Source organism: Myxine glutinosa, chromosome 8, assembly GCF_964187855.1.
Source record: "Myxine glutinosa chromosome 8, kmMyxGlut1.1, whole genome shotgun sequence".
NCBI lineage: Eukaryota > Metazoa > Chordata > Myxini > Myxiniformes > Myxinidae > Myxine > Myxine glutinosa.
In genome coordinates, this window is record NC_136268.1 from 103,770,070 (window position 1) to 103,842,158 (window position 72,089).

At 46.4% G+C, this 72,089-nt stretch overlaps 1 protein-coding gene across 1 annotated transcript; it reads right to left on the reverse strand.

The window, feature by feature from the left end:
- Positions 1 to 1,328: 1,328 nt before the first annotated feature.
- On the reverse strand, positions 1,329 to 55,420 carry TMEM268 (transmembrane protein 268). The gene is made up of 10 exons (XM_078783980.1): positions 55,411 to 55,420; positions 54,526 to 54,676; positions 27,454 to 27,593; positions 13,511 to 13,620; positions 12,789 to 12,896; positions 12,442 to 12,594; positions 12,120 to 12,230; positions 11,794 to 11,886; positions 9,626 to 9,757; positions 1,329 to 2,455 (listed from the first exon to the last, which is right to left on the reverse strand). Exons 1-10 carry the CDS (start codon positions 55,418 to 55,420, stop codon positions 2,300 to 2,302), a joined length of 1,164 nt encoding a protein of 387 aa, XP_078640106.1. The 3' UTR covers positions 1,329 to 2,299.
- Positions 55,421 to 72,089: the final 16,669 nt, after the last annotated feature.

The following is a 72,089-nucleotide window of genomic DNA, read 5'->3' on the forward strand; positions in this document are numbered from 1 at the left end:
TTTAATCGATTAATTATTTATTGAGTAATCAATTAATTATTTAATTTTTATTAATGACTTATTTAATTAAATTCCTAAAAGATACATCTTCGGGTGAAGCACGAGTGGTTTATTTATGCTATTAGCCAATTGATTATGAAAATATTGTTGGGGATATGGGAATTGTGTGTGTAATTTGATGTAAATTTTCCCCTTTTGTATGCTGTAAATCTTGTAAATATCACCCTCCAATTGTAAAGATCAAAGGTCGTCCGTAGTTAGGCCATCGCACACACGTAGCCAATCTTAAGTTCCCTCACTAGTTATGTCCGTAATACATGTCAGTATAAGGCTCTGTGGTCCACTAGTTCATTGCGTTGCATCAATTAAATAAGATAGATTCCCCTTTTGTCAGCTATTGCCAACTGCATTCGCCACTACGGTTTTGGCTGATGGTCAGCGCCTTTGACTCCATTAGCCACGAGGTGAGCTCGGAGAAGAAAGGCTAGGTGAGCCACGAGGTGAGCCACGAGGTGAGCTCGTCACCGGAGGGAGGAGTAAGCCAGCCCTTTCTGACCAACCAAGAACGGGGGGTTTGGCTTTGAGAGGGCGTGGAGAGAACGCTCGTGGAGGTTCGCGAAGGTTCGAGGGTGTGGTCAATATAACCCGCGGCGGGACACCCCTACCAGAGAGGAGATGAGACACGGAGCAGATGGGATACGAGAGCTGAGCTTTGGGTCCACCACGCAGCTTTGAATCCACCATGCAGCTTTGACTCCCCCACGCAGCTTTGCCACCGCCGCAGTTCGAACCGTAGCAGCTTGCACGACCGCAGCTTGGGCTTTGACGGCGGTGCCGACGTGGCCGTGAAGGAACGGCGGCTGCCCGCTCCCGGCCCGACCGTGCTTCGGTCCGAGCTGGACCTTCCTCTCCCTCCAGCCAATCCATCTGCAATTTCCCCATCGTGTGAGTCTGCCCGTTTGTCCGTCTTTCATGTTGTCTTGGGGTTTATAAGTAAGACTGTATAGGTAAGCTAATAATTGCACTGTGTCTCCTGCTCCTTCCATTGCCTTGTAAATCGTATTTCATTTCTTTTCTGCTTTAGTTGTGTGTAAATAATAATAAATATCTGTTCTTCCTACCTTGTCTTCTTCATGCTCATTCGGTCGCTTTAGAGGTTTCCATATTGAGGGTACGTGGCGCGATTCGGCCACGTACCCTCAATGTGTGGTTCTGGGGGGATAATGTGTGCGTTCGTGGGCATGGGATAGTGAAGGGGTGGGAGAAGTGGTATCGTTGAAGATGGCATCAATAAATTGTTACTTGATTCTTATAAAGGAAACAGCTCATCATGAGGCAAATATTTTAATAAAAGTAGATATCAGTAAGAATTGTTCAAGTTGCCAAAACCCAAACAAAACAATTATTCACTCATTTACCCATCTGCTGACTTCTCTTTCTTCTTCTTTATTTGTTTCTTTCTTCTTCTTCCAGCAGTATTGTTCTTCCTTCCAAAGGGCATGAATCAACAAGTTGTCAAGATGCTAGAACGACCCCATGATCAATAGAAAACTAGTTTCTGTAGGCTTGCTCATTCATTTTCTCTTGTCCTGACAGAGTTTGAGCATGTATGTTTATTAATTTATGTATTTGGTTACAAAATCTGCACTCACGGAATAATGCGGATATAAAGGGTAGAATGTGAAGAGGAACAGGTTGAGATGGTTTGGTCATGTGTTGAAGAAGGATGAAAGTAACTGGTTGAGAAGAGTGATGGAAATGAATGTAGAAGGAAGTAGAGGACGGGGAAGACCGAGAAAGACTTGGCTAAAGGTGGTGGAAGAAGAAATGCGGGCAAGGGGGTTAACAAGGAGAGATGCAGAAAATAGGGCAAGATGGAGAAGATTGTCATGGGGACCGCATGGCTAAGCCCCGCTCTAGCAGGGAAAATGGCCTTAAAATGCATGTTGTTGTTGTTGTTGTTGTTGTTGTATAAAGGGTAGAATGGTAACTTACCAACAGTGTGGCATCAGTTGAACACAAGAAGGGAATGGATGAACAGGAAAAGAGGAGAGGGGAGAAAACACAGAATGTTTTCTACCATATGATTGAGTGGAGAGATTGGAGTGGAGTTCATGAGGATAGAAAGGGTCGGGGGAGGGGAGGGGGCATGATGCAGAATGATTCTAAATTATGATGTTTTACTTGTTTGAAGCCTTGAAGTTTTTTTTTTGTTTGTTTTTTTAAATAAAAACTTTGAGGGTCATGGAAGATCTGAATGTTCACAAAATATTTAATTTATCTCCTTCCTCAGCCTATTTTATCTGTGTAAGTGTGGGAGATGCAAACTGATGAACTGGCAAAGACAAGGTGCCGAGGGAGCATGCAGCATGGCGGGAGGCCTTTGCAGTAAGCCCTGGGCGAGAAGTCTGGCGTAGAGGCCACTGTAGAGCAATACCAACTGTTTCGCCTGTTCCTGTATGTTTGCATAGCAAAGGCAGTGCATCATATTAAAGGGATTAAAAACAATGATTGTGATGAAATTTCACATATATCACAGATGATATGACTCAGTTGTTTTGTGGAAGTTTCAGAAAGAAAAACAGCACCAAAGCCACAAAGAAAAACAGAAACAAAGCTTCCACCCCCACAAAACGAACCACACAACCACAAATCGAACCACACAGCCACAAGTCCATGCATGCAGCCACAATCAAACCATGCAACCACAAATCCAACATGCATCCGCAAATCCAACTATGCATCCACAAAGCCAACCATGCATCCGTAAATCCAACCATGCATCCACAAATCGAACCACACAGCCACAAGTCCATGCATGCAGCCACAATCAAACCATGCATCCACAGATCCAACATGGATCCACAAATCCCACCATGCATCCACAGATCCAACAAGCATCCACAAATCCAACATGCATCCACAAATCCCACCATGCATCCTCAGATCCAACAAGCATCCACAAATCCAACAAGCATCCACAGACCCAACACACCTTCACAAAGCCAACCATGCATCCACAGATCCAACATGCACCCACAGATCCAACATGCATCCACAAATCCCACCATGCATCCTCAGATCCAACAAGCATCCACAAATCCAACAAGCATCCACAGACCCAACACACCTTCACAAAGCCAACCATGCATTCACAAATCCAATCATGCATCCACAGATCCAACATGCATCCACAAATCTCAACAAGCATGCACAGATCCAACATGCATCCACCGATCCAACATGCATCCACAAAGCCAACCATGCATCCACAGATCCAACATGCAGCCACAAAGCCAACCATGCATCCACAGATCCAACAAGCATCCACAGACCCAACAAGCATCCACAGACCCAACACGCCTCCACAAAGCCAACCATGCATTCACAGATCCAACATGCATCCACAAATCCAATCATGCATTCACAGATCCAACCATGCATCCACAAATCCAACATGCATCCACAAATCAAATCATGCATCCACAGATCCAACCTGCATCCACAGATCCAACATGCATCCGCAAATCCAACCATGCATCCACAAAGCCAACCATGCATCCGTAAATCCAACCATGCATCCACAAATCGAACCACACAGTCACAAGTCCATGCATGCAGCCACAATCAAACCATGCATCCACAGATCCAACATGGATCCACAAATCCCACCATGCATCCACAGATCCAACATGCATCCACAGATCCAACATGCACCCACAGATCCAACATGCATCCACAAATCCCACCATGCATCCACAGATCCAACAAGCATCCACAAATCCAACATGCATCCACAGACCCAACAAGCAAGCATCCACAGACCCAACACACCTTCACAAAGCCAACCATGCATTCACAGATCCAACATGCAGCCACAGATCCAACATGCATCCACAAAGCCAACCATGCATCCACAGATCCAACATGCATCCACAGATCCAACATGCATCCACAGATCCAACATGCATCCACAAAGCCAACCATGCATCTACAGATCCAACATGCATCCACAGATCGAACATGCAACTACAAAGCCAACCATGCATCTACAGATCCAACATGCATCCACAAATCCTACCATGCATCCACATGGCCTGGTGTTGGCTTAGTGATTAGGGTGCCAGCTTGGGATCCTAGGATCCCGGGTTCGAATCCTGGTCGATCGCTGAATTAACGCCAGGGGGGTTGACTCAGCCTGTCATCCTTCCGAGGTCGGCAAATTGAGTACCAGTTCACTGGTAATTCCCTGTGTGTCGCAAGAGTCGACTAACAGGGTTGGTGGCAGGAAGGGCATCCGGCCGTAAAACATTGCTTCAAAAAGGGGACCACGGTGCCCAAAAAAGGCCAACCCCTGCTGTGGTGAAATTGTACCAAAGTTGAACCCAGGTGAGATGCTCACGTAAACCGCTGAGCGGCGTCTATAAGACCTCGGACGTCCGCGACTCGAGGCCACTCCTGCAACATTATACAATGACATGTAGAATTGAATGGTACATACCCACTTATATTCTAGGCTTGCTTGCATTGACTGATATATTCAATCTTTCTCATATGATGCCTAGATCCTGACATATATATTGCATGATGTATTTTACAGGATGATGTAAAGATCTGATTGAGATTAAACCTACATATGGTCAAGTTGTGGACTTGGTTGATTTTCACAACACTTAATCTCAATCAATGATCTGCGGAAATGGCGGGACACGAGTCTGGCGATGGCCGGATGGACGCAGATCTCAGACGAGCGTTTCCCGACATTCTCCACGCTCCTGCGAGGCCCACCTCGGAGAAGAATGACCAGCGGAGGACCCGTCGAGCTAGCTCCAGCCACGGAGCTCCGACTACTCTCGCTGCCGGTCTGCCTCGAAGGGACCGGATGCGTTGGGACCTCGCAAGCATTTTGCGGAACCGCGTCGTCAAAGCACGAACTGCTCTCCTGAGGCCCGAACGCCGGAGCAGGCGTGACGGACTCCGGCAAGACGCCTGGAGAACGATGCTACTGGGCAATGGCCTGCGGCCGAAACCCCGTCGGAACGACGGACCCGCTTGGAGCCTAAGGTACGAGTCTAGCCTCGGTTGCTCGAAACGCTAACGGCTCCGTCCGAGAGAATCATCCTAGTTTTGCGTGCCTCGGCCCGAGATGAGATTCCCACGTGAGTGTTCACGACTCCCATGTCTGCCATGCCTCACACGGCCGGCCTACCCGACCAATCGCTGCTCGGTGGAATCACCTCCTACGCAAAGCCGCACGATGCGCCCATCGCAGGCACCACTCTGCGAGGCCGGCGATTCCGATCGCTGCTCGGTGGAATCACCTCCTACGCGCGAATCGCGCGCTGCGCCCGTCGCGGGCACAACCCGACCAATCGCTGCTCGGTGGAACCACCTCCTACGCGCTGATCGCGCACTGCGCCCATCGCGGGCACTACTCTGTGGGGCCGGCGATTCTGATCGCGGCTCGTCGGAATCACCTCCTACACGCGAATCGTATGCGATTCCCCTCGCAGGCCATACCCTGCGAGGCCGGCGGTCCCGATTGCTGCTGGTCGGAATCCCACCTACGCGTGGCTACTCAACGAGGCCGGCGAACTCCGCTGCCTGGAATCGCCTCAATGCATGAAGCTCGCTTGGCAAGAGGCTCGCTTGGCACCATTCGAGGACTCGCCGCAGCACGGATGAGTTTCTAAGGACGTCGAACGGGACCTTCATAGACCTTCACAGCACTCGGGCATTAAGCTAGATGATCATAAACCATAGCATATGTATTCTATATGACTAACTATGTCTAAAACTCCGGACAAAACACGGCCCGAAAGCTATCAAACGAGATGCTACTTCAGGACGTGATATGATTAACACGGTCCGAAGGCTATCAAACGAGACGCTACTTCAGGACGTGATATGTATTCGATCCTTTGGCCTGAAAGCTATCAAACGAGACGCTACTTCAGGACGTGCAGTTTATCGCTGCCAGGCGTGCTTGCCCACTCGACTCGGCGTGCCGGACTGGTTCAACGGGCCGAGCTCGACTTTCGGTTTTCCCTCGAACGCAGTGCGCCCTAGATAATACAATTCACTCGTCGGCCGGGTTCGTATTCCGTACACCAATCTCGAGCCCGCTCGAATGCTGGTGCCCAATGGACGCTAGACTATAGATTTTGGTGTACTACTTTACTCCGTCTGGGGATACCGCTCAGCTGGAACTCGCCATCAAACCCGCCCGCACGCGCCCGAACCAATTGATGACGTCATCGACTAATCACACGTTTGCCCTACAGCGCCAATAACTGCGTCCCGCGCTTGCGTCATCAGAGTACGTCTACCTGCGTTCGTCTACCTAGGTACCTCTACAGATAGCAGAAATACTCAACCTGACCGCCCCAGCCCAAAAGTGCATGCCATAACGTGGCGGCCTTCGAGGGCGACTAGCCAACATCGAGGTACAATCCATTCCCACTGAACTAATTGCATTTAAGTGAGCAATCTATAGCTACCCTCCCAATTCTTTCACCACAGGAGAAATTGCAAGTTCTAGGAAAGAAACGTTGTTGTTCTCATTAAAATGTTCCCGCAATCGTGTTTTAAAAATCCATTGTCTGTACCACTGTGCAGCAGCTGTGTGTGGCTGTGTAATTTTGAACTGCATTGGTTGCACTTTTTAAAAAACCAGGATAGGAAAGGGTATCAATTGGGGATTGGGGATCAATTCGCATTGCGCCCGACTCCCTTGTCTCCTGAGCAAGCCATGCGGGCACCGTCCCGCCTGTCCGCCCTTGACTCTGGGCTTGTTGCTTCTAGGACAGAGCTCTTGGCACGCCTCCACGACACATTTCGAGACTGCGAGACGCCTCGCCCGATCGCTGCCTGTTTGCGTTTCCCTCTGACCCAGACTGTGAAGGTCGCTCGACTTCGGTACGCAGCGCGCGGCTGCTATCTCAAAACTAAAAAACGGGGGGGGGATGGATGAGTGTGGGGGTGAGATGATGGACAATCCATCCGGGACGTTCTCTCGCTGAGTCCATGGATGGACAATCCATCCGGGACATTCTCTCGGTTTGTCAATGGGACAATTCAATTCGCTTTGAGTCCATGGATGGACAATCCATCCGGGACATTCTCTCGGTTTGTCAATGGGACAATCCATCCATCCGGGACATCCTCTCGGTATGTCAATAGGACGGGCCATGGATGGACAATCCATCCGGGACGTTCTCTCGGTAGCCGGTATAGCCGATCTTCTCCGATCCTCCGAGCGCTGTACTGCAGGACGGGATTGCCGTATGCATCGCGGAGGTTCTGCGCGCTTCGCTGGAGAGGCGCGTTTCGGTCGTTTTGTCGTCCATCCGGGACGTTCTCTCGGCAGCCGGTATAGCCGATCTTCTCCGATCCTCCGAGCGCTGTACTGCAGGACGGTATTGCCGTATGCACCGCGGAGGTTCGGCGCGCTTCGCTGGGGAGGCGCGTTTCGGTCGTTTTGTGCGTCGTCGTATTCAGCCATGCCGGTCGTTCAGGCAGCCTTCGGAGGGCGCTCGAGTCTCGTGAGAAGGATCGCTGCCAACGGTAGTTTCACGTGCCGAAGCAAGAGTTTGTAATGCGTATGAGCTGCCGTCAGAGGGCGCTCGAGTCTCGTGATTTAAAAGGGGCCACTGCCGGTATCGAGTAACTCTCGTTATGGCTCTCATCGATTCTCTCCCTCGGCAATTCCATGACATGGACCTAACATGGATCGACCATGTACCCTTGGGAGCCTAGGCAGGTACAGACTTACTGTAATGGACTTACTGTAATGGCCTCCTGTCATGTAATCTTACTTACTGTTACAGCTTACTGTAAAGAGGCTTACTGATTTACACATCTTCCACATCGACACACCTTCCTGTAATGTGTTGCATTGCGACGAATGGACATTCGCTCTTCGACAAGGTACAACTTATCCTATCTAGCTACTGTGCCGACGACCCCGCTGTAAGACTAGACTATTGTGACCCACGGGCTCATCGTCTGCCGGTATCGGACATGATTGCTAACCAGGCTATGAGTGCGCCTAGGGAACATCTGCCGTCCCTCCCTTCGCCTGATACACCCCTGCCTGAAGCAGTGAAGGCACTGAAGTGCCCCTCCGACACCTGCCTCCAGCGGCTACTCCGAAGCAGGGGACACCGGGCTTGGGGATGTCGTACCCGGTAGTTTCCGAACCTGTGCTGGCAGGGTAATCCGCCACCCTGACCGCTACGGATGGACCGACTGACCTGTAATAATAATAATGGATTTACTTATATAGCGCTTTCCAGGAAGCCCTAAAGACGCTTTGACAGAGTGCGAAATATAAAACAATTGCACAAAGACAAGAATCAATAGGGAAATATTTCTTTGACACCCCAATAATAATATGATGACTTCCTCAATCCATTAATGCTGACGCGCGCTCGCTTCCTGCCTAGCGGCAGTATAGTTCGAACAGCGGGGAGAATGTGGTGAAAATGTACCAAAGTTGAACCCAGGTGAGATGCTCACGTAAACCGCTGAGCGGCGTCTATAAGACCTCGGACGTCCGCGACTCGAGGCCACTCCTGCGACATTATACAATGACATGTAGAATTGAATGGTACGTACCCACTTATATTCTAGGCTTGCTTGCATTGACTGATATATTCAATCTTTCTCATATGATGCCTAGATCCTGACATATATATTGCATGATGTATTTTACAGGATGATGTAAAGATCTGATTGAGATTAAACCAACATATGGTCAAGTTGTGGACTTGGTTGATTTTCACAACACCTGCCCTGCAGGGAAAAATGGCCTCTAAAGGTGGTTCTTTCATCCACAGATCCAACACGCCTCCACAAATCCCACCATGCATCCACAGATTGAACATGCATCCACAAAGCCAACCATGCATCCACAGATCCAAAATGCATCCACAAATCCCACCATGCATCCACAGATCTAAAATGCATCCACAAAGCCAACCATGCATCCACAGATCCAAAATGCATCCACAAAGCCAACCATGCATCCACAGATCCAAAATGCATCCATAAATCCCACCATGCATCCACAGATCCAACACGCCTCCACAAATCCCACCATGCATCCACAGATTGAACATGCATCCACAAAGCCAACCATGCATCCACAGATCCAAAATGCATCCACAAATCCGACCATGCATCCACAGATCCAAAATGCATCCACAAAGCCAACCATGCATCCACAGATCCAAAATGCATCCACAAAGCCAACCATGCATCCACAGATCCAAAATGCATCCACAGATCCAAAATGAATCCACAAAGTCCACCATGCATCCACAAATCCCACCATGCATCCACAAATCCAACTATGCACCCACAAATCCCACCATGCATCCACAAATCCAACCGTTTTGCATCATGCCAACTGCAATGCAACAGAGTAACATAAAAGCCAAGCAGACAGGGACCTCTTGATTTATCTCAATAAAAAGACAATGTGCATTTACATTTGCACACAGAGCTACAATGACTGTGAGAATACAAGATTACAAACCGACAGACTAATCACCAACATATACTATGCAGTGCATAATCAAGCAGTGCATTGAAGGAAATGCATCTTGTCTTTTTGCATTACCTGTGGCGTACCCTGGGGGACGAACTGAGCAGTGCGTAGTGGCATCTCTTTGATAAGCTGTTGAGAGGACAACAGAGGTACGGTCTCCGAATTCACAGTAATAGTCACGTGATCCTGAGAGGAACACATGATCTGCAAAGGTGGAGGAGGAAGAAGCTCATTATAGATAATCAAAAACACATGTTTCAAACAGTTTGTAGTTGTCATGAGCTCTGTATAAGCTCTCTGTTTGGTGAAGATCCTTTTCTTCATACAGTCACGTGAAAAAGTAAGTACACCCCATGTAAAGTTTTGACTTTTTCAACATATTTCAACATACAGCTATTTGATCTTCATTTCAACAATATTGATAGATAAAGGTGATATAATAGAACAAATATCATGAAACATTTACATTTTGTAGTCCATTGTATAAATGAAATAAACAAATGCAAATTTCGCATGTGGAAAAAGTAAGTACACCCCTACATTTATCACTACTTCAAATACCTAAAATTAAAATCAGGTGCACCAGCTCAGGTGAAAATGATTAGAACATCGTTAGAGAGGATCTTGGAGGAACCTGTCTTATTTAAACCTCAGACATTTAGTTTGGTTTGCTCTTTGTTGTTGAAGTGTGCGGCGTCACCATGCCTAGATCAAAAGAGCTCTCTGAGGCCTTCAGAAAGAAGGTTATAGATGCCTACGAGTCTGGGAAGGGATCTAAAAAGATCTCCAAACAATTTGAAATCAATCATTCGACTGCACGGAAGATCATCTACAAGTGGAGAAGATTCCAAACAACTGCCAACTTGTTCAGGCCAGGCCGCCCCAGCAAGTTCAGCCCGAGAGCAGACCGCAAGATGCTCAAAGAAGTCTCTAAGAACCCCCAGAATGTCATCATGGGACCTACAGGTAGCTCATGCCACTGTTGATGTCAAAGTGCACGAGTCTACCATTAGAAAGCGGCTGCACAAATTTGATCTACATGGGAGGTGTGCCAGGAGGAAACCTTTGCTGTCCAGAAAGAACATCAGGGCAAGACTAAAGTTTCCCAATGAATTCAATGAATGAATTTGTTTGGGAAATGAATGTAAGCTCTTTCACGAGCCTCGATTCAGTATACTAAAAAAAAAGAAGAAAAAAAAGGCAAAGATCTAGGCAAAGACCAGCACTTCTGGAACAATGTGCTCTGGACAGATGAGTCAAAGGTAGAGCTATTTGGCCACCGTACCAGAAGACATGTTTGGCGAAAACCAAAGACAGCATTTGACCACAAGAACTTGATACCAACTGTAAAGCATGGTGGTGGAAATATTATGGTTTGGGGCAGCTTTGCTGCATCAGGGCCTGGGCAGCTCACAATCATAGAATCCACTATGAATTCTTCATTGTACCAGAGGGTGCTTGAGGATAATGTGAGGCCATCTGTCGGAAAGTTGAAGCTCAACCGAAGGTGGACCTTGCAACATGACAATGACCCTAAACATACCAGTAAATCCAACAAGGAATGGCTGAAAAGAAAGAAATGGAGGGTTCTGGAATGGCCAAGTCAAAGCCCGGATCTAAATCCCATCGATATGTTGTGGGAAGATTTGAAACGAGCTGTGCATGCAAGAAACCCCTCAAACATCGCACAGCTGAAAGAATGCTGCATGGAGGAGTGGGCAAAAAATTCTCCCAGTCGATGTCAGAGACTGGTAGACAGTTATAAGAAACACCTTCTTGAGGTTGTTTCTGCCAAAGGGGGCAATACCACCTATTAGAGCCAAGGGTGTACTTACTTTTTCCACATGCGAAATTTGCATTTATGTTTATTTAAATTATACAATGGACTACAAAATGTAAATGTTTCATGATATTTGTTATATTATATCACCTTTATCTGTCAATATTGTTGAAATGAAGATCAAATAGCTGTATGTTGAAATATGTTGAAAAAGTCAAAACTTTACATGGGTGTACTTACTTTTTCATGTGACTGTAATGAGTGAGACAATGTAAATTATTACTTACTAAAGTTTTCGCTGACACTCCAAGCTCTATGATGGCTATGACAATAATAATTAATAATAGTATATATATATATATATGTATTGTTATGTGGAAGGGGATCAATAGCTAGACTTTAATAAGTGTAGTATAGTTTGTGTGTTTTGAGTAGGTTAGATTGCCATGTATCACCTTACCTTAGCTAACCCATCACCCCTCATCTGCAGTGTCTGCACGGCACTTTCCAAGACCTGCTCACAAGGCCCTGGGTCGAAGCGCACAAATGCCAGCGGCCATGCGGTCAAGATAGAAACAATATAGAATCTGCCGCTACCAGAGACACTTCAACATGACCCCTTCAAGGCCTACATCCACTGAAACCATTCCCTCTGAAGAGGAAAATGAATCGATTTTAAATGATGCACATACACATATATAAATACATAAATAACCATTCCACTCTACCTTAAGTCCTGCCTCTTTATCCCTTCTTTCTTTCCATACTTCGCTCATTTTAGGATACCAGCAATTGACTGCGGCAATGGGAGAATGAATGCAACACACCGAGCAGGAGGTGGTGCCGGAGGAGGACCTCATTGGATACAGCGAGACGCAGGTCAATGCTCAGGTTGAGCTGCAGGAAGGAAGTTCATACCAGAAAGTAATAAAGACCGATGCGCTTCATCTGGACATGTAAACTATTGGAAAGTGTTTTCAAAAGCCAAGAACCAGAAGGAATTCCATCAAAACTTGCTGTTACAGCCCAAAGTTATTCAAAGAAAGAGAGATATACATACTTCAGATGGGATAATGATGTTGAAAGCTGGAAGAGAAGCACTTAATACCTTTTTGCTGTGAAAGTGGCTAATGGCGGCGAATGAAAGTGTCAGGCCTAAAGCAAGAGGTAATCCAAGGAAGGCAGCACTCAAAGCGTCAAGGTTTGGAGAAAAGTGCCAGATTGTGGCAGAGATGTCACACCACCCAGTGACGAAGAACAGCTGTATCAGGGTTTGAATGGTTGTGGGAGAGGATGATCGGGGTAAGTGAGACAGATGAGATATTGAAGTCAAGGTTTATGGGAACGGAAGGGTCTCCTAGCACAGCACCATTGACAATGTGAATGATCTACTTTTTGTAAGGTGTTTGTATAGCTGTGAAGTTCAGAAGGTGAGTGCGGATGTGTCAATCTGACCAGCAGAATCAGCAGGCTGCAGGACTCGGATAAGAGCACAACGAGACGGCGTAACTGTGGATCTTGTATCGTTTCCGAGAGAGCCACGTTGATATCACCCAGGGGTACCTGCTCACAAAACCAACAGAAATATCAGAGCAATTACATCGGTCCATGGTCCTCCATGTCATTGGCATGTTGAGACAAAAGGCCGAGGAGTCTGATGGTCTACTTCAGGTTGGTGGCCTTGCAGCCTTTTCTATTTAAAAAACCCTCTCCACTCCCCAATCCCATGCTCGTGGTGCATCCGTACGTTATGGTTCTCCGGTTTCTTCCTTGCTCCATTTTATATGTTGATCCTCTTGTTGCACTGCTCTTCCATAGGCTTTCTCATCTGTATTTTAAAGTCACAATCACCTTGTACAAGTGAGTGGTGAAGGAAGGGTGCACGGTCCCAAATTGGATGGACAAACTGGGCGATCCATCTGCTTGAATTATCTGGTGGACATTAAAGATTCCATGGTGTCTTTCCCAAAAAGTAATCTCCAGCACCCTAAACAAATTCCAAATTCCTGCTCCAACCTACTTTGTCGAACGTTAGGCCAAACCAGCCTTTTCGTGAAAGACCTGAGCCCAAAAGCTCCCCCCGGCCGACCCCACAAGAACTTGGGATTGATTGGGCCATTGTAATAGTCGAAGTAATAGTACTATTACTGTAACACGTGGAGTTGTTCAATGCTTACCTGCACACCAGCCAGGTCGAGTTCTTGCTGAACTTGCTTGCAATCGCATATCATGTCCCAGCTCCGGCCAGTCTTGCTCCACAGGACAATCACGTGTCCATTGGACAGCGCTGGAAAAATCACCACAAATATAAATCGTACTTATTATCAGCACAATCATTATTCATCATCGTATAGTGAATTGCACCTTGCATTTTATCATCACAAAGATCTGCATCTCTTGATTTAAGGGGCCAAGTGGGATAAAATGCAGGGTTTTACACGCCATCAAACAAATGCACATATCCACACTCACAGACAAGCTACCCCCTACAAACCATATATCACTGGAAAGCTGACAATCTGGAGAATACAAAAATTGAAGAATGAGACAATACACCTTCAAATAAGGAAATTACATTTATTTTCCTCAACACAATTGAAAATTTACATTTTTGCATTTTGTCAGCAAAATTGTAACCCCATACAACTAACTCAGGCAATCTACTTTTTTCCTCAGTTTTACATATTATAGGGATGTCCTAATATTTGAATGATGGCTTTTCTTCAAATCAGATTATTTCAGCTGCACACTGATTATTTTTTGTAGAAACAGAAAAAGGTGACATTTTACTTCATAAATTTTTTTAAGTCGGGGTATCTCTAAAAGCCATCATTAATCCACTCAACACCTCAAACCTGACATTCTGACCAAATTTGAAGAAATTCTGATGATTCGTTTTTGAGTTATAACAAGTTTATGAATATTCATGAGAGCACAGATGTTTCTGAAAGAACATACATCAGAGTATTTTGACATGAAAAAAATTTTTAAAAAATTTTACTCAAATTTTAGCCCACTCGGCCCCTTAAAGTGCAAGTGACAATGTATATTGGGCCTTATTAGGGAGAATTATGTTCATTTTTAACATTTATTTGGCAATACACAATATTTAGTGATTATAGTTAACATAATTAGCATATTTTTGCCATTTTTCAACACATATCTTCATATGCAATAAACCGGAAGCGTTCGGAATTTTCCGGAATGTGACGTCACGAAAAGACTTCGCCTGCGAACAGATGATTTATCGCCATCACAAAGCTATTGCGTTGATTTGCCGTGTGATGTTTACCTGATTATTTTTACTTATTGCGTGTTTCAATTGACAATGGTACGGAAGTGTGTGACGTACGGCTGTTCTGCCAGCTACAAAGAGGGCGTAAGCCTACATATGTGGCCAAAAAAACCACAAATAGCGAGGTTATGGACTATTTTTGTTTAAACCAAAAGAGCAAAATGGACGAAAATATCTACTTTTGCAGTGCTCTGTTCGCGACACTTTACCCAGGAAATGTTCGATGTTAATCCTGTGCAAGTGTCCCTGGGATTTGGTAATAGGTGAGTGTGTATTTAGTTATTTGTTGTACAGTGACAATAGTCTGAATATGACAATTATCTTTGATATAATAATGCCAATCTCTGAATCAGTCAATGATTGATGATGATCAAGCTCCATTTTTGTCGGATATCCCTTCCATTGAAATACATTATACAGGTAATTACACGGGGTTGTGTTGTGTATTGCTTTGTCTAGCAACGCTAAACTGCGGCCTGACGCTGTGCCCACAATACACGCCAAGGACAAAGTGGAAGAAGAAACTCTTGTCACTGGGGAAGAAGAAAGGATTTGGTCGAGTGACGCAGTGGACTAGAAGTCTGATCAACCACTTGTACTGGAGCGTTGTAAGCAGTGGTGGGGATGGTGACCTCGCTCTTGCAAAGTGGCAATCAGTTGCAAATCACTTGGTGAACATACACTCCGGCCACAGTGACTTATTCCCATCTTGCTTGCACTCTCCAGTCACAGGAAGCAAAGAATGGTTCGAACCAGGTAGGTTGATTGTTCTCAGCAGTAATAATTTGCTTACATCAACAATAGTTCTTCTTTTTGACGTGTGCATGTGAAGCTGTGTGATATTCGTGTTGTAGTGTATATGTAACGCTGTGCTTGCAGGTTGCACTGACTTCGAGCAACTCTCGGATATTTTATCAAGCACCTATCTGAGAAACAATGCCAGAAAGATGTCACCGTTGGGTCAGACGTCCAGCATTGAAGGCTACCACAGCGTGGTCAACCATTTCGCCCCAAAAATGTTTCACTTTGGGTACGAGGCCATGAAGAGCAGGTTAGTTGAGTATAAGCAAGACAATAAATGCACTGGAATTGTGTACATGTCTGTAAATGGGATATACTTCCAGGTTTCAATATTTATTTTGCACATGTGGTTGTAGTTACTAATCTATTTGCTTAAATTTCAGACTATCTCTGGCAGCGCTGCACTTCAACGAAAATGTGCAACGAACCCAAGCAAAAAACAAAACAGGGGAGGATATGTTCACCATGGCCTATCCAAAATCTAAACAAGGCAACTACACAGTGCGCAAGATTATGGACTCTTGTTCATTTGGTGGGTGTCAATTAGCGAGTTTTTGATGAGTACAATATTCGTGCTAATTAGTCATTACTCACATAGATTGACGACGAACTTTAGTGGGGCTTAGAAGAACACTAACACATGGATACTGGAATTTGAACAGGGATATTCAACGTGCTACCACGAGGCATTTATTGTGTTAACTTTTTGTGTGATGTGTGTTTAATTACAGATTACGTTGACGAGCTCTTCACAGAGTTGATTGCCATCATCACGAGTGATGACGTGCGACGTGCCAACAAGTCGTCTCACCGTCCACCCCCACTCTGCAGCCAGTACAGCAGACCCATCAAAGCCGACGCAGTTGCTGGTCAATTTTCACGTTTCAAGTAGCTACTTGTACATCTGAGTTTGTGATTAGTCTGTTTTGTTATTAATTATGAATGTTTCACGATTTACTTGTCTTAGGTCACATTGTATATGGTCACTAATTTGTTATACGTTATAAATAGTTTGTGTGTTCTTATTCCAAAGCTCATCATAGCTAATTTTACTATGTTTTCTGAGAGCATGTTTACTTTTTATATGGGGCACCTGTTTACTATGTTTATATTCACCTTTGAATTAGATGGATGATCAAAAATACACATATTGCCTCCATTGTTTGTTTTAAACCTTATTTGTAAAGAACAATGGTTCCACTGAATCAAATATAGTTTATTACAATTTACATGGGGTCATCACTCAAAAATCCCTTGTATTGAGATTGACCTGGTTCAGAAAATTCCTCCCTGATCTTCGTCACTGTGCATGCAGGAAAGACGACTCTGTTGTGGCGGCCAAGCTTGCCCCACAGCCACCGCACCATCTGGCGATAGGCAACATAGCGCTGCCTCTCTTGCACTGTTCCCACAAAAGCGTCAGCTGTACACATAGCCATTCCACGCAGTCTCAAGGACAAATTCGTTCAAGCACACGGCCTGAAATCCCGGGTGTTGTGTTATGCAGTTCACATCCATCATTCCCTGAATTCGACGTGCTGTCTGTCCAATCTCGTGACAACACGTCGATTCCCTGACTGTGGCCATTGCTTCGCAGTGACCACATGTACACCTGCAACAAAACATGACACTAAAGCGCGGCGTTACGCACGCTGCTTGCGAGCAAGGAGGAAGCGGACAAGCGGTAACTTATAAGCGTCTTTATTTCAGGAGCTCACTGTAACACTCGCGCGCTCCGGGCTGCGCGCCCGGTGTATATCATGAGGCCACGCCTACCCCTCGGGCGTGGCCACCGCCCACCTGGTGCGCGGAATGATGTCACCACGCCAGTGGGCTTTTGTGTCCGCCACACGCGCCCCCCCCCCCCCCCCCCCCCCAGAATTCCCGCGCACCTGGAGGGCCAGTTTGCGGGGCAGACGAATGACCCGGCCGAAGTGCCCCCTGGCGATCGGCGGCGTCCGGGGTGCAGGGATGCCAGGTGGGATGCCCCTGGCTGCCCCTGGGATGGGTGCAGGACCGGGGGGCGGCGTGGCGGCGGGGCTGGGCGGTGCCGGGGGTCCGCCCGCAGGGGGACGGCCCTGACGTGGGGGTCGGGCCACTGGCGGTCGATGGTCCACGTCGAGGTGGGCCGGCTTGAGGCGGTCTACCGAAACGCGGTCAGGAGTACCGCCGATGTCCAGGGTGAAGTGCTTCGCCCCGGTCTCCAGCACGCGGAAAGGCCCGTCGTACGGGGGCCGCAGTGGTGTCCGGTGGGCATCGTGGCGGACGAAGACGTACTCCGCCGTGCGAAGCTCCGGGGCGACGTGCGTCGGTGGGTGCCCGTGGCATGCCGTTGGCACCGGAGCGAACCTCTGGGCGGTCTCTTGCAGAGCGGAGCGCTGCTGTGCCGCGGACCATGGTGCCGTGGAGTCGGGGAGGAACTCGCCCGGCACCCGCAGCGGTTGCCCGAAGACCAACTCCGCCGCGGATGCGCGCAGGTCCTCCTTGGGCGCCGTCCGGAGGCCCAGCAGGACCCAGGGGAGCCTGTCGACCCAGCCGCCGTCGCGGAGGGTGGCCCGGAGCGCGGCCTTCAATGAGCGGTGAAATCGCTCACACAGGCCGTTAGCCTGGGGGTGGTAGGCCGTGGTTCGGTGCAGCCGGACCCCGAGCCCCTGCGCGACCGCCCCCCAGAGCTCCGAGGTGAACTGGGGGCCGCGGTCGGACGAGATGTCTGAGGGGGCGCCGAACCGGGCGACCCAGGTGGCGATGAAAGCCTGCGCGACATCGGCCGCCATTGTCGACGCCAAGGGCACGGCCTCCGGCCACCGGGTGGTGCGGTCCACCATGGTGAGGACATAGGTGAAACCCCGCGAGGGGGGCAGAGGTCCCACCAGGTCCACGTGGACGTGGTCAAACCGGCGTTCCGGCACCGTGAACGGGGCCAACGGGGCCTGGGTGTGCCGGTGCACCTTGGCGCGCTGGCACGCGAGGCACGTCCTGGCCCAGCCACGGACGGCCTTCCGGAGGCCATGCCAGACGAACTTGTCGGCGATCAGCCTTTGGGAGGCCCTCGCGCCCGGGTGGGACAGGCCGTGGATGGCGTCAAACACCTGGCGCTGCCAGCCCGCGGGCACGATGGGGCGAGGACACCCGAGGGAGACGTCGCACAAGAGGGCCGCGCCCGCGCCGTCGAACGCCACCTCGGTGACGCGGAGGCCCGTGACGGCGGTCCGCAAGGCCTGGACGTCGGGGTCAGCGGCCTGGTCCGCTGCCATCCGGGCATAGTCGATGCCGAGGTGGACTGCGTGGGCGACGGCCTGGGAAAGGCAATCCGCCACCGGGTTGTCCTTCCCCGCGACGTGCTGGATGTCCGTCGTGTACTCCGACACGGCCGAGAGGTGACGCTGCTGCCGGGCCGACCACGGCTCGGTGACCTTGCCCATCGCGAAGATCAGCGGCTTGTGGTCGACGAAGGCAGTGAACGCACGGCCCTCGAGCAGATGGCGGAAGTGCCTGACCGCCAAGTGAAGCCCGAGCAACTCGCGGTCGAAGGTACTGTAACGGCGTTCGGGCGGGCGAAGCTGCCGGCTAAAGAACGCCAGCGGTTGCCAAGCTCCACGCACCCATTGCTCGTGCACCGCGCCCACCGCGTAGTCCGAGGCATCGGTGGTGAGGGCGATCGGTGCATCGGGCGCCGGGTGCGCGAGCATGGTGGCGTTAGCCAAGGCGAGCTTCGCGCCCGTGAACGCCGTGTCCATCTGCGATCCAGGTAACGTCGCCTTTGCCCGGCTTACCTCGGAGAGCTTCGTGCAGGGGGCGCAGGAGCTGGGCGATACGGGGCAGGAACCGATGGTAAAAGTTCACCATGCCCAGGAACTCCTGCAGCCCTCTGATCGTGCGGGGGCGCGGAAACCCCTTCACCGCCTCCACCTTGGCCGGCAGGGGGACGGCTCCGTGCCTGGTGACACGGTGCCCCAGAAAATCGATTATGGTGGCGCCGAACCGGCACTTTGCGGGGTTCACAATCAGGCCATGCTGGCCCAGGCGTTCGAAGAGCGTGCGGAGGTGGCGTAGGTGCTCTTCGCGGGACGCGCTGGCGACGAGGATATCGTCCAGGTAGACGTAGACAAAATCCAAGTCACGCAGGACGCTGTCCATCAGTCGCTGGAATGCCTGAGCCACATTCTTCAGACCGAAGGGCATGCGCAGGAACTCGAAGAGTCCGAATGGCGTGATGACCGCCGTCTTCGGGACGTCCTCCGGCCTGACGGGGACCTGATGGTAGCCGCGTATGAGGTCCACCTTCGAGAAGAAGGACATGCCCGCCAAACGGGCGGAAAAGTCCTGAATGTGGGGGACGGGGTAGCGGTCGGGAGTCGTGGCGTCATTGAGACGGCGATAGTCCCCGCACGGTCGCCATCCCCCGCCGGGCTTCGGCACGATGTGCAGCGGCGACGCCCAAGCGCTCTCTGAGCGCCGAACGATGCCGAGTCGCTCCAGGGTAGCGAACCCCGCTTTTGCCACCGCCAGCTTCGTCGGCTCGAGGCGGCGTGCCCGGGCGTAGACCGGTGGCCCGACGGTGGGGATGTGATGGGCCACCCCGTGCTTGACGGCCCCCGCCGAGAAGGTGGGCCGCGTGAGGGCCGGGAAGCCGGCGAGGAGGTGGGTGAATGCGTCCGCTGCCGGAAGCGTACAGACCAATGTGGCCGGAACCGAACCGTTCGGCAAGCCGCTTGGCAAGCCGCTCGTTGAGCTGGGCAACGCACAAGCGAGCGAGCTGAACGTCTCGGCCTGGACAAGACGTCTGCGCTTGATGTCGACCAGGAGCCCATTAGCGCACAGGAAGTCCGCGCCAAGCAGTGCCATGGGCACGTCGGCGGTGACGAACGTCCATCGGAAAACCTGCCCTCCGAACCGCAGAGAGAGGCAGCGTTTTCCGTACGTACGGATGGGCGTCCCGTTCGCGGCAAGCAGCGCGGGGCCCCCACCCGCGGCGTGCTTGTCTGACGTGCCGGCGGGAACGACACTCACCTGCGCTCCTGTGTCGCACAGGTAACGGCGCCCGGGGAAGGTGTCCGTTATATGAACAGCAGGCTGCTCGAACGGCCGGCGCTCATCGCCACTATTGAGCGCCGGCCCGGGCGTTTCCCGACCTGTTGAAGGAGCATGGCGGATGACACTGCCGAGCTTCGTGGCCGAACTTGGCGTGGAACCAGCACCAGGTGGTGGAGCTGGAGGAGCACGGCTGGCTCCGCCAGGCCGGTGGAGTTGGCGGGTTTCCCCGCGGTGGCGGTTTTCGCCGCGGCGGTGGGCGGGGCGTGGCGGCGGTCACGAGGTGCGTATCAGCATGCTGCGTATGCTGTATAAGCTGATGCTGTGGATCAGCAGCATCAGCAGCAGCATCAGCAGCATCAGCCACGAGGGCCGTGACGGCCACGCCGACTCTCGCCCGCGTGTCCGAAGCGGCGAAGTACTTGTCCGCCTCGTCTGCCAATGCTCGGGGTTCCGTTAGCCCGGTCCCGGCCAACGCGAGGCGAACCTGCGCTGGAAGTTGGCGATGGAAAAGCGCCCGGAATAGAGAACCGGGGGCTTCGTCGCCCAACAGTGACAGCATATGGTCCATTCGGACCGACGGGCGCGTGTCACCGAGCTCGGGGAGATCCAGGAGGCGGTCGGCCCGTGCGTCGTCCGTGAGGCCGAACGTGGCTTGGAGTAGCCGCTTGAGTGCCTCGTACTTGTGGCCGTCCGGTGGGTGGCGAAGGACGGACACAACTCGAGCGGCCGTGCCGGGCCCGAGGGAGGCGACGACGTGGCAATAGCACGTGTCATCGCCGGTGAGGCGCCGAAGCTGAAATTGGGCTTCGGCCTGGACGAACCAGACTTCGGCCTGAGCCTCCCAAAATTCGGGAAGTTTGATGAAGTTGGCCATGGCAATGGCGTCGCGTGTGGAAGGATCGCTCCGGCAGATCCAACGTCAAGGGGGTCACCAGTAAAGCGCGGCGTTACGCGCGCTGCTTGCGAGCAAGGAGGAAGCGGACAAGCGGTAACTTATAAGCGTCTTTATTTCAGGAGCTCACTGTAACACTCGCGCGCTCCGGGCTGCGCGCCCGGTGTATATCATGAGGCCACGCCTACCCCTCGGGCGTGGCCACCGCCCACTTGGTGCGCGGAATGATGTCACCACGCCAGTGGGCTTTTGTGTCCGCCACAACACTCACCGACACATTATGTTATGTCCATAAGCGGCGATACTTAAAATACTTGTCATTCATGAAAGTATGTACATTTATATTTAGTTAAGAACTCACCAGTCACTGTTTCCCATTCTGGATGCTTCTTCCTCGACATTTGTGTTTTGCGGTCCGCCATTAGCCTGATTAGCGTCGCGCTCTGGCTCGAACATATAGGGTTTAATCCCAGCAAAATCCACATTAAATTCCTCAATCTCTTCTCTGACAAATCCATCGCAAGAACTTCCCTCATCCTCCGAAAATCCCAGCACAAACTCGCTCTCACTCCCACTCAAATCCTCAAATTCCACAAGTATTTCTGCACTCGCTGATGCCATAGTTGTTGACCTCGATAAGCCTATTGTCTTTTCATGACGTCACAGATGCGCCCCGCCCACTTTTGAAATTCATTCGGGAAATTTCCAGGAAAACGTGTTTTTCTCATAGTTAAAATAATATTTCAAAGATTTCATTTCATTAAAACATAACTTCAGGATATATTATATAATAAGGCCCAATATATATTATCACTTTACTTGCACTTTAAGACTAAACCCCCCTTGAAACCCATTTGGATTTCAGGCCTTGTGGCCTTTTCGTTTTGTCTTCGGAGGTTAAAAGTTCGGACTACGAGCTCAATCGTGGGTCTATCCCGAGTCAGCAGGCTCCTCGCAGCACTGTGCGGAAAGTACGGAATGCCAATATCACCATGTTATAACAATATTGATGGTCCCTCCAATTCAACTTGATCCCCTCATACATTCTGTGATTGACACAAAACCTTTGTACCATGGCAGTAGTTTTGGAAATTCACACTGTCATGTTCATACTATATAACAAGCAGACATATAACATGATAAAGCTTCGTCCGTTTCTTCACTTTAAAGAAAGAACTCTGAGGAATTACATCAAATTCCCAACCAATTCTGGAATATTATGTTAGAGATTCACCGATCATAATGTTGTAGACGCACGGTTCGTCCCAGGTTCCTGATGCGAATCTCGGCAGGCCACATCAACAATGGCCGCAACGGCCGACAGAGTCGATGACACAGAGCTGGATCCGGTGTCAAATGCCACAATACCATCGTCGTGAGATCTCCAAGTCAGCCGATTTGTTGTGCTAATTCGGTGCCACTTGCCTGATCTCTAATTAACGACTGAGGGTAGCCGGTGAGGAGCATGGCACATTCTTATGTAGAGAACTGTTCAAACGTAACTAATTAGTCCTTCAATGGACTTTGCCAAATTGGAATTATGATCACTAGCAACGGTACCTGCCCTATGGGCAGGGCTTCAATTGGGGAGCCCAAATGAAAAGGCAAAATATCAGAAATTGAAGGCTTTTTTTATTTTAAACGATTCATATAAACATCCGTTGAATCATATGACATGCAAATCATCAAAATCTAAATAGACCATGGCGCCCATTTTGAAAAAAGATTGAATTCTGCAAAACGGAAGCGGCCGCCACACGTCTTTCTCAGTCGCTTTGCACACGCTGCCATGTTACTTCAGAGCCGCACGTTTCTATAGGAAGAGTTCGTCAGGAGTCAATCTGCTCTCTCCTGATACATATAATTTCAACAAAAGCCACATCACTGTTCATATCGATAAATATTATTCCATCGTGTTTGGAAAAACTAGAAAATTGGAAAACTTGGAAAAATTATATAGCTTATTTTACTCCAGGGGGTCCAAGGATTACCCACCCAAAATATCGTTGCGATCGGTTCAGCCGTTTTTGCGGTACCTTCGAATGGACAGACAGACGGACATTTGGTGAATTATAGTAAGATGACTGTCCAAATTCACCCTGAGACCAGGTATATTTAATAACAAATTATGGTGCACAGGGGACAGGAATACAAGAAGCAAAACAATAATGATGACACAATAAAACCCCTTACCCACCACTGTTTAATGTGCCCACGAAACAACGATGGTTTGGAAGATTCCTTAAATAGCTTATGCCTTAGCGGACCCAATCATTCCACATGAGATAGACAACAGATAGAGTGACAAGACCCGGCGAAAACCCGGCGATGACTGACAGGATACTGCAGGACTTGGAGGACACGAGCAGGCACCGACGAAGGCTTTGCTGCAGTTAAGTCCGGTCCGAGAAGAGAGAGATTAGCATAGCTGGAGGGCAGGTCATAGCAGAGCACAGTGCTGGAGGGATGTTAATCAAAGGGAAAGCTCCCACAGCACTCCCACGCAGGTCCTTGTGGTGAGGTACCAGGCTTGTCTCTCGTCCCCCCTCCACTGCACGCCCACTTTTATAAGGTTTGCCCCAACTCTCCATCATGACGGATTTAGACCCTCCCCTCTGTTCCAACTACTGGTCAGTGGTTCAGTTCGTGGGCGGGGCAAACCCCTTCCGACTGAACCAAACTGGGCTGCTGGTGATTGGTGTGGCTGTCCTGGGATTCCTACCCAAACTTGTGCTTAAAGGCCTACTTGTACTTGTTAACTCAACTGGACTATGTCCAGCTGAGTTTTTGTCGACACCCAGTGTCCGTCGTCCGTCTGTCTGTCTGTCTGTCGTCTGTAAACAATTCGACGTCTACGCTCGTCACAGTCACAAATATTGATTAAATTTGATGAAACTTGTTATGCAGCATCTTTAAGACATAAACTAATTTGGGATTGCATTTGGGCGTTGCACGCCCAAAAATGGGCGTGGCAGGGCGGCCATATTGAAAAATCTATTTTTGTCAATCTGGTACTTCCTAATGTAGCTAGAAGGCTGAAACTTGGTGTGTAGACAGTATGTAACAAACCTCAACACAGATATTTCTGGTTTTGACAATGTCCGAAAAATGACCTCGTCATGACCTATGACATGACTTGACCCATAAACATCAGTTTGGATGACGTCCAAGCTCTAAAAGTCACAAATACTGATCAAATTTGATGAAACTTGTGCCTTTTGCCACTTAAAGATACTAGGGCGTGCCCGTACGTGGGTGCAAAAAAACATGCGTGCAAACAACAACAACAAAAAAAAACTTTGAAACCACGTGGCAGTAACGACCACAGAACCCCCCCCCCCCCCCCCCTCTATTTACATGAAATGGTTTGGTCCATTCGCAAAGCCAAAGCGAACGGCTTGCGAGTACGGTAGAACCCCCCCCCTCTATTTACATGAAATGGTTTGGTCCATTCGCAAAGCCAAAGCGAACGGCGAACGGCTAAATCGCCATAGCTCGGTAACTACTTCTCCGATTAATATGAAACCTTGAAAAGGCACATCCTCAGGTCCCCAGCAATATACCTGGCAAGTTTCAAGTATATCGGACCCGTGGTTGTCGAGAAACAGCGGTCACAGACAAACAAACACACAGACACACACACAGACACACACACAGACACACACACAGACACACACACAGAGATTACTGGAATTATAGATAGATTTGAAAACACACATATAAACATATAAATGCACATATAAACTATATAGTTTGTGGTTCTATTATGCATATTCTAACCATATTGATATAGACCAGTTGAGTTCAGGTTCCCTGGAACCTCTAGTTCTTAAAGGCATACATGGATGCATTAAAAGAACATTAAAAAAATTATGGAGGGTAAAACATTAAAGATTCAAAGAGTTGCCATTTTTTAGACACACACATTACGGAGGGTGGACATCGTCTGTCTAGACATAAAGTGATGCATATCTTATATCATAATGAAATTACTTAACACTTATTCTAAGACATTTAATACGGGATATAATAAAGCTATGCTAAACACTTTAACCACCAGAAGTATTTCCAAAACACTACCCTCACCCTTCCTTCTTCAAACTCTCCCGAGTATGCATCTTGAAGGGGAATCATCATGGGGATCTGACTCTACTTACCAAACAATACAACGCCTCACCCTAGTCTAAAAACCTGCATGCAAAAATTAAACTAGAGGTTCCAGGGAACCTGAACTCAACTGGTCTATATCAATATGGTTAGAATATGCATAATAGAACCACAAACTATATAGTTTATATGTGCTAAAGAGGTACAGTAACGTTGAAGGTATCTCATGTTTAAACAGGAAACTAGAAAAAAATTGAGTTTTAAGTGAGGCATGAAAAGTAAAACTACAATTACTTTTCTCAGATTTCAGACTTGAATTTATTATATGTGTTGAGGTTTGTTACATACTGTCTACACACCAAGTTTCAGCCTTCTAGCTACATTAGCAAGTACCAGATTGACAAAAATTGATTTTTCAATATGGCCGGCCTGCCGCGACCATTTTTGGGTGTGCAACGCCCAAATGCAATCCCAAACTAGTTTATGTCTTAAAGATGCTGCATAACAAGTTTCATCAAATTTGATCAATATTTGTGACTTTTAGAGTGTAGACGTCGAATTGTTTACAGATAGACAGACAGACAGACAGACGACAGACGGACGACGGACACTGGGTGTCGACAAAAACTCAGCTGGACATAGTCCAGTTGAGTTAAAAATGGAAGCATCTCTAACTATACACTTCAAAATATATTTATCTTCGTTACCATTATCCCCCCTCAAGTGTGGCTCAATGTAACCAATTTATCAGCTGCTCCAGTGTGCTGATGCTCTAACAAGTTAGGGCCTTGCCCTCAAATTTTCCCCTTGTGCCATCCCACAATCCATGGCTGGGGCACTGGGGCAGTGTGGCTCCCTCTGCAGGGCCCTGCCTGCTTTCCAAATATGGAACCTGCAGGCCACTAGGGCCACCTCCGAGCTACCTCGTTCCTGCCAAATTCTGGGAAGCCCTCTCTGGCTCCCCCACAAGTGCCATTCTTGGCATGTAGCACCTCGAGTCCTCTGCCAGGTACATGGGCCTCCCTCAAAATTTTGTGTTGACCTTCCCGGCCCCATAGCCTCTGGGCCAATGTGCTTCCAGCACCCATGTGTCCTTCTTCAAATACCTGCACACAATGAGCCATACCCCCAGCCCATTAAGTTAACTCTTGCACCTTTGAAATAAATAAAAAATCCACAACCAGCACCAACACCAACACGGCATCCATGTTCCGAAACAGCCGAATCCCCTACATCTACCCAACTATAATATTCACTACTAAACAATAAGGATTCACATACCTCATTTACATTCACCTCATAAACTCATCATCCATTCCTCATCCATTCCTAATCTTGTGGGGAGAAGAATAGGAAGAGTGAGGAAAGCATCTTTCCTAACGTCAACCAATTCAAAATAAATATCCCAAAGTCATTTTAAAATGTCATCTAAATCGCTTATATCACTAATGGTAGTTCCCATCAACCAGTCTGCTCTATTCGTCTTCTGCTCTACTAAATATCCCTTGGGCCACATGGATTCCCACAGAAACCAGCAGCCTCGGCCTTCACACCACCAGCACTATTTCTGCAGAATCCACACAAGAATCATGGAGACCCTGCAGCCACAGTCACCACGACCACTTTGACCGTGCACCTTGCACCAGTACCACATGGCTGTCCAAGTTTTCCCACCCAAACTTGTGCTTAAGACTCCCAGAATGCTTTAACACACATAAAAGACAGATTACGGAGGGTAGAATATTAAATAAAGGTTCAAAGGAATGATGGTTTTTCGACACACACACATTAGAGAAGGTGGACATGGTCTGTCTAGACATAAAGTTACACATATCCAACATCACAATTATATTACTTCACATTTCTTTTAAGACATTTAATATGGGATATAACTAAACTATGCTAAGCAATGTTAACCCCTAGAAGTCATTTCCACAACAATACAATGACCATGAGATTACAAGAAATTATATGAATCCATGCTTTACAACCTGCAGTTTCCTGTACGCGACTCGATCCTGAACCTTCCAGAACTTGCTCTGACTGCTCCTCCACCATTAGCTCTGAACGTCTTTCCAGATGTTCCATCTGTTGGGTCTCACGGCCCCAGGATGGAATACTTTCGGCGAACCTTTGGGTGTACAATGACAAAAGAAAGACATTCAAAATGCTGAAGGTGCAGTAAAAGTGGAGGTCTATGCTGAAGAGCAACACTCAGCACCATGGTGGCATTTTAACACCACTTCGCCTCTGGCAGTACCATCGGTTCATTCCAACATAATGTGCAAACTGGTCTTGTTGGTGCTTTTTCCCTTTCAACTGTAACCCTTACTGGGAGGGTTAGGGTTGGGTTGACAGACTAATTAATGGATAGCCATATTGAATGCATGTTGTCCTGCCATTTACAAGCACAATATTAATGTCATCAATTGTAAAGTATTAAGCAGACACAGCAGTTTGAGTGTGCACCATCGGTCTTTTATTGTGTTGAACATACTCAAAACCAAAGATCCCATGGCAGGCCAATCTCCACTCTACGAGTGTCTGGCCCTTCCTATTGGGCTCCTCCCACTTTCGCTTGATCCAAGACACCACACCTTCCCCCATTAAGTGTGTAAATGCATTAATGATGAATACAAGAGTAACGAAGACATCAGTAAAGAATATAAGACAAGGAAGTGAAGTGAAGACACGAGGGTCCCCGATGCTGTACAGCATTTGTGTCATCATGAAGTCTTGGGTTCCATTTATTTTGGTACACGGCCGATACAACGTCGGGTCTCAGACAATCCAGTCGTATACGGAAAAGTCGTTTCATCAGCAGCACTCAGCTGGTTTCATCCACTTTGTAGTGTGGCGAGTGATATGGTGAGTGAAAATCAAACATGATATTTTTTTCTGAGGACTTCCATCGTTTATCTTATTTAGACCAGACTTAACGAAACTCGTGGAGCTTTCAGAGAATCCATTTAAAACTTGATGGTGTGGGCTGGAAAACTTGTGAATTACAGTCGTGGCCAGAAATATTGGCACCCTTGCACTTTTTTCAAATAATGCATCATCACTTCCAGAAAAGTGTTGAAATAAAAAAATCTTTTGGTATTCACATATATGTATTTCTTTGGTTTGCAGTGGAACAAAACAAAAAAAAGGCTGAAAAAAATTACTAAATCTTAGCTTATTCCACACAGAAATCCTAAAATGGCCAGGACAATATTATTGGCATCTTTTTGAAGTTGCTGGAAAGAATTAGATTTCAAGCAGATGATTCTCCTTCATTTTGGAATTGAACTCACCTGTGGTGAGTTGTATGTGCCTGCAATATAAAAATCACTCATTCAACCAGTTTGAATGGACAAAATGAGTCATTCTGCTGTTTTGTATAACTGTGTGTACCACAGGAGCATGGAGAAAAGAAAGAAAACCAGAGAATTGTCTGAGGAGGTCAGACACAAGATTGTAGCCAAGCATGTACATTGTACAATCTCAAGGCTACAGGTCCATCTCCAGCGAGCTTGATGTTCCTGTGTCCACCATACGCAATGTTATCAGGAAGTTTAAGGCCCATGGCACTGTAGCCAACCTCCCTGGATGTGGCCACAAGAGAAAACTTGATCGAAGATGGCAGCGAAGCATTGTTTGAATGGTGGAGAAACCACCTCAATCAACTGCCAAACAGATTCAAGCTACCGTTCAGACACTAGGTGGGACAATTTCAACTCGCACCATCCGTCACCAACACAATGAAAGTGGGTTCTATGGTAGGAGACCCAGGAGGACCCCACTGCGAAGAAAGCCCGACTGGAGTTTTCCAAAACACACCTGAACAAGCCAAAATCTGTCTGGGAGAATGTCCTGTGGACAGATGAGACAAAATTAGAGCTTTTTGGTAAAGCACATCATCTCTATGTTCACAGAAAACAAAATGAAGCATTCAAAGAAAAGAACACCTTCCCTACAGTCAAACATGGAGGAGGTTCAGTGATGTTTTGGGGTTGCTGTGCTACCTCTTGCACTGGGCTCTTGCACTGGTTGCCTTGAATGTGCGCATGGCATCATGAAATCAGGAGATTACCAAGGTATTTGGAGTGCAATGTTCAATCCAGTGTCAGAAAAGACCGCCTACCTGCCTGCGGTGAGTGAGTGAAAGGCCCTCACAATCAGCTTCATCGTGGGAGATTCCAATGATTCTGAAAGCTTTGGTTTCAACAGCATGAAGCCGAGCTAGGTGCAAGGCAGGAGCACCAGCCCAGAGGGGAGAGCAGGATTCCATTGAGCTGCGGATGAAAGCCTTGTATGTGGTGAGGGGCTCAAGTGTGCCAAGGAAGGACTTCACATGACGGAGGATGCCCAGTCGGCGACTGGCTTTGGAGGCCAGCTTGGAAATGTGGTTTTCCCAGGACAGTTCATGGCAGATAGTGAGACCCAAAAGCTTGAGTGACAGAACTTCTTGGAGAGGATTGTTGAGAAACTAGATGGGAGGGTTGTCCAGTCAGTCTTTTCGGAGAGACATAGTAAGAGTGTGAGATTTGTCAGGATTGAAAGACATGCTCCACTTGTTTGACCAGTCTATGATTTTGTCCAGGTCTGCAGAGAGTGAGGAGGCTGCAGACTGCCGATTTGAGGGATGAGGAATGGAGCGGCAGAGAGTGGAGTCATCAGCAAAGAGATAGGATTTTCCAGAGTCGGAGAGATCATTGAAGAAGACCAGAAAAAGCTCAGGGCCCAGATCACTGCCTTGGGGAACTCCAGCCTGAACAGGAAGGGGAAATGAGAGAAATCCATTCAGGGCCACACGTTGACTACAACCAGAGAGGACGTTCGCAAGCCATGTGTGAGGTTTCAATGGATACCATAGGAGGAGAGTTTGGTGAGCAGAGCTGGGTGCCAGACCGCATCGAAGGCACATGATATGTCAAGGGTCTTTTGGTCTTTCCCTCGCGGTCCCCCTGTGCTATCTTTCCCTCACGGCCCCTCTGTACTGTCTTTCCCTCGCGGTCCCCCTGTACTGTCTTTCCCTCGCGGTCCCCCTGTACTGTCTTTCCCTCGTGGTCCCCCTGTACTGTGTTCCTGGATGTCTTTTTGTTGCATGTGTTTTAATGAATGTTTCCCCCTGTACTGTCTTTCCCTCGCGGTCCCCCTGTACTGTCTTTCCCTCGTGGTCCCCCTGTACTGTGTTCCTGGATGTCTTTTTGTTGAATGTGTTTTAATGAATGTTTCCCCCTGTACTGTCTTTCCCTCGTGGTCCCCCTGTACTGTGTTCCTGGATGTCTTTTTGTTGAATGTGTTTTAATGAATGTTTCCCCCTGTACTGTCTTTCCCTCGCGGTCCCCCTGTACTGTCTTTCCCTCGTGGTCCCCCTGTACTGTGTTCCTGGATGTCTTTTTGTTGAATGTGTTTTAATGAATGTTTCCCCCTGTGCTGTCTTTCCCTCGCGGTTGTCAGCTCTTTCACGAGCCTCGATTCAATTTTTTTTTTTTTTTTTTTTTTTTTTTTAAAGGGAGACAGCTCTGATTTCCTGTTTGGCATTGAGGACCTCCATCCATTGTTGAGACAGCAGAAGCATCATGTCCAGAGTAAAGCGACCTGGTCTGAAACCAAAATGATTAATCAGAGATCAAGTCATTGAAGAAGAGGAAGGATTTGATATCCGAAGCAATGATGGATTCCATGACTTTGCTGATAATTGGTAGCAGGCTGATTGGTCTGTAGTTGCAAGGATCTGTTTTTGCACATTTTTTGTGTAAAGCATTAATGTTGGCTGATTTCCAAACTGATGGCAGATGCCCTTGAGCAAAAGAGAGGGTGAAGAGAATAGAGAGAGGGTGTGAAAGACCAGAAGAGCAGGATTTTAGGACCCGTGGGCTGATCCCGTCTGGTCCAGTTGCAGAATCAGAGTCGACGTTTGACAGAAACGTCTCCACCTTGTCAGGAGAGAAGGACACGGAGCCCAGGAGGAGCTGGGTTTGACTGGGTAAGGTGGGTACAGAGAGAGATGGGTTTGGGACACAAGATTTTGAGGCAAACACAGAGTTGAGGCATTGTCACGTGAGGTGTCAACTGTGTAGCCATTTGAGGTAAGGGAGGGGAAGGAGGGGGAACAAACACCAGAAACAGATTTGACCAGACGCCACCAGGACTTGGAGGAAGGAGACAGGTTTGAGAATTCATTCTTGAGTGTGGAGAGATAGTGCTTCCTGGCACTCCTGAGGGTAGACACACACTTGTTCCAAGCTTGGTGGAAGGAACTGAGATTGCCTTCAGTTGGATTTGCCTTCCAAGAGGCAAAGGCAAGTTGTTTCAGGGCAACTGCCTCACCACAAGATTCATTGTGCCATGGACAGGGGGAAGGGTAAGACAACTGAAGACGAGATGGGATAAATCTGTGCGTGAGAGAGAGCAGTTTGCTTTGGAAGAATTCCCAGGAAGAGTTGATGTCAGAGGCAGTAGAGATGGGAGACCAGTCCAGATGATTTATGGCTGCTTGTAGCCCGTGCCAGTCAGCCCGAGTGAAATGCCAGACTCATCGACGCTGAGGAAGCTCTCTGAGAATGGCCAGAGAGATATCCACTTTCACAAACACATGATCAGAAGAACCGATTGGAGCAGAAGAAGAGCAGCAGACATTTGCAGGGAAGTTTGTCATTACCAAGTCTAGAAGAGAAGATGCTCCGTTGACTGAGATCCAGTCGGGAAATTGGCAGATTGTGTCAGTCCCAATGAGTCGCAGAAGTCCTTTGCTGGGATGCCATGGCTGGTGAGAGGTACCCACACCCAGCTAGCTGGCATGATGACAGTTGAAGACGCCACATATGACGAAGAGAGAGTTGGGATGAGTTCATAGAAGTTGGTCAATGTTGTCAGACAGCGGACTGTAAATGGAGTCATCACTGTTTGGAGGACGCTACAAAACACATATGAACAAAAGGTGGGAGCGGAGAGGAAGCCGTAGCCAGAGGTACTCCTGGGGGTGGGGGTGGAGAGAGGGTAGTGCAAGGAGAGTGAGGAAGAGGGTTTTTTTTATAAAGATAGCAACTCCACCACCAGGACGAGGCTCAGATATATCATACCTGAGGAGGGAAATTAAGCTGTGCTACCAAATATTAAGTCTCGGATGTCAATAATTCTGTCAATGCCATTTCTTACTATTTTCTGATTTAAAAGGATATATTAAGTTCTGAATCAAAAACAAAGGTTCTGTAATATTAACAGTGAAATAAAAAATTGTGGAGACCAAATACTTTTGTCAATTACAACATATTTTTCATGAAAATTGTGAGTTGTTTGAAAAAAGTGCAAGGGTGCCAATATTTTTGGCCACGCCTGCATACCATTCAGGCGGGTGAATTCAGCAAATTCCGAGCTCAAGAAACAGGTTCCATTGGCACTAACAATCATGCGTGGCAAACCGTGAGTGGCAAACAGTGAGTGGCAAAACACTGGCATGGCCTCTCAATGGTGGTGTGTGAGGTTGCTGCATGGATTACATGAGCATCGATCCACTTACTGTGAGCATCTGTAACAACATGGATCATACGGCGATCAATGGGTCCAGCATAGTCTAGCTGAATCCTCTGACATTTCCAGGGGTGCCTTAGCAGGGGCATTTCGGCTGCTCTGGCATGGATGGCAGTGTTTCACACACTCTTCAATATCGAAGTCTACCTTGGGCTTGCATTCCTTAGAGAACGAGCTGGGTTCGGCCTCCCCACCATTAACCCCTAACACACATGACAGGACCTTGTATTTGTCTGGGTCGTAGTGAACTAGAAATATTTAAGACCGCAGTACGTCTTTTGACTTCTGGAAGGCCGATAACTTCAGAATGTCCCATTTCCAGCTGACACCCTTTTTAATAAGCGATGCAGTGGTCCAAGCATAGTAACAATGTTTGGGATGTACAGTCACATGAAAAAGTAAGTACACCCCATTTAAAGTTTTGACTTTTTCAACATATTTCAACATACAGCTATTTGATCTTCATTTCAACAATATTGATAGATAAAGGTGATATAATATATAAAATATCATGAAACATTTACATTTTGTAGTCCATTGTATAATTTAAAAAAACATAAATGCCAATTTCGCATGTGGAAAAAGTAAGTACACCCTTGGCTCTAATAGGTGGTATTTCCTGCTTTGACAGAAACAACCTCAGGTAGGCGTTTCTTATAACTGTCTACCAGTCTCTGACATCGACTGGGAGAAATTTTTGCCCACTCCTCCATGCAGAATTCTTTCAGCTGTGCGATGTTTGAGGGGTTTCTTGCATGCACAGCTTGTTTCAAATCCCCCCACAACATCTCGATGGGATTTAGATCCGGGCTTTGACTTGGCCATTCCAGAACCTTCCATTACTTTCTTTTCAGCCATTCCTTGGTGGATTTACTGGTATGTTTAGGGTCATTGTCATGTTGCAAGGTCCACCTTCGGTTGGGCTTCAACCACCCGCCAGATGGCCTCACATTATCCTCAAGCACCCTCTGGTACAATGAAGAATTCATATGATGGTGAGCTGCCCAGGCCCTGATGCAGCAAAGCTGCCCCAAACCATAATATTTCCACTACCATGCTTTGCAGTTGGTATCAGGTTCTTGTGGTCAAATGCTGTCTTTGGTTTTCGCCAAACATGTCTTCTGGTACTGTGGCCAAATAGCTCTACCTTTGACTCATCTGTCCAGAGCACATTGTTCCAGAAGTGCTGGTCTTTTCCTCGGTGTTCATTGGCAAACTTTAGTCTTGCCCTGGTGTTCTTTCTGAACAGCAACGGTTTCCTCCTGGCACACCTCGCATGTAGATCAAATTTGTGAAGCCTCTTTCTAATGGTAGACTCGTGCACTTTGACATCAACAGCAACAAGAGCTACCTGTAGGTCCTGTGATGACATTCTGGGGTTCTTAGAGACTTCTTTGAGCATCTTGCGGTCTGCGCTCGGGCTGAACTTGCTGGGGCAGCCTGGCCTGAACAAGTTGGCAGTTGTTTGGAATCTTCTCCACTTGTAGATGATCTTCCGGACAGTCGAATAATTGATTTCAAATTGTTTGGAGATCTTTTTATATCCCTCCCCAGACTCGTAGGCATCTATAACCTTCTTTCTGAAGGCCTCAGATAGCTCTTTTGATCTAGGCATGGTGACGCCGCACACTTCAACAACAAAGAGCAAACCAAACTAAATGTCTGAGGTTTAAATAAGACAGGTTCCTCCAAGATACTCTCTAACGATGTTCTAATCATTTGCACCTGAGCTGGTGCACCTGATTCTAATTTTAGGTATTTGAAGTAGTGATAAATGTAGGGGTGTACTTACTTTTTCCACATGTGAAATTTGCATTTATGTTTATTTAAATTATACAATGGTCTACAAAATGTAAATGTTTCATGATATTTGTTATATTATATCACCTTTATCTATCAATATTGTTGAAATGAATATCAAATAGCTGTATGTTGAAATATGTTGAAAAAGTCAAAACATTACATGGGGTGTACTTACTTTTTCACGTGACACTGAATTCAGATTCAGAGTCACCTTGCTATAGTACTGCAGCATGCCAATGCAACCTTGAGTTCAGAGATGTTGGTGGAAGGGGCATCTTTGGTTGCTCTGATCTTCACTTTTGTGTGATGTAAGCCTTCAGCATCAATATGGTGGCCCGAATAGATTACAGACAGGACCATAAGTTCACACATGTCTCTCTGCAAGTGTAGTTCAGAGGTGGAAAGAATGCATTGCACACATTTGAGGTTGTCAAGATGAAGATGCTCTGAGCAGCCAGTGACGAGGATGTCGTCTTGGTAAACGACAACATGACATTCAGCACTGAACAGGCTATCCATACAAGGTTTTTTGTTTTTGTTTTTGTATACGGAGTCGAGGATCGTGAAAGAGCTAACATTTATCAAACAAACAAATCAAACAAACAAGCAAACAAAGTATATAAAAAAGGGAGCGGTCGACAAGATGGGGAGAGAAGGGGAGGAAGCACACAAACAACATTTGAGAGCAGGGACATCGGGAGATGTGTGGGAGGGAGAGGGCCTGGGGGGAGGCAGGATAGGTATAAAACACAAGGACACCAAGGACTTCCAGGAAAGAAGACAAAAGTCACCTCAAAAAAGTGGATTTGGGGTGAAATTAGCGGGGGTAGAAAAGATCAAGGTTTTGGATTGGGGAAGATAAGAGATGGTGGTGAACAGCCGTTTTAAAGACCTGGAGGGAGGAGTGAGATTGAAGAGAGTGAGGGAGTTTGTTCCAGAGGCAGGAGAAAAGAGGCATGAAGGAGTGAAGGTGAGCAGAGTCTTGATTTTGGCAGTTTAACCATAAGAGGGTTGCAGGCAGATCTTGTGCGACCTGCAGGAATATTTGGGGGACAGAGCCCAGAGAGAGCTGGGGGAGCAAGGCCGGAGAGGAGTCGGTAGAAGACGGAAAGACCACCAACCTGCCTGCGGTGAGTAAGTGAAAGGCCCTCGGAGATAGCGTCATCGCGGGAGATTTCAATGATTCTGAACGCTTTGGTTTCAACAGCGTGAAGACGCACTAGGTGTGAGGCAGGAGCACCAGACCAGAGGGGAGAGCAGTATTCCATTGAGCTGCAGATGAAAGCTTTGTAGAAAGGTAGATTATCGGAGCCAATTTGACACCAAAACTCAGGTGGTTGTATCTGTTGAGCTCCCGATGCATGTTGATGGTGAGATATTGTTTGGATTCTTCATTCAGAAGGACTTGTAGGTTGGCCGATCTCATGTTTAGTTTGGTGAAGTACTGTCCTCCACTCAGTTTTGCGTACAAGCCATTGATCCTTGGAATAGGATATTTGGCCAAAGCGGGACATTTATTGATTTTTTGTAATTCCCACCAAGGCATATTGATTTGTCTGTATTCATGACAGAAACGACTGGAGCAGCCAATTTTGAGTACTGAACTGACTCAATGATACCTAGGTTTTCTCGTCTGGCTAATTTTGCATCAACTTTTTCTTGCAATGGGAGAGGAACTGGGCATGCTTTACAGAAATTTGGCTTCACATCTTTCTCAACGTTTAGTTTGGCAGTAAACCCCTTCAATGTCCCAAGTTCATCCCTGAAGATGTCTGGGTGTCTCGTGCTGAGGTGCTCTTGTTCATTTGGTGTCCTGGAATCATGTAGTCGGTGGATGTGTTCTCAGTTGAGTTTGATAATGTCTAGCCAGTTTCGCCCTTGTAGTGTGCGTCCATCCCCGGGAACGACCAAGAATTGTAATTGGTGAGTGTTATTGCCGTAGTTTAATACATTAGCATCCCATGACCAGTGTACATAGTGAGTTGTATTGGAGAGCTATGGAGGCTGGGTTGTTCAACATTCCCCAACAGGCTCTGGAAAGCTGCTTGATTTGTCTCACCCAAAGGGGGAGCAAGACTATTGCAATACGTGTGTGTGTGTGTGTGTGTGTGTGTGTGTGTGTGTGTGTGTGTGTGTGTGTGTGTGTGTGTGTGTGTGTGTGTGTCAGTCTGCCTGTGTCTTCTCCGCATCTAGATGTTTTTGCTTTAAAAATGGTTTTCTCTGCAACCACTTGTCCAATCAATGCAAAACTTTATACATAGGAGGGACTCTGCATGGAGAATATATTATTGCTAACTCTGACGTCATAGGTCACATGGTATGGTAGCCATATTGGATTACAGGGAAAAACTGGATATCATTTTCTCTGAAAACGCTCAATGAAATTTTTTTCAAACTTGGCAAATGTCATCAACTCCCTGTGGGGTATATAGGGTGATTAACAATAATGCCATCAGTGAAGTGGTATTCTCACCATAATTGTTGGTTGAATTGAAATCTTTATCCGAAAAATCTGAAACTTCATATATTTGCGTGAAGCGTGAAGACGCACGCTTCCTCTTCTCCAATGGCTTGATCTCTGATCATCAATTTGGTTTCAGACCAGGTCACTCTACTCTGGACATGCTGCTTCTGCTGTCTCAACAATGGATGGAGGTCCTCAATGCCAAACAGGAAATCAGAGCTGTCTCCCTTGACATATCACGTGCCTTCGATACGGTCTGGCACCCAGCTCTGCTCACCAAACTCTCCTCCTATGGTATCCATGGAAATCTCCATGCATGGCTTGCGGACTTCCTCTCTGGTCGTAGTCAACGTGTGGCCCTGAATGGATTTCTCTCATCTCCCCTTCCCGTTCAGGCTGGAGTTCCCCAAGGCAGTGTGCTGGGCCCTGTGCTTTTTCTGGTCTTTATCAATGATCTCTCCGACTCTCTGGAAAATCCTCTGTATCTCTTTGCTGATGACTCCACTCTCTGCCGCTCCATTCCTCTTCCCTCAGATCGGCAGTCTGCAGCCTCCTCACTCTCTGAAGACCTGGACAAAATCACAGACTGGTCAAACATGTGGAACATGTCTTTCAATCCTGACAAATCTCACACTCTTACTATGTCTCTCCGAAAAGATCGACTGGACAACCCTCCCATCTACTTTCTCAACAATCCTCTCCAAGAAGTTCTGTCGCTCAAGCTTTTGGGTCTCACCATCTGCCATGATCTTTCTTGGGAAAACCACATTTCCAAGCTGGCCTCCAAAGCCAGTCGCCGACTGGGCATCCTCCGTCATGCGAAGTCCTTCCTAGGCACACCTGAGCTCCTCACCACATACAAGGCTTTCATCCACAGCTCAATGGAATACTGTTCTCCCCTATGGGCTGGTGCTCCTGCCTCACACAGAGCTCGGCTTCACGCTGTTGAAACCAAAGCTTTCAGAATCATTGGAATCTCCTACAATGAAGCTAACTCCAAGGGCCTCTCACTTACTCACCACAGGCAGGTTGGTGGTCTTTCTGTCTTCTACCGACTCCTCTCCGGCCTTGCTCCCCCAGCTCTCTCTGTGCTCTGTCCCCCAAATATTCCTACAGGTCGCACAAGATCGGTCAGCAACCCTCTTATGGTTAAACTGCCAAAATCTAGGCTCTCTGCTCACATTCACTCTTTCATTCCCCTTTTCTCCCGCCTCTGAAACAAACACTCTCACTCCCTTCAATCCCACTCCTGCCTCCAGGTCTTTAAAACAGCTGTTCACCACCATCTCTTATCTTCCCCCATCCAAAACCTTGATCTTTTCTACCCCCGCTAATTCACCCCAGATACACTTTTTTGAAATTCCAACTTCTTTCCGGGCAGTCGTTGCAGTGTCCATATGTTTTATACCTCTCCCACCTCCCCCCCCAAGCCCTCTCCCTCCCACATTTCTCTCGATGTCCATGCTCTCAAATGTTGTGTTTGTGTCCTTCCCTTCTTTGTGTCCCCCTCTCTCCCCATCTTGTCTAACGCTCCCCTTATTTTGTGTTTTATGTGTCGGTTTGACTTTTTGTGTGATTAATGTTAGCTCAGCTCTTTCACAAGCCTCGATCTTGTATCAAAAAACAAAACAAAACAAAAAACTCGATTTTTTTTAACAATAGGCTTTACGGAGGTCGGTTCGTAAGTACGGGCGTTCGTAAGTCAGGCGTTCATAACCCGGGGACTGCCTGTATATGAATAAAGTAAAAAGTTTTTGGTTTACACCATATGTTGCCTCTTAAAAGAGCTATTTATATTCTTTATACTTTAAAAAAAGTAACTCCAAAGCAAAATAAAAGAAAATAAAGTAGGCCTCAACGTTTCAGGCACCATGATCCGCCCATTGACAGGAAGTAACTTGAATCAATAGGAGCAGGGTTTATAAGAGCTGCACACCTGATTGGTTGTTTATTGGGTGTTGCTGAATTGGCCAATCAGCAAGTGACGTCACATGAATCAACGGCAGTAGCTCATTTGCATAACGAAATTGAAACTAGTCCGATTTTAAAACCCGATTAACCGGCTTATTATTCTCCCAAAAAATTATTTTTGTGCTAATGAGTCAGGAATATCATCCACTAAAACATATCTCTTTAAAAAATTTAATGATTGTGTCCCTTTAAGACACTTGGGGAGCACTCTACACCCCTGGAGCCAGATTTTCACTTGTGAACTTTTGTTGTTCTCCTCCTCTTCCCTTTATAAAGGGTGAGGTCCGATGTCACCAAGCTTCTCCCCTGCCTTGACAACAATACTCCTCCACTCCTTTCTGTCCTTAGCCAACCCTTTCCACTCTCCAACCACCCCCACCTGACTGATATCCCTCCTCACACAATCCTCCAATCTCAACCGCAGTCTATCTCTTTTCCTCCTACCTCATTCCCTCAACCCATCCGCTCTCTTTGCCATTCTCTCTTCCCCCATCCACACCAAGTGTCTAGCCCATTCTCATCTCTCAGCAATCTCCCTGTCAAGCTCATCTGCACACCAATCTCCTCCCTCATTTCATTCATTCTCCTCCTATCCACCCTCTCCACTCCCACAATCCTCCTGATCCAGTTGTTCTCACAAACCTGCAGCCTCTGTTGTTGTCTCTTTGCCAGTGCCACCATCTTTAGACCGTGAAGGTAGGCCGGCATTACACAAGACATCAGAACCTTTCCTTTAAATTTCCGAGAAATCTTTGTCTGCCATTCCACCCTCCACCCTCCTCCACGCACTCATACCCACCTGAATGCTCCTACACACCTCTGCCTCTGACTTACCATCCCCGGTCACTGTTCTACCGATATACTCAAACCTATTTCCTTTTCTAATCTCCTTCCCCTCGAACCTGTGTTACGTGCTCCTCCCCAAACCCCGGTCACGTTGTACCTCCGAGCCCCGAGAGGAGTCACGGCAGAAAGATGTGTTATTCTGTATGCCAAGGATCAATGGTGAAATCACACCAATTGTTACCAACAAACAAGTATTGTATTAAGGTCACACAAGAATAACGGTACAGTAACAATATTAATCAAAAGTACAATCAATATATATCATTCCTATGATGGTACCATCAGGTTCGTACAATATAACTCACTGTGCTCCAAGTGAGCGAAAAGAAGAACATTCCCCAATGTCTCTATTCCGGCATCAAGCCAAAGTCGATCCGCTCCAGCGATCGTCAGAACGATGTCTAATCGAGACCAGAATCCCGTTCGGATGACAGTCACAGTCCCGCTGCCAAAGCTGCGCAAAGGCGCCCTCAAGGCGACTGGGAAATCACACCCTCGGGTATGGACGTTCCACGGCTCCAAATCGGCGAACCGCAGATTTCCCACTCAAAAGCCACGTTGCACACACACACCAGATTAACATCTGAATGTGGTGAAAATGGTTGAAGCGAAGTGAAAAACCTTGAGCGATGCGCAAATCCTGCGCGAGGTAGAAATGGCCGACGGCCCGTTCTCGTGGCGTAACGGCACTCTGATGATTCTCTCCGGAATCAACCGCAAAACCTGTCACGCAGGTTTATCTGTCACAGCGATGACAACTCTGTCGCAGGAATCCCTTTCCCAGGAAACCCAAAGTTCACTCGTGACCCTCGTTCACAAACGTTCGCTCAGGACCTTGAAGCAGCTCGGCTTCTTGTCCGACTCACTCGCTCCGCCTTCTTTTTCTCCTCTTCCTCTCCGTCGTCGTCCGGTTCCAGTTTCATTTAAAACATTAACTTTTTTACCTTTTGAAAATAGTAATCTATATTTCCCTCAAACGACAACAATAATAGTACATGGAATCAAAAATGTTTACAGTGGATGAAAACCACAACAACGGAAGTGACGAATCCGTAACACTTCCCCCTCCTCAAGAAAGAAAGTTTGAACATAGTGAAAACTTTCTTTGCAGGCAAAAACTCTTTTAACAAACAAAAGTAAAACTCACACCCAAATTATTAATTCACGTGAGCAACAAAAATTAATATTCCCCAAAATAAAGCAACAAAACTTCCAAACAACCTACATAAATTTCCAAAGTTAGTTCACTCTGGACAAAGCATCAGGAACGACATTGTCCCTGCCCTTTACATGCTCAATTTCCAAGTTTAACTCCTGCAAAGCCAAACTCCATCTCATCAACCTCTGATTTTTATTTTTCATTTTTTGAATGAAGGTTAAGGGGTTGTGATCAGTGAAGACTTTTATAGGAAAGGTAGTAGTTCCCAGATACACCTCATAATGCTGAAGCACGAGCAGGAGAGCAAGGGTCTCTTTCTCCACAGTGGCATAATTTGCCTGATGTTTGTTAAACTTTCTGGAGTAGTAGCACACCGGGTGATCCGTTCCATCCTCATCTTCCTGTAATAGAACTGCCCCAGCCCCCACATCACTTGCATCAATGGCCAACTTGAAAGGTGCTTGAAAATCCGGGGCTGCTAGGACAGGAGAGCTCATTAATATTGCTTTGACGAGGGCAAAGGCAGCCTGACATTTGTCATCCCAAACAAACTTGGTCTCTTTCCTCAGCAAATTCGTTAAAGGGGCTACCACATCAGAAAAATTCCTGCAGAACCGCCGGTACCAACCAGCCATACCCAAGAATCTCATAAGCTCCTTCTTCCCTTTTGGAACTTGGAAGCGATCAATGGCTTCTATCTTGGCTGTCACCGGTTGCACCTGACCCTGACCTACTACATGGCCTAGGAACACCAACTGTGCCTTTACAAACTCACTCTTAGATAAGTTGATGGTCAACCCTGCCTCGGTCAGTTTCTTGAAAAATGCCTGAATTTGTTTAATATGATCTTCCATGGTCATGGTGTGGATGATGACATCGTCCAGATAAGCCTCCACCCCCTCAAGGTCTGCAATGAGCTTATTAATCAGCCGTTGAAATGTAGCAGGCCCGTTTTTCAATCCAAAGGGAAGAACCTTGTACTGATACAACCCATTTGGTGTGACTAAAGCCGAGATTTCCTTGGCTCTATCAGTAAGAGGAATCTGCCAATACCCTTTCAGCAAGTCAAACTTAGTTACAAATTTAGCTGGGCCTATTCTATCAATACAGTCATCAATCCTCGGGATGGGATACGAGTCGGTCTTGGTCACTGCATTAACCCATTTTAAATCCGTACAACAGCGAAAACTGCCATCGGGTTTTGGAACCAACACACATGGTGAGCTCCATTCACTGATGCTTGGTTCGATGTCATTCTACAACATATACTGAACCTCCTTCCGAAGATACTCCATCTTCACAGGGTTCATCCGATAGGGGTGTTGTTTCACAGGAGTGGCTTCCCCCACCTCAATATCATGATATACCAGGTCAGTACGACCAGGTACATCTGTGAACAAATGTGCAAATTCAAAAATTAGGCTGGATAGTTGTCCTAGTTGTTCCCTCGTCAAATGACCTAATTTCTCATCTAAATGACTCAACACTTCTGTGTTCGTCAATCTGGGACAAGCCTGGTCATCAAAGTTATCAAACTTCACACCGGCGTCAACTTCTGGATTCTCTTGCACCCCGACTACAGGCACGACAGGTGAGACAGGAACCATTTCTTCCACAGGCTTCCTCTCATAATATTTCTTCAGTCGGTTGACATGACACAGCTGCCGCTTTTTCCGTCGGTCGGGAGTTGTCACCACGTAATCTGTTTCATTAACCCTCCTTTCGATTGCATAGGGACCAAAATATCTAGCCTGTAGTAGCTGACCTGGAACAGGAAGCAACACTAACACTCGGTCCTCAGGACTGAAATTTATCATCTGAGATTTCTTGTCATGTCTCACTTTCATTTTATCCTGTGTCACTTTCAAGTTTCTTCTCGCAACTTCACAAGCCTTTGCCAATCTGTGCCTAACCGTTGACACATACTCCACCACTGTTGACTGTGACTCTTCCTGTAGCCACTGTTCTTTCACCAATTTCAACGGTCCTTGCACTGCGTGTCCAAACACAAGTTCAAAAGGACTGAGCTCCAATGACTCCTGAACAGATTCCCTCGTAGCAAACAACAATAAGGGTATTCCTTCATCCCAATCCTTGCCACATTCAAAACAATACGTTCTGATCATATTCTTCAATGTCTGTTGAAACCTTTCCAAGGCCCCTTGGCTCTCAGGATGGTAAGTACTTGATCTTACTTGCTCCACTCCCAACAGGTGTACCACTTGCTGAAAAAGTGTTGACATGAAATTGGAACCCTGATCAGACTGGATGACCTTAGGTAGGCCAACCAAAGTGAAAAATTTATTCAAGGCCTTCGCAATAACTGCCGCAGTAATTTTTCTAAGAGGCACTGCCTCTGGGAACCTTGTGGAAGCGCACATGATGGTCAACAAATACTGATGTCCAGCCTTAGTTTTAGGTAAAGGGCCAACGCAGTCAATAATGACTCGGCTGAATGGCTCTTCAAAAGCTGGAATGGGTTTTAAAGGTGTGGATGGGACTTTCTGATGAGGTTTTCCCACCAGCTGGCAAGAATGGCAAGATTTACAGAAATCCGCTACATCACGTCGCAATCCTGGCCAGAAAAAATGTACCAATATTCTGTCACAGGTCTTGTTCACTCCAAGGTGCCCGGCCAAAGGTGTCTCATGCGCCAAACTCAATATCTCCTTCCAGTACGGCGGTGGCACCACAATTTGGTAATTAACTTTCCACTCATCGTTTGCTGGCACCTCCGGTGGTCTCCATTTTCTCATGAGTATTTCCCCTTTCATGAAGTAACCAACAGGTATCTTCATAGCCTCTTCCTCTGTAACGGCTTTACCAATTAAACTCCGGATCTCCGAATCTCCGTGTTGTTCTTCAACAAGTCTCTTTCGGACCAGCAGCGTTTGCTCAACCTCGCTCCCAGATGTCTCCGACGGACACTCCATTTCCTCTTTCAGAATTTTCCTCCAATACCTCTAAGGAACCCAAATCCACATCGCCTTCCTTCTCCTTCTCTTCAGAGCGCTTCCTACCCATAGCACGAGTCACTGCACAGGATGGAAAGATACCCGGAATCTCCTGCTCTAACTGTGCGGTGTTATTTTCCATACTGGGCTTTTCAACCAACATTGGATTACCAGAAACTCGACCACCGGCCAAATCATTCCCAATAATAAAAGAGATTCCCTCCACAGGAAGAGTGGCTTGTAAACCTACAGTGACCGGTCCTGACACCAAATCAGACTTCAAATGGATGACATGAAGTGGAGCTTTAACATAGCCACCAACCCCCTGTAAAAGAACACTAACACCAGTTGCCGTCTTCTCTGACAATGGCAAAATGCCCTCAAGCATCAAAGATTGATGTGCTCCTGTGTCCCTCAATACCCTAACAGGTCTCTGGTTCGTTAGGTCTCCATCCAGTGACACAAACCCCGCTGAAATAAAAGGTTTGTAACCCTCTTGAACAAGGTCGTTCTGTGATGCCGTAACTTTGGCATGGGAACCTTCACAAGGCACTGTCCTCCAAGGACGATTTCTCGCATTTGCCAATGCATTCGGAGTTGTACTAGTCTGACTCCGCTCCTGATTTTTCCTTTTCAGGGCGTAACATTGGGACATAAAATGCCCAGGTTTCTTGCAAAAAGCGCAAGTAGGCCCGGAGGAAAAACTTGTGGTCTGCCTCGGGCCCCCCGGAAGATAAGTCTGTCTTGGAACTGTAGTCTTCTGATCCCTAAAAGTCGCGGTATCAGATTTGTCCCCATAGTCATCTTTAGGCCGCCTCCATGAATATTTGTTCTCCGCCCCTGATTTACCATAACTCCCCTGGCTAACTGTAGGCGGGAAGTTAGGTTTGTGGAACCCCATCCTGTGTGTCAAGGCATAGTCATCTGCCACGGTTGCTGCCTCATACAACTCTGGTACTTTCTTTCATCCAGATGTACTTTAATGTCCGCGTGGACACACTGTTTCAATTTCTCCACCAAGATCAATTGTCGCAACAGGTTGAAGTCTTTCCCAATCCCCGTCGAGTCACACCACCGATCAAACATGGTTTCCTTCATTCTGGCAAACTCCACATGGGTCTCACTCTCCCTCTTCCTGGCATTCCTGAATTTTTGCCAGTAAGCTTCAGGGACCAATTATTAGGCTTTGAAAATGGCTTTCTTCACTTTCTCATAATCTGCACATTGGTCAATCGGTAAAGCCGAAAATATATCTTGAGCTTTACCCACCAGAACACTTTGCACTAATATAGTCCCGGACCCCACAGGCCATTTTTAGCATTTGAGCCACTTTCTCAAAGTGTAAAAAAAACTTGGCTACCTCCTTTTCATTGAAGGATGGAACCAGCCTCACATGCCTACCAACATCCCAAGTGTTCTGACTAGTTGTCGAACTAGCCGGCATGGATACTACTTCTCTCCGTTCTCCCATTAATTCCAGCTCCTTGAGTTTAAGTTCCTTCTGATACTCCATGTCACGTTCCTTTAACTCCCTTTCAGCTCTCCGTTCCTCTGCTCTTCTTTCTTCTTCAGCTCTCCTATGCTCTGCTCTTCTCTCCTCGAGTTCTCATTCCTGTTCTGCTCTTCTTTCCTCGAGTTCCTTTTCAGCTCTCCTTTCCTCTGCTCTTCTCTCCTTGAGTTCTTTTTCAGCTCTCCTTTCCTCTGCTCTTTCCTCTGCTCTTCTTTCTTCTTCAGCTCTCCTTTCCTCTGCTCTTCTCTCCTCGAGTTCTTTTTCAGTTCTCCTTTCCTCTGCTTTTAACCTTTCCTGGCGCTGCAGTTGCATCTCCATTTTCCGGAGCTCCACATTTTCTTTTTCCTCGGGTAACCAATCCAAGGCTACCTCTTTCCATGTTCCTTGTCCCACCAGAGATTCTACCACCAATGTCTGCATCTCTGCTTTCTTCATATTAACTCGGACCTCCAAGTTAAAATATTTGGGCAATATCAAGAGTTCCGATCTTTTTAATGCTTGGAACTATGCCTCATTAGGGGACGCCGCAAACTTGTCTGCGTCAAACACCATGGTGACCTTTAGTTAGCACCTGTTAACCTTCACACAAAAATTTTCAAATTTTTTTTTGAAAGATTTGGGAATGTTAGAAAAATTCCAAATTTGGGAATTTTGGGAATGTTAGGGAATTCTATCCCAGACGAATGTTAGGGAATTTAATACCAGACGGGTGTTAGGGAATTTAATCCCGGACGAGATTTGGGAATGTTGTCAGCAAAGACGAGCCCCCAATTTCTGTTACGTGCTCCTCCCCAAACCCCGGTCACAGTGTACCTCCGAGCCCCGAGAGGAGTCACGGCAGAAAGATGTGTTATTCTGTATGCCAAGGATCAATGGTGAAACCACACCAATTGTTACCAACAAACAAGTATTGTATTAAGGTCACACAAGAATAACGGTACAGTAACAATATTAATCAAAAGTACAATCAATATATATCATTCCTATGATGGTACCATCAGGTTCGTACAATATAACTCACTGTGCTCCAAGTGAGCGAAAAGAAGAACATTCCCCAATGTCTCTATTCCGGCATCAAGCCAAAGTCGATCCGCTCCAGCGATCGTCAGAACGATGTCTAATCGAGACCAGAATCCCGTTCGGATGACAGTCACAGTCCCGCTGCCAAAGCTGCGCAAAGGCGCCCTCAAGGTGACTGGGAAATCACACCCTCGGGTATGGACGTTCCACGGCTCCAAATCGGCGAGCCGCAGATTTCCCACTCAAAAGCCACGTTACACACGCACACCAGATTAACGTCTGAATGTGGTGAAAATGGTTGAAGCGAAGTGAAAAACCTTGAGCGATGCACAAATCCTGCGCGAGGTAAAAATGGCCGACGGCCCGTTCTCGTGGCGTAACGGCACTCTGATGATTCTCTCCGGAATCAACTGCAAAACCTGTCACGCAGGTTTATCTGTCACAGCGATGACAACTCTGTCGCAGGAATCCCTTTCCCAGGAAACCCAAAGTTCACTCGTGACCCTCGTTCACAAACGTTCGCTCAGGACCTTGAAGCAGCTCGGCTTCTTGTCCGACTCACTCACTCCGCCTTCTTTTTCTCCTCTTCCTCTTCGTCGTTGTCCGGTTCCGGTTTCATTTAAAACATTAACTTTTTTACCTTTTGAAAATAGTAATCTATATTTCCCTCAAACGACAACAATAATTGTACATGGAATCAAAAATGTTTACAGTGGATGAAAACCACAACAACGGAAGTGACGAATCCGTAACACCTGATATTCATTTTATTTTCTCTGCCACCCAAACCACATCACCTCAGTCTTCTCCATGCTCGTTTTCAGCCAATGTTTCCCAAATGCCTCCTTCCACTATCCCAGCACTTCCTGCATCTCACGCCCATTCTCCACCACAACAGCAAGATTGCCCGCATTCAATATCCTCCCCAGAATATATTTTATGTTTACCTTCCTGCTTACCAGCTCCATCACCATGATAAACGAGATCTCGCGAGATCTCGGAGATGGCGGCAGGGATTTTCGAAGCTCCACACGGTCTCCACGTTTTCAAAGTTAAGTCTGTTTACAAGTGTATTTTGTCGAAACTGTATTTATCTTTCGGTGTGTGAAGTTATAGTGTGCACCTTGGAAGTTTCTCGGTGTTTATCTTTCATAAATTAATCATCTGTTTGCCGCGTCGCGAGCAAGGCCTTTGCCGCGTCGCGGGCGATTTGAAATCGAAGTTAAGTAATTGTTCCCATTTGTATTTTCGTTATAACTGTATTTATTTTATGGTGTGTGTACGTATATTGTGTCCCGAGGAAGATTTTCGGTGCAAATCTTTCATACCTGTATTGAAAATCGTGTTAATTCGTGTCGTGTCTTGAGGCCTTGTACAGTGTACAACCTTGAGGCTTTGTTTTTCTCTCAGCGGTCCGTCGTTTGTGCTCCAATAACTTTCGTTCTCTGTTTTCCCAGTCTTTTCACCCCATAGCCTACTTCCTTGTGTAAATCTCAACTCAAAAAAACAAAAACAAACAAAAAAAAAAAATTCCTTCTCTGTTCTTATTCTTGTTCTCATTCGTTTATTCATTCTTATTCGTTCGTTCGTTCTTCGACCACGTGTTTCTCCCCCATTTCCCCAGATAGTTTTCACTGTTATTAACTTTCAATGTTTACAGTTTCCCCTCAAGTTCTGTATTCCGTCATATATTATAACACCTTTTTCTTCTTCTTCTTCTTTAAAAGGCTGCTTTCGACTTGCTCACCAAATCTATTCATCCCAAAAAAAAAATCCGTCTCCTATAGTGCCTTTTTTCAACATTCCCTAAACTCTCCTGCACTCCATCCTCCATCCAGCGTCCTTAAACGTATTTTTAACTCGAAGGTCACAAGAAACTCATTTTGCAATAAATGTTCGTTTCCCATTAATCGTACACTTTCTAAAATCCAATACACCCCTCCCCTCCAAATCTTCCCCATAACCCCTCCCCTCCAAATCTTCCCCATCACCCCTCCCCTCCAAATCTTCCCCATCACCCATCCCTTTCAAATCTTCCCGCTTGCCCCTCCCCTCCTAATCCTCCCCATCACCCATCCCTTTCAAATCTCCCCCCTTGCCCCCTCCCTCCTAAACTACCCCCTCACCCCTCCCCTCCAAGACTCCCCCTCGCCCCTCCCCTCCTAGACTCCTCCCTCACCCCTCCCCTCCAAATCTCCCCCATATCCCATCCCTTTCAAATCCCTCCCCTTGTCCCTTCCCTCCCAAACTCCCCCCTCACCCCTCCCCTTCAAATCTCCCCACCCTCATTTCTTCTCAATTTCCCCCCTCTCTCTCCCCCTCCTCAAAGCGTCCTCCCCGCTTCTTCCCCCTTCCAACTCTCACCTCCATCTCCCCCAACCTTCTGCCTCGCTCTTCCCCCTCCTCAAATAACACCTCATTGTGCCTCACCCAATCACCATCAAACCTTTTGCCCGCCCCATCCTTCCCTTTCTCCGAGCTATTCTGAAATCTCTGACACACCTTCAACAGCTCTCCCTACCTCTTGCACCTCTTCCACATCTTACCCTACCCCTCCTCCCCCCTGTTCTGCTCCCCCTTCCTCTTCATTAACGGTATGGACCTCAAACATCCGGGGCCTTCGTTCAAACTTAACTGATCTCTCCATACAGGTTGCTTCTGTCAAACCAGACGTGATCTGCTTAACAGAAACTTTCCTCCTTCATGACGTCTCTGATTCCTTGGTATCTCTCCCAGGTTACTCCCTCCTCCGGTATGATAGACCTGAGCCTCGTCCTGGAGGTGGGGTTGCTATCTTTATCAAAAACTCTCTTCCTCACTCGCCCTGAACTGCCCTTTCTCCACCTCACCGCCAGGAATACCTCTGGCTACGGCTTCCCCTTCGCTCCCACCTCTTGTTCATATGTGTGCTGTACCGTCCACCAAACAGTGATGACTCCATCTACATCTCGCTGTCTGATAATATGGACCAACTTCTATCTACTCATCCCAACTCTCTCTTCCTCATATGTGGTGATTTCAATTGTCACCATGCCAGTTGGCTGGGTGTGGGTACCTCTCTCACCAGCCGTGGCTCCTCAGCAAAGGACTTCTGCGACTCACTGGGACTGACACAATCTGTCAATTTCCCGACCCGAATTTCAGTCAACGGAGCATCTTCTCTTCTGGACTTGGTTATGACTAACTTCCCTAAAAATGTCTGCTGCTCTTCTTCTGCTCCAATCGGACCATCTAATCATGTCCTTGTTAAAGTGGACATCTCTCTGACCATTCTCAGGGAGCCTGCTCAGCGTCGACGAGTCTTGCATTTCACTCAGGCCAACTGGCACGGTCTTCAAGCAGCCATCAATCATCTGGACTGGTCTCCCATCTCTACCACCTGTGACATCAACTCATCCTGGGAATTCTTCCAAAGTAAATTGCTCTCTCTCATGCACAGATTTATCCCATCTCGTCTTCAGTTGTCATACCCTTCCTTTCGTCCATGGTACACGGATTATTGTGGTGAGGCTGTTGCCCAGAAACAACTTGCCTTCGTCTCCTGGAAAGCAAATCCAACGGAAGGAAATCTCATTTCCTTTCACAAAGCCCGAAACAAGTGTGTCCACCCTCAGGAGAGCCAGGAAACAATATCTCTCCGTTCTCAAGACCGAACTCTCGTATCTGTCTCCCTCTTCCAAATCCTGGTGCCATCTGGTCAAATCTGTTTCTGGTGTTTGTTCCCCCTCCATCCCCTCCCTTACCTCAAACGGCTACACAGCTGACTCCGCACGTGAAAAAGCTGAATGCCTCAACTCTGTGTTTGCCTCTAAATCTTGTGTCCCAAACCCATCCCTCTCTGTACCCACCATACCCAGTCGTACCCAGCTGCTCCTGGACTCCGTGTCCTTTCCTCCTGACAAGGTGGAAAAGTTTCTGTCAACCCTCGACTCTGATTCTGCAACTGGACCTGACGGCATCAGCCCACGGGTCCTAAAATCATGTTCTTCCGCTCCTTCATTCCCTCTCTCTGTTCTCTTCACCCTCTCTTTTGCTCAAGGTCAACTGCCATCTGCTTGGAAATCAGCCAACATCACTGCTTTGCACAAAAAAGGTGCAACAACAGATCCTAGCAACTACAGACCAATCAGCCTTCTCCCAATTATCAGCAAAGTCATGGAATCCATCATTGCTTCGGATATGAAATCTTTCCTCTTCTCCAATGGCTTGATCTCTGATCATCAATTTGGTTTCAGACCAGTTCACTCTACTCTGGACATGCTGCTTCTGCTGTCTCAACAATGGATGGAGGTCCTCAATGCCAAACAGGAAATTAGAGCTGTCTCCCTCGACATATCACGTGCCTTCGATATGGTCTGGCACCCCGCTCTGCTCACCAAACTCTCCTCCTTTGGTATCCATGGAAATCTCCACGCATGGCTGGCGGACTTCCTCTCTAGTCGTCGTCAACGTGTGGCCCTGAATGGGTTTCTCTCATCTCCTCTTCCTGTTCAGGCTGGAGTTCCCCAAGGCAGTGTTCTGGGCCCGGTGCGTTTTCTGGTCTTCATCAATGATCTCTCTGACTCTCTTGAAAATCCTCTCTATCTCTTTGCTGATGACCACTCTCTGCCGCTCCATTCCTCTTCCCTCAGATCGGCAGTCTGCAGCCTCCTCACTCTCTGCAGACCTGGACAAAATCACAGACTGGGCAAACAAGTGGAACATGTCTTTCAATCCTGACAAATCTCACACTCTTACGATGTCTCTCCGAAAAGACCGACTGGACAACCCTCCCATCTACTTTCTGAATAATCCTCTCCAATAAGTTCTGTCACTCAAGCTTTTGGGTCTCACTATCTGCCATGACCTTTCCTGGGAAAACCACATTTTCAAGCTGGCCTCCAAAGCCAGTCGCCGACTGGGCATCCTCCGTCGTGCGAAGTCCTTCCTTGGCACACCTGAGCTCCTCACCACATACAAGGCTTTCATCCGCAGCTCAATGGAGTACTGCTCTCCCCTCTGGGCTGGTGCTCCTGCCTCACACCTAGCTCGTCTTCACGCTGTTGAAACCAAAGCGTTCAGAATCATTGGAATCTCCCGCGATGACGCTATCTCCGAGGGCCCTTCACTTAATCACCGCAGGCAGGTTTGGTGGTCTTTCCGTCTTCTACCGACTCCTCTCCGGCCTTGCTCCCCCAGCTCTCTCTGGGCTCTGTCCCCCAAATATTCCTGCAGGTCACACAAGATCTGCCTGCAACCCTCTTATGGTTAAACTGCCAAAATCAAGACTCTCTGCTCACCTTCACTCCTTCATTCCTCTTTTCTCCCACCTCTGGAACAAACTCCCTCACTCTCTTCAATCCCACTCCTCCCTCCAGGTCTTTAAAACGGCTGTTCACCACCATCTCTTATCTTCCCCAATCCAAAACCTTGATCTTTTCTACCCCCACTAATTTCACCCCAAATCCACTTTTTTGAGGTGACTTTTGACTTCTTTCCTGGAAGTCCTTGGTGTCCTTGCGTTTTATACCTATCCTGCCTCCCCCCAGGCCCTCTCCCTCCAAAAACATCTCCCGATGTCCCTGCTCTCAAATGTTGTGTTTGTGTGCTTCCTCCCCTTCTCTCCCCATCTTGTCGACCACTCCCCTTTTTATATACTTTGTTTGCTTGTTTGTTTGATTTGTTTGTTTGATAAATGTTAGCTCTTTCACGAGCCTCGACTCTGTATACAAAAAAAATAAAAAATAAAAATAAAAAAATTAACAGGAGTGGGCTGAGTGCTTCCCTGCCTCAAACCGATGTTTGCATTTAACTTCTCCGACATCCCAGGACCAACCAAAACTCTTCCCTTCGTTCCCCTGTACATCCCTTCCACCAACCTTACTTCTGCCTCCGGCACTCCCATCCATCTCAGTGTCACCATCACCATCTCTCTCGGGACAGTGTCATATGGCTTCTTCCGATCCACAAATCCCAATGCGATTTCACCTTTCCCCTCCAACCAACCTCTTCTCCACCAGTTAGTTATCTCAGCGAGAACATCCCATCCGTCATTCCCCTACCCTTTCTAAACCCCTGCTGCTCTTGTCTGATCTCCTTATTACAGTGCATTCGGAAAGTATTCAGACCCCTTCACTTTTTTCACATGTTATGTTGCAGCCTTATGCTGAAATCGTTTAAATTCATTTTTTCCCTCATCAATCTACACTCAATATCCCATAATGACAAAGAGAAAACAGGATTTTAGAGTTTTGCAAATTTATTAAAAAGAAAAAACTGAAATATCACATTCACAAAAGTATTCATACCCTTTGCTATGACACTTGAAATTTAGCTCAGGTGCCTCCCATTTCTCTTGATCATCTTTGAGATATTTATACACCTTTATTGGAGTCCACCTGTGGTAAGGACATGATTGATTGATTGGACATGATTTGGAAAGGCACACACCTGTCTATATAAGATCTCACAGCTGACTATGCATATCAGAGCAAAAACCAAGCCATGAGGTCGAAGGAACTGCCTGCAGAGCTCAGAGACAGGATTGTGTCGAGGCACAGATCTGGGGAAGCCTACAAAATAATTTCTGCTGCATTGAAGGTTCCCAAGAGCACAGTGGCCTGCATCATTCTTAAATGGAAGAAGTTTGGAACAACCAGGACTCTTCCTAGAGCTGACCGCCCGGCCAAACTGAGCAATCGGGGGAGAACGGCCTTGGTAAGAGAGGTGACCAAGAACCCGATGGTCACTCTGGCTGTGCTCCAGAGATCCTGTGTGGAGATGGGAGAAACTTCCAGAAGGACAACCATCAATGCAACACTCCACCGATCTGGGCTTTATGGCAGAGTGGCAGTTTCAATGCTCCAGGACATCCTGGACAACTCCAGGCCATTTCAATGCAGCAGAATTTTTTTTTGTAGGCTAAACCAGATCTGTGCCTCGACACAATCCTATCTCTGAGCTCTGCAGGCAGTTCCTTCGACCTCATGGCTTGGTTTTTGCTCTGATATGGATAGTCAGCTGTGAGACCTTATATAGACAGGTGTGTGCCTTTCCAAATCATGTCCAATCAATTGAATTTACCACAGGTGGACTCCAATAAAGGTGTAGAAACATCTCAAAGATGATCAAGAGAGATGGGAGGCACCTGAGCTAAATTTCAAGTGTCATAGCAAAGGGTATGAATACTTATGTCAATGTGATATTTCAGTTTTTTTATTTTTAATAAATTTGCAAAACTTTCTAAAATCCTGTTTTCTCTTTGTCATTATGAGGTATCGAGTGTAGATTGATGAGGGAAAAAATGAATTTAAACGATTTCAGCATGAGGCTGCAACATAACAAAATGTGAAAAAGTGAAGGGGTCTGAATACTTTCTGAATGCACTGTCTGTGAACGTTTATTTCAAATGTTCTGAAATCGACCTCATAAATGGTAAGTCGGAATTGTATTCATCAACTTCGCAATTTCTACACTTCACATAAAGGGTGATTTAGCTTTTCACTGTTGAAGTCAAACACCCAAAAGGAAAGTTTTTCTCCTTTTCCTTTATATTTGGCTTTTCATTGACTGTCTGGTCATGCATGCTGATATAACTAGTGTGAAAGCGCGTTTCACGTTAGGCCCTTAGAATTTCTGCACGAGGTTTCGAGCGCATTCCGTCACGAGACTCAGCAAGGGCCTGGCCCTCTGTGAACAATCCAACGATATAATTCGGGGTTCAACGGCATGGAAGCGCCGAAAACTTGTGCTAACCGAGACGGTCAATGCATGTTCATCAACACATCCGTCGTAAAATTATTATCGAGACACATCAGTAATAAACTATACGTTACGTACTTGGGATTCAGGGACGAACAATATGATAAACCCGCATTTCGTTGGGGAACTGCGAACAGGCTGGGAGTGGATGTTGACTCGTGCCAGAAAGTGGGAGGGGCAAAAAGTGGGAGGGGCAACAAGAGGGCGGGGCTGTGTGTAAAGGGCGGAGCTGTGAGTGGCCAGGACACCACGTTAAAATGTACGAGTATGTCCGAATTGATAAAGACATGATGGGAAAAGAGGCATTGATGAAACTGTGAGAGTATAATTGTAAATAAAATACAACAGTTACATTGAAAACTATCAAGACTTCCAAGCAGTCATTGCACTGGCGGATGCAGGGGTGGGGGGGTGGGGGGTGCAGGTGTAGGGGTGCAGCTGTAGGGGGTGCATGTGCAGGGGGTGCATGTGCCGGGGGAAGCGCAACCCCATTCGGATTTTCGACAATAAATTATAAGCTATGAATATAGGCCTACTGGAACGGCAGTTGTGTCCAGATTATCTTGAATAAGGAACGTTCCAGGCAGCTTATCAAAGCTCAGAGGTTTTAAATCACTTTTGCTTTATTATAAAACACTCCAAGTGCGATGGTAAAAAAAACAATGCTTTCTTGACATAAATTTCGTCAGGGAATTCTACCGGATTATTTGTAGTTAATTAGCCTAATTAACTTAGGAGATCATAACGATCATTTCGGAAGAACTACACAAATCAGAAATTCCACATCAGAAAGCTCCAGTAAAACTACACAAAAACATGCCGCGCGTGCACGCACGCACACACACACGCACACACACACACACACACACACACACACACACACACACACACACACACACACTTCATCAATTTATAGCAGAAGGAGCAGCTGGGCAAGTCGGTTCATCAGTTCCTCTATCTGACCATTAGTCATCGCGAATCTGCTGAACTGTTGGACCAGGGAAGAACGCAAGGAGCTGCAGAAACTTCCAACATCGCACGAAATGCCATTTCTGACGATACATTTTTTTAAATTTCCTGGGGGAGGGCCGAATGTACGAGTATGTCAGTTACATTGAACATTGAAACAGTTACATCTCAGACCCCCCCCCCCCCCCCCTCCTCAACCCCTCCATCCCACCCCGTCAGCAATATGGCATCGTGCACCCTCTTCAAATTCCTGGATCCGCCCCTGCATTGAAAGTTGAAAGGAGGAAAGAAGCATGAGACACAATCCAATTTAGCATTTTCGGAACTGGTTACCCAACATACTTTAAACAACACCAAAAGTCTAATGGGGGCATATCCAGGCTTGTAAAATATTATAAACCACAAACACACATGATTAACTTTTTAAACAGTCGCTAATGCTGTTTATAACATTAAACAAAGAAATTTGGAGGAATCCAGACACCCATGAGGTACGTTTTACTTGCAGACATGATCGAAGATCTACTGTAATCTATATACCCCACAATGTTTGGAGGCGTGCTCATTTACCAAGCAGCTAGCCAGCGCTTGCTAAGCCAGCCGTTCCTTAACGGTTTTGAATGGAATGCTTGCTCGAATGCTTTAACACCTTGGTGATCTCTCCACAAGAAACTTGGTAAATGAACACACACCCAATGTTCTTAAGACCCGACCATAGATCGACTGTAATCTCTATACCCCAAAGAGGAATGACCTTTCCTCCGTGAGCAGGTGTTTACACCATAATAACATTGTAGCGGTTACCACTGGGTATACACAATCGCCTTGCACCTGTCGAGGACGCGGCCAGGGAGCGATCACCATGCCGGGCTCGCCCAGGCCGCCCGGACAGGCCCAGACGCGCCTTTCCCGGGCAAACGCTCCGGCATGGTGTGTATATATATTGCTGCCCGATAAATGGGCTTGACAGAGTGTGCCGGGTTCTGTACGAATAAACATGCTTTGAACTCAACCAAATGGCCTCGTTCTCTCGCCGTCCACGACTCCTAAACTGGTGACCTCGTCTACCCCCGAACGGATTCGGGGGCTGCAAACGAACACGGCGGTTCCGATCGCGCTGCCGGAGTTTTGGCACCGACGAGCGGCCATGTGGTTTGCGCACCGTGCTCGGCTCCTCCTCTACGACCGGAGGGACGAGCCCGCTCCAGGACCCTCCAAAGGAACGCAGTTACGCGATGTGGGTGGCACTGCTGCTCATCTCTTGCGCACGCTGACGTTCGCGGCACAGCTGCTTCGTTACCTTCGCGCGCGCTGCTGTTCGTCACCTTCGCACGACTTCACTCTACGACTACTGCCGCCACTACTTCTCCGACCCTGCATCCTCGGGAGGCCCGCGAGGAACCTCGGCAGCCTCCCCCGAGGCCTTGACCAACCCCTCGGTTGGCTCAACCGCTTTTCGCATGCACCGACGCCAAGTGCTGCTCGAGCCTTTTCGGCACTGCACCCGCGAACTGCAACCTCGGGAGGCCCATGAGGATCCTCGGCAGCCTCCCCCGAGGACTTGCCCAGCCCCTCGGTCGGCTCGACCCCGGTCCTACGTCCCCCCAGCGCTTTGCACAGCGGAGTACGTCGCGGCGGGGCCGCCCCCCGTCCACAGTTCCCCCCGCTCGACCACCACACCGGACCCCCCCCCCCCCCCCCCACGACCCTCCAGGGGTCGCTTCGGCCGGGTTATCAGGACCCCCCTTAAATTGACCCTACCGGTGCAAGTCGATTCTGGAGGGACGTGTGTAGCGGTTACCGCTGGGTATACACAATCGCCTTGCACCTGCCGAGGATGCGGCCAGGGAGCGATCACCATGCCGGGCTCGCCCAGGCCGCCCGGACAAGCCTAGACGCGCCTCTCCCGGGCATGCCCGGACTCACCTTTCCCGGGGCAAACGCTCCGGCATGATGTGTATATATATTGCTGCCCGATAAACGGGCTTGACAGAGTGTGCCGGGTTCTGTACGAATAAACATGCTTTGAACTCAACCAAATGGCCTCGTTCTCTCGCTGTCCACGACTCCTAAAACATAATATACGTAATGATGTAGCATGACAACCGGACACAAACTTCCGCTACTTTAATATATTGTTGCGGTTTTGAGTTTTGTATAATAAAGGTTAAATTTCCCCTCATAGTCAGTCACACAAACAACACGTAGCCCCGCCATAGTTCAGTTATTTCATAGTATGTGTGAGAATAGTATGTGTGAGAATAGTCCTTTTCCTGTGTTAGTTTTGCGTTGAGTAGAATAATGAGAGTAGGTCCTTCTCATACTTCCATTGCCTTATCCCGCCTCCATTGCCTTGTGCCTCTTACGCCTCTTTGTGCTGCCTTTGGCTTTTTGGCGTGAATTAACACGAGGCAGGCCTAGCAGGTCTGCTTTCGGGTCGGGACCGAATGAGGGCAGCGAAGAAGCTGACGATAAGTGCGAGCCACCAATCAGGGCTCCCAGGGAGTGGCTGCAGCACTGCGTCACAGGGCATGGTTGGAACGTTCGAGAAGGCTCAGGGCGTAACAAATGTAACCCATCGCGCAAAGCCCCCAGGAGGACTGACGAGAAGAGAGGAGGAGTTGAAGGAGCACGGTCAGCAGTAGAGTTTGAGAGATACGAGATCGGAGAAAGATGCGCATGAACCAAGATACGCGCTCATATTAAAGTGCCGCTCGGTTGAGCTTGAAGCCGAGCCGCTATAGTGCATTGGGTTACGCGAGTGATAGCGCGCTGGTTACTAAACGCGCTGTGGAACCGCCCAGCCGCACTGAGAGATGCGTACATTTCCTTCCTGCCTCATCATCTGCCTTTTGTTCGGGAGACGCGCTACGAGGATCCTTCCACTGCCTGCTTGCCATCATCGCGGGACGTTCTGTGACCGAGGAGAGCCGGACGGGGCCGTTCCTGGACGACCAAGTCGGCGCGTTTGGCCTGAACATCATCCTGCCTACAATTTCCTTGTGTGAGTGCGAATGGGCCCGTGTCTGGATATTATAATAAGACTGCTTAAGTTCTGCTCTGCGTCTGCTTTCTACCAAATTGTACATAAGTGTAAATAATAATTAAACCTGTGTTCTTCCTTTGATTCTACCGCTTTTGTGATTTCCATCATTGACTAAGCGTGGTACAAGTAAAACCGCTCTAATCGGGTTCCAATATTAACGGTGACTGCACGGACCACGTGGTACGCAATCCGCTCGGTTTACTCAAATTACATGTGGCTCGTGGAGGCTTGGTTCCCCGCTTCCGTGGCGGCGCAGATATTTAGGTACAAGTGAGACTTGGTCCTGAAACCCTACCTTGCGTTTGCCCGGAAGAGGCGTTTCAAGTCTCTCGGTTACGCCAGGCCCAGAAAGAACAAGGGGCTTAATCCCCCCTTGGTAAGGGTAAGAAGGGCGGCGGAAAACCGTAACATTTGGTGTCAGGAGTGGGATTGGACCTGGAGTGCGCTTCACGCACTCAAAATTACGAGTGGACTAAATTTAGTAGTAAAAGCCTAATTGTATTCGTACCATGGCTAGTGTCAGGGAATAAATATTCATATTGACAATATTGTTAGAATATATATCAATGTAATCTTGTTTAAAGTGGAATTATGTTTTACTTTACGAATGAGCAAAAGAGCATAGAACTAGCATTAACATGTGGTCAGGAGAGTTAATTTCAGACAAGAATGTGTAACGCTCTCGGACCGCCACCTGTCGATCATTAATAGCCTCTGTTCAGGGCACTGCGCACACGCTGCAAATTCTTCTTCTGCAGGTCAGAGTATTTGACCTCTTGAACAGAAATAAGTATTTGCTGGCCAAGAAAGCCATATAAGGTTTTTTGGATAAGGAACACCCTGCATGCTCTGCAACATCAAAGGAGTTTGGGGCTTTAAAACCAGGAGAAAGTTGCGAGGAGAGCAGAGAAGAGTGGACTGGGACAGTGAACTGAAGAGGAGTGAAAACTGAAGACCAGTTGAAACTGATCAACCAACTGGAGATTGTCAACAACTGAACGAGCTTCAGAAAGACCTACTGAACGAGCTTCAAAAGACCGACCAAACAAGCGTCAACAAACTCTGGAACAGACTCATTAAAGATCTCGGCTTAGTATACAACAAATTCTCTAAAGTGAATAAAACATTGATTTTGCTAAACCGAGTCTCTTGAAGTTTTACTAACATAACACCAGTAATTGTTAATAATTCTCCAACAAGTGGTGGCCCGTAGGGACTCAACTGCCCAGGTAAGCTTTTGTTTGTTATCTGTGTAGTCTGATGTTAATCTGTGAAAATAGTTCAGTGTTTGAGTTTTGTGTACGTTTGTTGATGTGTGGAAGGAAAAAACACGAGGCCTTTAACAGGTTTCAGAAATCATGCCAATTTTTTTCTTCCAAAATTTATGTATACGCATTTTTGAGGGATGGTGCCATGAACTGTCACAAATATCCACTAAAGCTTGGTGTCTTTAGAAAAGGTGCTGTGCTTTCATGAAGGATTTGTTTTACAATTTCAGAAGTCATGACGATAAAAAAAAATTTTAAAAAATTAATAATCAATTATTTTTTTGTTTTTTTTGTAATTTGATTTTTTTTTCGGTACATTTTACGAGTTTAATGAGACGATTGCAAAGAACCACTAACGAACCCCGGGCGTTAGCCAACAGGTGCTGCATTCGTCTTGTCATGTACAACTGAAATATGGATTTTGTATATTTCTTGCTCATTTCACGAACGTCATGAATTCAGGAAATAGAGCGTCAATTTTGTAAATATCTTTAAAATGATTTCCAGCAATGGTCTGCATTCAAATCTCTGCTCGTTTTCGTGATTAAATGACTTATAAGTGTGTCGATTTTCCCGTTAAAATAATGGTTGAGATCCTGCTTGGTTGTGACCACAGGCACGAGCAGATTGCAGAATGGACACTATTTGATTTATAATCATATTCGCGGTTTTTGTAAAAAGCGATTTTATACAGCGTCTGTACAGTAAGCCAAATAATGGTAAAATCGACTGGCTCGATTTTAAGTCATAAAAAAAAAAAATTCCATTGTGGCACAAATATGGGTTTTTGTACCTTCATAAGAGTTAATTCGAAGCGGTTTGGACGCACGTCTGCATTTTATGCACATTTATGTGTGTGATTGGCCAAATGTGCTCTTACGAACACAAGAAATTGTAATCTTATGAATTATGATGTTCTGACAGGGATGACTTGATGAAGTGCACCATCAATTCATTTTTCCCATGTAGGACAGTAATGTAATTTTTAATTTCTACTGTAATGTAATGTAATGTAATGTTTGCAATGCAATGTAATTTAAAAGAAAAAAAGTTTTCCGTGTCATCTCCAAGTAAGATTGGCACACACTGATGCCGGTAATTGTATCCTGCCAGTGGAATGCGTGCAGGCAGGTTGCCCATGGCAACCGTTTGATGTTGTTGGCCCTAGCCCAAACTTCTACATATAGGATGAGAAGCGATTTTTTAAATGTAACCTTTTTCACTTTTCTTGCCCTACACCCCCCAACCTTCCCTCGCCCTTTCCCCCTCCCTCCTTCCGTCCCCCCCCCTATCCAAACCCCCCATTTTTTCTTCCCTTCTGTATCCCTTCCCCCTTCCTGTTTTCTCTCCAAACTTACTTTTATCTGTATATTTACATCCTGATTAGAAAAAATATATATATTTTTAGGATTTTTTATGGCGGCGGCCATCTTGGACCACAGCTAAAAATCCTTCAATCAAGATGAAATTTAATGAGAGCCAATCCCATGCAATCCCATGCCATACTACAGATGAGTGTAATGGCTCGCACAGAAGTTCGAGAGGGAGACAGTATTTACCATATAATCTCACAGCCTTGTAAGGGAGCCATGAGTGCGGCCAATGATACACAGCTATCTTTAGGTTAAAATACAATGAGTGTCGTATTTCGCATAGTATTAATTCCTCATTCCTCCCTTGGCATTCTGCCACTTCTCCTCCTCCCTTCCCCACCCTTTTCCTCCCCCCTTTCCTTCTCCTTTCCTCCTCTTTTGCTTCTTCTTTTACCTGTTTTCACCTTTCATAGTTCTCATTGTTTTCTCATTTCTCTCATTGTTTCTCATTCTCATTGTTTTTTCTCATTGTTGATGAGATTCATCATTGTCATCATGATTGTCATATGCTGATTATTATTGATGTTCATTCTCAAATTTTGTACAATTATGGTAAGTTTACATTTACAATTTATAATTACAATGATTTACAATGGTCATGATTTTACAATCATGAAAATTGCTATGATTATCAGGCATGTCATCATTGGGTTTTGATGTAAATCGATTGCATGGACTTTAAGGATAGCTTTATAGCCCTGCAGGATTAATGATGTATTACAAGTTACAAAGTTTATTGGAGTGTCGAAATTTCGGTATGATTGGATTCCATTGATAAATATTATGAATTAATTGCCATTCATTGGTATACATTTCAGGAATCTTACACCATTTTAATTGTCAAGAACTTTGAGTGTCTTTCAAAGTGAGACATGGTGGGTGACACATGACATGACATGTGACATCACATGACGTGTGACATGTGACACGTGACATGTGACATGGGTGACATGTGAGACATTGCCCAAATGGACTGGCTCATATCTGTCGGAGCAATTTTCGCTGATTATCTCACAAATGAAGGGTTGAGTTGCCTTCAGTGGTTGTTCAACTTTAATTTGTGATATAATGACCACACAGGATTGAACAAATATGTCAGATATGATCCAGAGGCAGAACGGTGATTTGTCAACTGATGGCAGATATGGGTCAAACGGTGACGACCGATGCTCATATTCCCCGTCAGTAGATGGAACTGTTTTGGCAACATTGGGAAAAGGTTTAGGTATAGAGTAATGTTGATCCCATATCATAGTTCAGTATCAGACATTGGTTTCAATTCGGTATCAGACTGATAAATGTGAATTTGGATATTATCATTTATATTATTTTATTATATATTATTATTAGAATTTTATTGATGAATATTGATAAATTGATTAAAATTGCATAATTGAATTGATTCTGATTCTGATCCGATTGATCTGATTGATTTTGATCTGATTAATTTAATCTGATCTGCTTTTATTTAAATTTAATTTAAACAAGTCAATTGATGGATGAATAAAAAGTGCGGTCTCAAGAAAGAAGCTTTGAGACATTTGCGAAACATCGATGTGCAGACAACCTTGGACGATGAGCGAGGTGGTGAGTCTAGTGGTTATTTGTTATATTATGTGGTTATTTTTGTTTGACCCCCCTTGACAGGACTTACTGATCCAGACTCATCTGCAACGCTGATCAGTGAGATTGGGGTGTGGGAAAAGCCACAGGGCAGGGGGACTCTCTGGAAATCACCTGAAGTCATCAAGTGGACAGGTGGAGAGATACTTCCTGGAAGACCACAGAGTAGAGCTTATCGGAATAAGCTAGACAACAACGCATTCAACGCTACTTTGTATAAGGTGGAACAAACTTCTGCGAGTTTTGCAGTACACACAGTTGATAGTGGATTGGCAACACTCAGAAAAGAATTGGAAGCAAGAGGGCGACAGAAGTTCAAAGTGGATTGGCAACCATTCTATTACTGGGACGCTGAATCTAGGGACAGGGAGACCAAAGCAAAGATGGGGGGCTTGAAGAAAGAGGTGAAACAGATACAGCATAGGTTGTGTAAGGTAGCAAATCAAATGCCTCTTCAAGTCAGTAATGGAGAGCAATCCCAACCCAAATTGTATCCAGAAGCCAGATCATACGAGACAAATGAACTGGAAGACGAAACTCCTCCACCTTATCGGAGAACTATTGTATATCAGCCACAGGTAGTGCCTGTACCTGTACCTGCCGAAAGACCAGAACAGAGTGCAGCGATTGGTTCTAGTCAACAGAGGACAGGTGAAAGACGTGACCCATTTGAGGTAACTACCCAAGAGGGTGCAATTGGGGCACAGGAACCGACTCAAAGTGGGCAAACGATGCAACCAGCTGCTATATCTTTATCATGCTCTCCATTTCACCATACAAGGAGTAAGGGTCGTGTGATAAATGCCAATCAATCTAACGATCAATGTGATTGGCTAATGAATGATCAAAAGTTGACTCTCTCACAAGGAGGGTTTGAGCAATGTGGTGTTATGAATTTTCCTCAGCGGCAATTTCCAGGGGCAAATCAGCAACATCCAGATCTGATGTATAGACCATGGCAGGTACATCAATTGAAGGCATTGCAGAGTAGTATGCCATCAATCAAAACAGATCCACTTCAATTTGCGGAGGAACTGCGGTTAATTGTGGAAACTCAGTTGCCCACTGCAAGAGACATGGAAATACTTTAAAAATGGTTAATTCCTAATACCACCACTTTGAGGAACTTAATGCGTGAGGCCAACTGGGTAAATACGGAAGATGGACAGGTGGACATGCCCACGGAGGCTAGAACGGCACAGATCAATAACTTGATAGAGGCCATAAAAAAAATTGCCACCAGTGACGGATTGGAACAAAGTGGTTACATGCAAGCAGAAAACAGGCGAAGATGCTAGCGATTATTTGGACAGATTGCGAGATGTTTTCCGACTATATTCAGGCATAGACCGGGCACAAATTGACAATGCCTTAAAACCCCTTTTTATTAATGGTCTATTGCCCAAATTGAAGAGTGAAGTGGAAAGACAATGTATTGCTTGGGAAGGCAAGCCAATGCAAGAAATATTGAATTACGCCTTGCATCATCAGCGGATTCAAGCCAGGAATAGTGCTGTAAATGCCGAGAAATTGATGCAACTACAGACTCAAGCCCTGATGACTACGAATCAACGCAATAGGTTTTCTGGGCAACAACGCAACAATGCAGTAGGAAATAACCAGAGAGTGGAGTGGCAACCCAGAAACCAAGAGATGCAGCCCAGAAATACAAGTGCACAGGTGGACAGACCAGCCAATGATAGACGCCGATGTTTCAATTGTGGAGAAATGGGACATTGGATAAGGCGATGCCCATATCAAAGACAATTTCGGAAGAACAACCAAGAACAGGGATACTACCAGTTACCACCGCCTCCATCAACAAATAGGGTTCTATTGAGGAATGCCCCAATTCAGGGAGGACCTCAGCAGACTAAATGGTCTGCCACACCCTGTTGACTAGACCACAATGACCAAGTGGCAGCGCTTCCTTTAATCTCAGGGTCGGCTGCACAGGAACCAAGTGTTAATTTGACAGTAGGTGGACGCAAGGCACCCTTTCTCGTCGATACGGGAGCTACGCGTTCCACGTTACGACAAGCAGATTTCCCCGATATACCATTGTCCAAATACTATACGAAGGTGGTTGGAGTGTCAGGAGTTCCCATACACACGCCAGTCACGGAAGAATTGCGTGTCCAATTTGGTCCATTGACTGCACAACATGCCTTTCTTGTGGCATCTGGCGTTCCAGTAAATTTGATGGGAAGAGATTTATTGTGTAAATTGAATTGCACTGTCATCTGTAATGAAAACGGAGTGTATCTAGAAATGCCAGAACACTCCCACGACTTTATTTCTAAGGTACTAGATGGCCTGACAAGACCAACAACACATCGATGGGATATCGATGATACAATCATGGCGGAACTTTTGTGTGTTAGTTTTATGACACTGAAGGATGAAATGCCCGAAGTACAGGAATGGTTAGATAATTTTTTGATGGACTTTCTGACATGGCAAACTGATCTTCACTGTACAACATGTTATGATGCTACAGGAGAAGAGGGGTCCTATGCAGAGCGGGTTTTTAAATACCTGCACACCAAGTATGATATACATCTGACGTCATTGTGGGTGGGACGACAGGGAGTTGGGATGTCAGTGTCTTTGACGCCAGACCAACAACTCCTGTGGAATCAACCCGAAACAACAACCCCACACGTCACCTTAGCGGTGGCACAAGGGTACGAAGCAAAAGATGTTGGAATAATGATTGCAACTCTGAAAGAGTGTAACAACAGGGGATACATGGGCGAAATTCAAAGCGCCCCACTCTATGACTTAGATGGAGATGGATTTTGTTGGCAGCTCGGACAGCAGGTGCTTTCTACAACCTTCAACATGATTGTTGAATCGAATGATACTGACGATATTGGGGTATACCTACTCAGCTCTGACGCTGACGGTGACCAGGACCCACTCGATCAAATACCAATATGCTTGTGGACAACGCATCCAAATGATGTGGGACGAATCAAGAGTATTGCACCTGTAAGGATCACAGTAGATGATTCTAAGCCATTGCCTAGAAAGCGCCAATATCCATTGAGACCAGAGGCAAAAGCTGGTATTGCACCAGTGATTCGATCATTGGTGGAACAGGGAGTTATAGTTCGCACTGTGAGCATGTGCAACACTCCTATTTTACCTGTGAAGAAGCCAGGCAAGACTACTTGGAGATTTGTTCAAGATCTTCGAGCAATTAATGATTGTGTCATCCCAGCCTATCCAGTGGTCCCTAACCCGATCACTGTACTGTCAAGTATTCCATGCAACACGAAGTTTTATTCTGTGGTGGACTTATGTTCAGCGTTCTTCAGTGTACCCATTCATGTGGATTCGCGTTATCTTTTCGCATTCACGTACGAAAATTTACAGTTTACCTGGACTGTGTTACCACAAGGGTACACGGAGAGCCCAACTTTGTTTTCACGTGCTCTACATGAAGACCTCAGCGATGTTGAATTTCCTGGGGGTTCAGTGATGGTACAATATGTTGATGACCTTCTCATATGCTCGACTTCAAAGGAAGCATGTGAGCAGGACACTGTTGTGCTACTGACAGCGTTGGCAGACAAAGGCCACAAGGCCTCGAGAGATAAGTTGCAGTTCTGTAAGGAAGAGGTGTTGTAAAATTTGTAAAATTTGTAAATTTGTACAATTTGGATAAATTATTGTAGGACCAAAAAAGGGTAATTTCAATGTGACATTATAGGGGTTTTCTAAAAAAAAAAAAAAACTTTTTGTCTATTTGTGTATTAGCGTTTCTAAAATTAAAGGATAAATTTTACAAAATTGAAATGCAATTGACACCCATCTTGATCTGTTAATGATGGTTCAAATGCAAGCAAATATACATAATGCTTGGGTTTGTGTATGTTTGTGTGTCAATGTTTTTTGTTTTGTGTGTCAATCTTATAAGAATAGTCAGAAAATTCGTAAAATAAAATAGGAATATAATTTGATTATGAACATTATCTCTTTTGTCAAGGGCGATGGAATATACGGATTTGATGTGCTGGGTTATGAGGAGCCATTAATTAATAGTAAAATTGTGAGTAATCTTGGGATTCCATTTTTGATAGAATTCATATGAAAATAACAGCTATTTATGGATATGAGCTTCATAAAAAATGAGGGAGTACAAAATTAGTCAAATTTGGAAGAGGTCATACACTGACTTCCCAGAGTACTCTGCTCACAGATTTTTGACAAATATAAACTTGACTTTTATCAGCATATAAATTGTGCTGTATGTATGGATGTTTCTTAGGCATAGATGATATGGGCAGATAGTAAAGACAATTTGTTGAATTGAACTATTGTGAGTTTTATAACGAAATGCATTGTGAATCTTAAAACCAAGGGGCAGACGTGAACGTGCTGTTATGTTTTTACACTCAGAACACGATGTTACGTGTACCTGCAACATATTTTGTTAATCTGCCACACCTATATTGGCATACTGGTGTCAGTAGTATTCATTAAGTTGCATAGACAATGGAGGAACAACTTTTAAGGGAATATACAACCACGTATTTGGATATTTTCTACAAAAGTAGGGGTTTCAATAAGTGGTAGCTGTACACATGGGATTTATCAAATTAAGTTATGCAGTTTAAACAAAGTTACTGGTAAACAGAAGGGAAATGGATAGTAAATAAATTCTTCAATGCTGGGTAAATTTAATGAGATATTACAAAGACTTATAAGAGCTACTGCTCTTCCTTATAGCGGTGGGAGAAGAGAGAATTCGAACCAAATGAATTTATAAATGAATGTGATAGGGATAATATCCTCAATTTGTGTTACTTATTTGATTGTGGGTAAAGAAATTATTTTATCGTAATGGATTGATAACAGCAGCCTGCAATGTCCTGAGAGTGTGCATCCATGTAATTAGAAATCCCAGATTTGTTTTTACAAACAACATTTGGTAGAGGTCTTATGTCGACGCGCACTTACTTGGTAGATAAAAAAGGTACTGCATGTTGGCAGCCACTTTTGCGGCCATTTAGGCCAAACACATTGAGAGAAAAAATTGTCGTTCAATACGTAATTTACACATGGCTATTTGTAAAAGGGAAGTTGTTGCGATGGGCAACATTTCTGAAGGTTTATTAAAATGTTATAATATGACATGTGTCAAGGCAAACTATTGGATGGGAAAATTAGATCTGGTTATACAATGAATTTGCTGACCCTTTGAAGTTAATTCTTTGAAATTGATTGTTTTACTAGTATTTTGAGTTCACATTGGAAATAGTTTGGTAGAGCTTTGTTAAAACCTATGTTGTGGTATTTTGGAACGAATTCACAGATCATAGGAAGTTGGTAACAATAGAAATAATTATGGACCCCGGGAGATAGGGGCATCTGGATAAGGCAAATAATCAGATTTATGTTACATATTAAGGGATTTTTCTTTAGTCACATTTTAAGAAGTTTGTTAGTTTGGTATATAATGTTGAATGTCATTGACATAAATGAGGGCATAACAACTTGTTGTGCACTATGTCCGTTTTACACGATCGATGAACTCATATCACCACAAGTAACACTGTTAAAGAAAAAAAAAGCGGGGAGGACTATGCTAATAACATATTAGGCATAGTTTGCTTGTTTGCAAGAATTGTTGGGAATTAGATATTCCTGTTTGTGATTTAAATCATATAATCATTATTAATGCATTTATTTTCTTTGAGTTGAGTCACAATACCTGCATGTGTTTAATTTTTTGAATTATATGAACCTGAAAGCAATTGTGGATGCTATTCTTAGTTTTAGTAGTGTAAAACACATGTCTGAGTTGAATATTATTCGTGTGGAGTTGTTCTAAAATATAGTGATTTCATGTTACAATGTACCCCATCTGATTCAATCTGTGTGGAGAGCAGATATAAATGTGGCTAAGTAAAGGAAAGACAAGACCACATCCCAAATGGAGTGATAACGACATCTGGGAAGAAGTTTGAAAAAGGAAAATTTGTGAAAATGAAGTTAATCTTGGCATACACCCTCTTTCTCAAAGAATGATGAAGAAATGCTCCTTTGGAAGATGGATGTTTACCTTCACCAAGGGAAAATTATGTGACCATTTGTCTGGGTCACACTGCAACATATGGAAAAGGGCGATCACTTACTTGTGTTCAAATACCTCGAACAGTCATCACATCAGCAATTGCAGGACGACGATATTTTACCTGCAACGTTTACGGGATACGGTGACGTGTGTCATTACTTCACCAACTTCCGGGGAGCCAGCATGGAGCTGCAAGCGAACGACTGCCTTTTCCTTCACAACAGCTGTGCACGATTCTGCTGTGTGCTCCTGGTATGGACCATGGACAACTGAGTACCATGGTCCCAACATCATCATTGCGGATGCATCCGGCATCCCTGCTCCACATCTTGTTGACAAATCAACATCACATCAATACTTGCTCCATGCTCACGATTAGTGAGGAGGCAAGTCAACTACAACTGGATGGAGGCCTTGTTCAAATCTACTATGGCTCACAGCAAGAGTGGCAAGGATGCTGCATGGAGAGCAGGGTCAGTCTTTGACTCTACCCAGCTATCACAACAGCAGAAAATCCTATGCAAATAGTGAAGGTGTGATGAAGACAACAGGAGAAAATGTTTTATGCTGAAATTCCAAATACAAGTGATCCGCCCCTTTTTTCAAACAAAGAAAGTCAATATTTGATTAAAGGCAAATATTTTGCCAAATGTTGCAGATGCTTCATTATTTTGATGAACTGAAATTATTGCGTTTTGGTAAAGGTGAAATGTTTTGTGATCTTTATGCAAATGAGTTGAATTGAATTATCAACATAGAAAGAGTCAATGAACAAGGAAATGCATTGTGATCAAAATTCTTCCAGAATGACGGTGTATGCCTTAGGAAATTGAATTACCAGATTAGTGGTATGAATATTTAATGTGGTAATGTTTAGATTAATGGTTAATATAAACATAAAAGAAAAACTGGGGATTGTCAGGGAATAAATATTCATATTGACAATATTGTTAGAATATATATCAATGTAATCTTGTTTAAAGTGGAATTATGTTTTACTTTACGAATGAGCAAAAGAGCATAGAACTAGCATTAACATGTGGTCAGGAGAGTTAATTTCAGACAAGAATGTGTAACGCTCTCGGACCGCCACCTGTCGATCATTAATAGCCTCTGTTCAGGGCACTGCGCACACGCTGCAAATTCTTCTTCTGCAGGTCAGAGTATTTGACCTCTTGAACAGAAATAAGTATTTGCTGGCCAAGAAAGCCATATAAGGTTTTTTGGATAAGGAACACCCTGCATGCTCTGCAACATCAAAGGAGTTTGGGGCTTTAAAACCAGGAGAAAGTTGCGAGGAGAGCAGAGAAGAGTGGACTGGGACAGTGAACTGAAGAGGAGTGAAAACTGAAGACCAGTTGAAACTGATCAACCAACTGGAGATTGTCAACAACTGAACGAGCTTCAGAAAGACCTACTGAACGAGCTTCAAAAGACCGACCAAACAAGCGTCAACAAACTCTGGAACAGACTCATTAAAGATCTCGGCTTAGTATACAACAAATTCTCTAAAGTGAATAAAACATTGATTTTGCTAAACCGAGTCTCTTGAAGTTTTACTAACATAACACCAGTAATTGTTAATAATTCTCCAACACTAGTCAAGGCGGTCGAATGCCGGTGGGGGTAGATAAGGTAGAATTGATGACTCAGGGCCAAGAAAGACAGTTGGTAGTGGAGGAAGCAGAAAATGGTGCGGCAGCTGGCAAAGACAATGGCCGCGCCTCGCACGTGGCGGCGAAGGCCAAACCTGTTGTGCAAGTGAGTTCTAAGGACTTGCAATTATTTATGGCTGAAATGAGGGCATATATGGTCAAGAGGGATGAAAACATGGAAAAAAGGAGGTGTGACAGGAAAAGATAAGGGAGGAATTCAGGTGCAACATGGACACAATGGGGGAGGACATAAGGCGTGGGTTGGGCGAGGAGGTCGCAATGGGACACGACGAGGTGATGTGGTGTGAGGAGTGCGTGGAGAGCGAGCTTGGGCAGAGCGCAACCAAATTGACGGGGGCTATATAAAAAGCGACACGGAGTGTAGAAGAACTGACGATCGGCGAATTGGAAAAAGAAATTTTATGGGCGCCGACAGTCGAGGTAGAAAAAGAAATAATTGGAGTCAAAGTAATGGAAATTGCAGAAACAATTGGGGCCGAAGAGATGGCAGAGTCAGTAAATATATCACGGGAGAAGGAGATGGAATGCACCCAAAGTTGGTATTTGCATCGTGATGTCAGGCTTGCTAACAAAATCAAAAGTTTGCAGGTGTTGGCAGGAAAGAAGGTCCCCAAGGTGAGTAGAATTAATGGCGCGAATGTGGTTGGTGCGAAAAGGGTTTTGGCGCGCTTGGGAGAGAAACGAAACCCGGGAGGTCGTGGAAGGTCCATTGTGCGGTGTACGAGGGCGACTGGTGCAAGTGTGAGAGAAAAGTGTGCACCGGAGCGTGAGCGTGTGCGTGAAAAGTGTATGACGGAATGTGTGCGGGAAGAGAGTGTAACAGGAGAGTGTGTTACAGAGTGTGTGAAGGAGTGCACACCCGAGAGTGGGGAAAAAAAGTGTGCGAGGATTGGGTGTGCAATGGGAGAGTGCACACCCATGGGTGTTACAGACTGTGTGCGGGGAGAGTGAGTAACAGGGAGTGTGCAGGAGTGCACACCAGAGCGTGTTGTAGAGAGTGTGCAGGAGTGCACACCCAGGGGTGTTAGAGTGTGCGGTAGAAGAGTGCGTAGAAGAAGAGTGCGTACTGAATTGTGTGGAAGGTATGAGTGCGCCTAGGTGTGCAGGTGCGAGTACGGTGTGTGAGGGAGAATGCACACCAGAGGATGTGGAAGGAGAGTGTGTAACAGAATGTATGGAAGGCGTGGGGACGCCTTGGTGTGCGAGTGCGGAGTGGGTCGCGAGGTGTGAGAACGCGGCTCAAGCATCGACACCGACCAGGGCAGCGTTTAGCGCGACGGATAGCCGACTTGAGCCCTCGGTGAGTTGTGTGCGGCAGGGACCGGCGGGGATCGCTGCCACGGCCATGTCACAAGGACCGACGTGCACGATTCATGCCGGACCCCGCCCTGTATGGTTGGTGCCACGCCGTGGCGGCAAAGGCAATTGGCAAGGTTCAAGGGGAGGTAGGAGATTTCGGAGCCACGCACCTTTGCGGGTGCGGTACTCCGACCGTTCGCGGTTGGGCCATCGGGCGTGGGACCGCGAGGCCCCGCGCAGAGATGCGGCCCTGAACCTCGGCCCGTTCATGCCTCCTCCCCTGGATCGAAAATGCCGGACGGA

What these genes read in the sequence shown, in the direction of transcription:
- TMEM268 (XM_078783980.1), bottom strand. An exon ending in TGTTCGTCCCTGAATCCCAA is followed by an intron (nt 27,594 to 54,525) that starts GTACGTAACGTA and finishes GTACACCCAAAG; the next exon opens with GTTCGCCGAAAGTATTCCAT. An exon ending in TCGACCTGGCTGGTGTGCAG is followed by an intron (nt 12,897 to 13,510) that starts GTAAGCATTGAA and finishes TTTTGTGAGCAG; the next exon opens with GTACCCCTGGGTGATATCAA.